Below are 72,089 nucleotides of genomic sequence, written 5' to 3' on the forward strand. Positions count from 1 at the left end.
TTCCAAGTTGTTTTAATAGATTATTCAATATACACAATAGTTTTGTTACTTGGATGCAAGAGAATAGGTTGGAGAAACTGGGTAAGATGATGCTCTTGCACTCTTGTTGAGCTTGAAGGCTTCTCAGGGGCATATGGTGAAAACAGGATGCTGGACTAGATGGCCTAGATTGACCTGTTCCCACACACTCATCTTCTGCTCTTAAGGGATAAAAAAGTGAGGAAGTAAGTTGAGAGATAAGCCCCATAAAGGTCCTTTTCTCCATGCAATCTTAGTCATGTGTTGAGAGACGGCAGAAGAGTTGTGTATGGTCACTCTGTCCTGCCTCAACTGTCCATGTGGAATTCCCTCCCCACAGAGGAGCTATACAGCTCTTGGTGAATGCAGAAGATAAACTTCTTTACCCTGGCATTTGACACATAAAACTTGTGTTTTCAAGGACCCACCTTATTCCTGTGACTGTAAACTATATATTTAAGGCACTGTGACCCCATTTTTAATCTGTGGCTTCCCCGAAAGAATTATGGGAGCTGAAGTTTGTTAAGGGTGCTGGAATAAGACCCTTATTCCCCTCCCAGAGCTACAATGTCTAAAGTGGTTTAAGTATTAAATTCTCTTGCAGAGAACAAATGTGCAAATAGTGGAAAGAGTGGACACAGCATGGGGGGCTACCAGAAGTGTACAGCATTGGGATGACTCTAAGATAGAGATGGGGACCTTTGACCCTCCAGCTGTGGCTGAACTCCAACTCCCACCAGCGCCAGCCACCATAGCCAACAGGGTTGATATGTTTTGTAGTCCAACAACATCTGGAGGGCTACAGATTCCCCATTCCTGCTCAGAGAGACAACAGCGGGCATGCCCACCAAATATTTCCTGCCTATCCCGTTTGCTCCTCAAGCTTTCCAATCATGGCATATATTAAGTTCCTGAATAATAATGGTTGTTGCTTCTCCTTTGATCCCCCAAACTAGATTTTCTGGAGTCACCCTTGCATAACTTTGTATTCCGCGGATACAAGGGGATTTCAAAGTAATCCACTCCCAGCCTTGGGGGAGGGGGAATAAATTGGAGGAAAGATTGCTGCGACCTAATTCACATGAGGAATATATTTATTTGCTGCTGAACAGGAGGTTTCTGTGTGCATTGTACAGCTACACAGCTTAGTGCATTTACATGTGATGTTGCTTTCAGGGAAGGAAACAGGTGCTGGCTGTGACACATTTCAGCACATTTGCACATGTTCCTTACTGTGACAGGCTCCACCTAAGCTCTCACGACTCAGGAAATCTGCCTCGGTGGGGGTGGGCTGCCGGCAGATGTCATAAATGGAGGATGCAGGCAAAAGCATGCTGTCAGCTTCCTTTCTGTTGCCTGTAAAGGCTTTGAAGCAGTGGAAAATGAACCACACACATATTTTCAAATTCTGAACCCAGACCACTGCAATAAGGTGCCAATGAGCTGCAACCTTTCAGTCCGTCAATTCTGTACACAGTAACCTATGAGTTGGCAATTGCCTGCTGGTTTGCTTTTATCTTTCTAATTACCTTTAACTCAGTGTAGGGAGTGTTGTTGTTTTCATGTAGGATAAAGCACAGCTTTTGTGTGGTTAGAAGTTACTTTGCTGCAGTATAAACACACACATGAATGGATATACAGTAATTGGCAAGAGCTCAAAAGCTGAGTGATATAATGCCTCTTCAGGTAAAATATTATTACCACATGAGTGAGACCGAGGAGGGTGAACATGTTATCTCTGCCCCATATCAACATACCAATCATCTTCCAAACTTGCAGAGAGTGATATTATAAAGTAAGGAGTCTCCTGTGGAAAATCAGGCTTCTTAAACACGTGAGGAATCACCCTAAGTCAGGAAGGAGACTCCCAGCTGGCCAGATCTTTATCTCTCCTCACCCCATGGACCAAGCTTGACAGGTGACTGATAGGTGAGTAGTCCCGCCCCTAACCTGCAAGGGTTGGGGCTTGCTTTGCCAGGACGTTCCCTGGCTGATGAAATAGAACCTAGCAGGACTGAACGCTCTGTTCACCTGCTCATGAGCGGAGACTTCACTCCTGCTTTCTACAGAGGTCTGCTTTGGCAACACATTCACTTTAGGGAGCACTTTGGAGAAATGGCACCCAGCAGGATTGAATTCCACACCCTACCCATCAGCTGATGTCATCTGGTTGACAGGTGAGCATTGGTTCGGGGGAAGTGGTCTTGCAGACCAAATTGGAAACCATGATGGGCCTGTGGTCTAGAGATTCCTCACCCCTGCCATAAGCCCAGGAGGTTTCCTACTTCACAAGTTCATTCTCCATGAAGGCAGCCATCCCTGGGGGGCCCTTTCACTTGTTAAGTCAACACACTATCTGAAGTTCTTAAGAGGGTTCACACAGATAGGATGTTGGGCTTAGCCTTGGGCAAGTCACATTTGCTCAAACTCAGCTACCTCAAAAGGTTGTGAGATTGTTGTTCTTTTAGAGAGCACTACCCTGAGCTCCTTGCACGAAGGGTGGGAATCCATATGGGCTAGATCCATAAATGTAAATAATAGCTGAATCTAGTTTCATATAAATCTGTTGCCTTGTATTCAGAGATCAACCTGTGGAAACAAGACCTCCAAATGCCCAGGGGCCGCCCCAAAATATTTCATCGTTCCCCTCAAGTCAAAGCACGTCATACCCAAGGCCAGTTAATTTATTTTGGCACTCAAGTCAGAACATCCCTCAAAGTGCCCCTCCCTTCTGTTTCAGTGTCCTCTCCCATGTGATCCACTGGAAGTAAGGGAGGGAGGAGAGCATCAGCAGTTTCTGATCATTGCTGGGTGTTTGGGCAAGAGTATTTGAATTTTCCACAGTGCCCCAAAATGACACTACATTGAAACTGAAATACCTCAGCTGAGATCCAGCTGATTGGAGCATAAGGAGGGAGGACTTAAAGAGGGATCGGGCCAGGTGTCAATAATGATCCCTATTGGTGTGTGAGAAGCTGGCAGGCACCTGAGAATTCTGCAGCTGATGCCAGGAGCACCATAGAGCAACGAAAACGCTCTTCAAAAGAGAGGGTTTCTACTTACCCCTCCCCTGCTGACCATTCTTTTTCCCTGCTCTAAATAAGTTCCCTCTCAATGGCTTTCCTTGTTTTCCCCTCACGAGTTTCCATATACATATTCATTTCATCGCACGTGCAGGCAGGCCTGCTGTTCTCTGGGATTAGCCTCCGCTCTCCTAATATAAAATGGAGATAGGAATACCCAGCGAGCCAGGCCCATAGGAAAGTGGTGTAATTAGACTGTATTTATATCACACTTGAAAATTAATCAGTCTTTGTACCGCATAAACACCTCTGTGGAAAATGCAGTGAAAGTGTGGAGCGTTATTTGCTGATGCCAAAATACATTCTAGGGCCTTGCTGCATTATTAGAGTTTGCTTGCCTCAGGTATTTTAAATTATCTACACTTGTTTTGTAATGGGTATGCTATTTCAAAGAGGGATTATACAGTGTGGAAGCCTTGTGTACTGACACAGTGAAGAAGCCATGCCCTCCCCTCTCGTCCTCTCATCTTAGTACTGACACATATAACTTCACCTCAATCTGGGAAGAAGAAAACGAGAAGAGTCTGGCATGCCTACTCTTCAAAACTCTGGATCATTCCTAAGACCACCCCTGAGCTCAGGGAACAAAGAGCTATAGGCAGCCAAACAAAGCCCTCTCCACTTTCCCATACCAAAATGGAATTGCAAGGGTAGGCAATGAGGAAATTATTTATGAAATACAGAACAGATGACCAACCAACACTCATTGTAATACCTTTATAAGAACACCAGAAGAGCCTTCTGAATCAGGCAAGAACGAGATGTTCGTGGGAAGCACACAAACAGGGTTTGAGTGCAACATCGCTCTCCCCTCCTGGGGTTTCCAGAAGCAGGTATTCAGAACAGGTGGACCAACAGGAGGTGTCTTCAACCTCCTCAATATATGTTTGAAGGGGGCCCACCCCTCTCCCATGTTGAGGGGGCCCAGTGCGGCCTAGCAGAAGGCTGCACTGGCCTGCACAGATATGTGTGATGTCACATGCGTGTGGCGCATGCCGGTCCCCCAAACTTAGGGGCAACCCCTCACTTCTTATTCAGTAGCATACTGCCTCTGAGTATGAAAGTGGCACAAACCCATCACAGCTAGTAGCTGTCAATAGCCTTGTCCAATCCTCTTTTAAAGCTATCTTGTGGGAGACAATCTCATCATTTAGCTCTGCACCGTGTGGAGAAGTACTTTCTTTTGTCTACGCTGAATCTTCCAACATTCAACATTCCAGATACCGCTACAGTGGTAGCTCAGGTTAAGAACTTAATTCGTTCCGGAGGTCTGTTCTTAACCTGAAACTGTTCTTAACCTGAAGCACCACTTTAGCTAATGGGGCCTCCTTCTGCCACTTCACCGCCAGAGCACAATTTCTGTTCTCATCCTGGAGCAAAGTTCTTAACCCGAGATAATATTTCTGGGTTAGTGGAGTCTGTAACCTGAAGCGTATGTAACCCGAGGTACCACTGTACTTTTAAATGTCAACACTTTGCACTCTTCTCCATTCCTAGGTTTTTGCTCTGGGTGAAAACTGGACAAAAATGTGTGGAGGCTCATGAGGCCTTTGGCAGCACTCATGGCTGTTAACAAATCTGCTTCTAAAAAAATGTTTATGGCACGTTTCTTAAAAGACACTGCCCCAAATCAACATGACTCTAGTTTCCTGAGAGCTTCCTTGGTTTACACATCCGCTGGACTCATTAAGCGTTATCTCCAATGGAAGAACCTGCCTTAGCATTTCCTTCCTCCCTGGCGTTGCGCCAAATGAGGGGCTAGCTACTGCTTTTGACATCAGCCCAAGCCCCAAGCTCAGGAGCAACGCCCATCCCCACCAGTGGGACACAGACAACTGATGAAAAAGGTCATCAGGGCTTCACTCAGCAGGAAACGAAATCCACACAGCTTGACATTTGGGAGGGATTTATGGGGCAGGTGAGAGGGCTGGGAATTCAAGCTGTAGGAGTTCAAGGTCATAATGCGTTTCCTTGAAAGAGGGGTGTATATATCATACTTGCATGCTGGCTTTGTGCCTTAACCTTTACATCTGGCAATGGAAACATTATAGCTAAGAAGGGTTATACATCCAGAATTTTGAAAATACAATCTAGGAACTATTAGGGGTGGAGGATCATTAGCTTCCTGCCTTTGCATAGCAGCTTGATGATATGGCATATATTATTGGAAACAGGCATTATTATTAGGCCCACATGAATACACATCTCTTTTTGCCCATCCACGATCAGATGGCATGGCTGCTGGGGTTAAAAGGAACAGTGGGTGAATGGGAATCCTGGCATGGTAAAAGCCAGATTGTTGTTACTGGTTAGCAAATGTTCATTGACTACCAATAAAAGTGGAGTTGGGGGGCATGTCCCTGACCTTGTTAAAGGGATATATTCTCACTGATTTTGAATTCTTGATTCACAATCTCCCACTGAAACACAAATGCAAGGCCCCAAACTGAATAATTTAGTGTTTTTATGTCCAGCGAAATATCATTAATTGCTAAGGTATATCATTTACGGTATACAACTCAGAAGTGTATATCCAATATGGTGATAAATGGGGTGCATGGCTGAATAATCTTTGGATGAAATCCAACAAAAATTAGTCTCAATTTAAGTAAGCCCACACTGAGAACAATGGGACAGAGTAAATAGTATGCATAAGACTGTACTGAAAGTCCAGTTGAAGTTAACAATTATAATAGCTTAGTTCAGAGGTAGCCAAGCAGTATACTTTAAATGCTGTTAGCTGCATCCGCCCCAGCCCAATGGGAAGGGATGATGAGAGTTATTGTCCACCACCTTGGGTACTCCTGGCTTAGTGGCATTGGGGCTTAGCAATTAAAAACTAACTGGATAAGACCATAGCTACCTTCATCACAAGTTGGGGCTGCCATATTCCTATATGGAGTTTCCAACAAACTGATGGAAAAATGGCTTTCTTATAAGAGAATGAAACTTCTTTTGCATATTTCTGACACTGAGCCCAAGCATCTGTCTGTGCGCATTTTATGAGTTGTTAGCATCGGAAGCACATAAATAAGAAGAGTTATTTTTAAGTTGAAAAGCACTTACGTACTTACAGAACCTTAAATAAGACACATCATGTAATAATCTTTTGCAAGGGTGATAGACAGGTGTGGTCTTCAGCTTTTAAACAACATGACTGGAATTAACAGCCACGTGCATGAAGAGTACATTGGGAAGGAAGAAGTGTAGAGCAGCTGGATACTGTTGTTGTTGTTTACTGAGTTTATATACCGCCCTATACCCAGAGGTCTCAGGGCGGTTCATAGCATTGAGCGGTAGAGCATAATCTATGTTCACATTAGGTTCTCAGGTTATGATGTGTGCCTTTACATACATGAAAGTTACTGCCCAGGTTCAATGCGCCAGAAGTCCCCCTCAGTATGTGAAACCCACTTAGGTATTTGTAAGCAGCTGCTCACCTCAATATTTGAGCTTCTTCCTCCTATTCTCCCTGTCCCAAGGGACTAGAAACCTATGTTAGAACTCAGGAAGGAGAAGGTGACAGTAGTCTGGTTTTGGGGGACTTCAACATCCATGCCAAGGCCATTCACTCTGGAGTGGCTGAAGATTCCATGGCTGCCATGACAACCATGGGGCTGTCCCAACATGTTATTGGCCCATCGCCTGGATCTTGTTTCCTCAACTCAATAGGGTGATCTGCAAGTGGAACCATTGGTTCTTCATGATCTGTGGACTCAAGGGGGTGGGATGTTTCAATCCTGCCTTTTAAATAGAGGGTTGTCTTTTAGATTTGTCTTTGGGGTTTTTTCAATGTATGTGTTTGTTTAAATATTGTAAGTCACTCTGTTACTTTGTTTTTTTTAAAAGAGTGAGCAATAAATTTAATAAATATAATAATGGTGCAGGCCACTCCAATCTCCACAGCAGTGCAAGATTATGCCTCCTTTGGAAATGTGGCACAGTGGAAACTGTAGTGTCTTTATGATATATGGTTTATTTACACATATATACAACCTGAGCATTACACTCCAAGAGGGTTCTATTTCTCTCATTTCTCCCATTTGGAGTCAAACTGCCCACATTGTATTCACCCTTTGCTTTCTCCAGCTTGCCGCTGCTTACAGACTGAAACCTCCTTTCCCTGGCTCAAATCAGGTGAAACTGTAATCCTATACCTCTTCCTACTACTGGACTGCTAACACAGAGCTCAGGGAGGAGGAGCCCCAGTCCCCCTGGGAGGCTCTAACACTGCCTTCCTTTGCACTATCCTGGGGGAGGTGGAGGCAAGCAGTTTGCCAGTACACAATGCATATTTTGCAAGGGCTTGCACTGAATCTCGAGCCTTTACATGCATTCACTTGGAATGCTTTCAGGGGCTCGGCCTCATAAGAAGTGCCCTGTGTAGCTGGATCAGGCCAAAGGTCTATCCATTTCAGCACTAGGTTCTCACAGTGGCTAGCCGTGTGCCTATGGGATGCATGAAAGCAGAACCTGAGCACAAAAGCACTCTCTCCTCTTTGGGGAGCAGAAGTGGGGTACTTGTGCATCATCTCTGTCTTGCAAGCATTGTGACTTTCTGGTAACATAAAGTGGGGAAACATAAAGTAAATTGATTGGGGTGAGTGGGAAGACCTTGCTGGAATTTGGAGTTCTACCACTGGGTTATCAGAGGGGGGTTCAATTGCTATTTTGTTCTTTTTCTAGAATAAGATCTCATTATTTAAAAGAAAACTGTTATGCCATTAATTAACCCCCCATGAGCCTAGGTGGGCTGAAGGCAGTTGGTTGAAGCAGTTTCTCACACCTTAACTATAGTAGCTGCATTGTTCCTGTGAGTTTATTTTCATGGCAGCGACATTCTAATGCCGCTGCTTAATTTCACTTAATTCCAGTCAGGTGACCCTAACTGGTATGGGGAGGAATCCTTTCTAAATGGATTTACAGGAAATTTCAAGGTCAGCATTTGTCATCTGCTAATAAACTAAAGTGATGCAACTTAATAATAGCCCAACGTGAAATGCAGTACAGTTACAGGGGTTGTCCTTTAAAGCACCTCTCTGCCTTAGCATCCATCCATACTAAGTAGTGTCTGCTCATAAATGGCAGTGTGGATTTAACCTTCCGTCAGCTAACAATTAGAGCACGAGCAGTGCTGTTATCCCTAAGTGATCAAGGGGACAAATCAGTTTGCTCAGCAGCACTGCGGAATATTAAAGACACTTCTCATCCTGTGAAATTGGGTGGATATGCATCCCTGGAAAAGAGGGCCTTTCAAAAAACCCTTCCGGCTATGTAATTACATGTAAATTCATATTGAATTCTATAAGCATAAATACACATTCTTGGCTATTAATCCCAAGGCCTATTCAAGTGTGTTATGGGGGAGAAGAACTCCTGCAGACCAAAATTCCACCCCATGCTGGCATCTATTAAGAGCTAACCATCTCCTGTATCTTGTCCATTCACCTTAAAGTTACTAGAAGGGTGTGTGCTGGGAAGTTTTTGCCTCTGCACATGAGTCTGAGAATTTTCTGAACAGTTCCCATTGAGTTCATGAAACAGTGTACCTTGACCTGTTCTTAATGCATTGCTGACTACATCTACGGAACATGATTGTTGTATTCTTTCATGTTATGATCAATCATTAGTAAATGTTTTAGTGTTCCTATATCAATCATTAGTTATAATTTAATTAGGAGGTTTCATGCCTGTCTAGTTCTGTGCTCCCTTTCCCAGCCTTTAATCTATTGGTGATTAATGCCTATATGTAACCTTTGCTTTGTACTTGTGTCAACCAATCAGCAACAAGTTGCTTTGTGTTTGTATCAACCAATCAGCAACGAGCGCACCTGTGGCAATGTTGTAATATTCAATAAAAGAGTCTTCTCGGGGCTTGCTCGAGAGATGCCTCTCACATGACACTTGCTATTCGTCTGTCGTGATTTCAACCCAACATCTGGTGACCCCCGACTTGCCAGATCCCTTACGCAGCCAGCCCCTATACTTCACTCGACTGGAAAAGTCTCAGCCCGCTACTTCGTGAGTATGGGGGGGGGGGAACTGACTAAATTCCAAAGGGAGCATGCCAAGGAGTTGCTCCATCTCGTTAGACAGCAGGTGGCGGGTGTTCATATTTCTTTAAAAGATATTGAACGATTGCTATGCGAGATTGCTTGCCAGGGCCCTTCCTATCCAGAAACTGGTTCTTTGGAAGTAGAAACTTGGCAAAAGATCAGAAAAACCCTCTTTACAGAACCGAGGGCTCCGATTCATTGTCTGCTCACTTGGCAGAAATGTGCAGATGCCGTTGCTAAATTAGGACCTCAGGCATCATCTCCTTCGGCCCCTGCCCTTTTAGCCGTTGCAGACAATCCCCCACCTTATCCAAAGCTTTTGCCTCCCTCGCAACCCTGCCAATCCCTCCCTACGCCTCAACCGTCTCAGCCCACATCCTCCCCCCCATCCCTCCTTCGCCTGCCACAGCCCCTGCTTGCTCTACAGGAGCTATGCGCGCTGCGCTTTCTCTGGCTAGGCAGAAAGGGCTCCTGTCCTTAGAGGAAGAGTCTGAATGGGCTGGTGAAATGCCATCTGCTTTCCCTATCACCTATACAAACCCAGGAACTGCTCAACAGCAGGTATTGTACGAGACGCTTCCTTATTCTGTAATGAGAGAATTAAGGAAAGCCATTACTGATTCCGGTCTAAAATCCTCTTATGTAATAGGAATGCTAGAGGGAATAGCAAATGGTTATACAATGCTACCTCAAGACTGGAAAGATCTGATGCGCATGCTTTTATCCCCGGCTCAGTATGTGGTGTTTGAGAGTGAATTTAAACATAGCGCATCAGCCCTGTCTGATCCACAGCATTCAGCCAATCAACTTTATGGCGCGGGTCAGTATGATAATATACCAGCCCAGGTGACACTGACACCTTTACATTTTAGTCGCACCGCGACCTGTGTACAACGCGCCTTCCGGAAAGTCCCTGTCTCAGGACAACCGCTGAGCTCCTTTGTCAATATTAAGCAACAGCATTCGGAGCCCTACCATCAGTTTATAGATAGATTGAAAGAATCAGTCACTAGGCAGATTGATAACACTACAGCTCAAAATGAATTGATAAAAAAATTGGCTTTTGAAAATGCAAACACCGATTGCAAGAAAGCGTTGCAGTCAATCATACATCGCCCTAAATATGACCTGGCCGATATGATTCAAGCTTGTGCGGATGTTGGTAGCCAGAGCCATGTGATGTCCTTGCTTGCCGGCGCAATCCAAGCTAACAATAAACCTACAGGCAATTGCTTCAATTGCAAGCGCCCAGGCCATTTTGCTAAACAATGCAGAGCCCCTGGCGGGGGGGGGGGGGGGACAGGGATGGTGCTGCCAACAAGGCTAGACCTTCCAAAAAATGCCCGAAATGTGGAAAAGGCTATCATTGGGCAAATCAGTGCAGGAGTCCGGGAAACTCCATAGCGGCCCCACTCTCGGGCCAGGACAAATAGAGAGCTTTCCGCCTTTAGTTTCCGCTGCTGAAAAATTTTCTAAAAATACACCCTCTGATTTTACCATTGAATTGATCAACCAAGAGACCAAAGACACTGTTTTACCTGGTGAAATTGTGCTTATGCCCACCCAATTGGCAGGCCCACTACCTCCTAAAGTCGCAGGTTTAATTTTACCCAAATTTTCTGCGGCAAAAGAAGGAATCCAGGTTATTCCAGGAGTTCTGGATCCTGACTATGTGGGCACAATAATGGTTCAACTTTGGAGCCATATGCCCATGCAGTGAAAAAAGGGTGAGTCCTGGGCGCATTTGGTGGTGCTCCCTTCTTATCCTACTGCTTCTATTATGGATAGTAATTTGCACGAGCTCTCTTCTTTCCCTCCACAGCTGTTAGCTGTAGTCCAGAGGATTGGTGAAAAGAAACTTCTTCGTAAGTATAAAATCAATGGCAGGGTTCTGGAAGGCTTGATTGACACCGGCGCAGACATTTCTGTAATTTCCAGTAGTTGCTGGGACCCCACGTGGCCCCTTGAGTCTGCCTCTGCAGTTTGGGGTGTAGGTGGACCTCAAACCTCTTCCAAAAGCGTACAGTGGCTGCCTGTTTCTTTGCCTGATAGCTCTGAAACCATTGCATATATCCAGCCCTGTGTGCTGAAAATCCACCTCAATCTGTGGGGCAGAGACTTACTACAACAATTACAAGCTACCATTCAATTTAATGAGTAAGCTTGCACTCCCCCTCAACTGGAAGTCCACCACCCCGGTATGGGTGGAACAATGGCCCATAACGGGGGAAAAGCTACTTGCTTTAAAACAATTGGTGAGTGAACAATGAAAAGCATCATTTGTCCCGCTCTCGATATCGCCGCTCTGTGGAATTGACTAATGATTGTGATGCTTTTGTCTCTCTTCCCAGTAGGTCTGAATATATCTCTTTAGCTGTTTCTCTCTTAGGAGTCCCTGGATTGGCTGTACGGAATCGTATGAACATTAATTCTTTAGCTTGTTCTGCAGCAAAAGCCCTGAATTTTACTTCACAAGCTCTTCACCTTTTGAATAAAGAACAGAGTGAGCTCCACCATGGACTTTTACGAAATCATGCTGCTATCACTATTTGCTCATGCTTCATCATTATGGCTGTGAACAAGTGAATGACATGTGTTGTTTCAATATTACTGATAAATCTAAAGCCATTCAAAGCCAAATCTCTCATTTGCAAAATCTTACACACCACATTAAACAGGACATTGGATTTTCTGGCCTCTGGGATTCCTTCACCCAGTGGCTCACCGGCTGGTTGCCAAACCTGAATTGGCTTCGTAATCTCTTTCAATATGCCATTGTCGTAATATGTATATTAATTTTGCTATGTTGCTTCATCCAATGTGTTCCTGGTCTCATAAGTCTTTTGTCTCGGCTTCTCTCTCCCCCTCAGCCACCCAATAAAATCATTGCTGCTTACTTTGCGAAATGGCAGCACTAACAGTAAACATTAGGGGAGATGTGGGCAGACTTATTTCGGGCACACGCTGGCATACCATGTATCCCGAAGTATTTTTGTCTTATTCACCCAGAAATCATATAGTAACCCCTTGCAAATAAGAAAAGAAAGGGGGAGATGCTGGGAAGTTTTTGCCTCTGCACATGAGTCTGAGAATGTTCTGAACAGTTCCCATTGAGTTCATGAAACAGTGTACCTTGACCTGTTCTTAATGCATTGCTGACCACATCTACGGAACATGATTGTTGTATTCTTTCATGTTATGATCAATCATTAGTAATTGTTTTAGTCTTGCTATATCAATCATTAGTTATAATTTAATTAGGAGGTTTCATGCCTGTCTAGTTCTGTGCTCCCTTTCCCAGCCTTTAATCTATTGGTGATTAATGCCTATATGTAACCTTTGCTTTGTACTTGTGTCAACCAATCAGCAACAAGTTGCTTTGTGTTTGTATCAACCAATCAGCAACGAGCACACCTGTGGCAATGTTGTAATATTCAATAAAAGAGTCTTCTCGGGGCTTGCTCGAGAGATGCCTCTCACATGACACTTGCTACTCGTCTGTCGTGATTTCAACCCAACAGGTGTGGAGGGATATTTTCTTTTTTTACTGCCGCTAAACCTCCCACCTCATCAGAGGTTGCTTGAGTTCTAGGGAGAGGGTTGAAATTTGATTGAGTTCAGATTTAAAGGTGAACCTACCTAACTGGCTCTCCTAAAATAGTATGTGAAACTGAAAAGCAGCCATTCTCATAAATTTGCACTTCTCTGAATTTTGCAGTGCAGTTCTCCAACCAGAAACATGCAAATGCCGGGGTAAACGGTGCTCATGAATGCATGCATTTGTGCAAACAGCAAATAAAAATGCATTTTCTCGGGGGAAATTGCTTTGGGAAAATGTGTAGGTGGGGCACACAAACAAAACGTATACAGTACGATCTCAACTCGCGAGCAATTAACTTGGGTGATTTCAACCTAGTGTGGTTAAAAGCCGGCTGGTTGAAATTCTGCACGTGAACTTCACACAAGGTGAAGTTGAAAGGTGATGTTGTGCTGGGCTTTCCTGGCACGGAAATAACTTTTAAGCTCTCTACCTTGCTTGTGGGCCAAGTCCCACTCAGCATGCGGGTTTGTGGGAGCTCAGGTGGTCTCATGAGACGACCCCAGAGCCCATGCTCTGAGCAGGACTTACCTGGTCCACCTTGCTTGGGTGGGGCGCAAGGCCCACTTGGCGTGCCAGCTCTAAAAGGTCATTTATGCTCATGTGGGTGTGGCTCCAGGTGGAGGTTTTGAGTGTATATATTTTTGCATAAACATGCTATCCGCAGAACATAATTCCCAACTCATACTATATTAGGAGAAATTCACACTAAAATGCTGATTAATTTTCATGAGGATTTTTGTGTGGAGAACTGAGTTTAAGATTGGAAAAATAAGAAAACGAGAGAAATTTCCCTATGCAGAAATGCAGATACAGTGGAGTGGTACATGTATGCAGTATGAGTGAAGAATTATGGGCATATGAGAATAAAAACCATCAGGTGCCTGCCCACTAATTTTTAAGCCCAATAATAGCTTAATTTTTAAGCCCAGTCAATATATGAAACCATATACAAAGTCTTGTTAAAAGAAGAAAAAAAGAGTCTTGCTACATGGTAAAATATAAATCAGGAATAAACTTTTTTTTAACCTCACAGTTTCAAACTCTCTTCCCTCGGTACTTCCAACACGTCTTAGAAATGTTAATCGGGGTTTGTTAGGTTGAACCAGAGAACTCCCACAGTAATTACTGCAGTGGGCAAAAGAGGTAGAGGCAGCTACTGGAAAATGTGTGGGATTTCTTAGCGGGTGACGGCAAATAGAGAAACTTCAAAAAGTGCTTAAGCCAGTGGGGGAAGTAAAAATGGAATCACTGCAGCCAGAGATCATTTCTTAGTTGCTATTGAATATGCAATTGGCTTCTCCAGCAGTGGGCGCCTCTCTGAACCCTAAAATAAGTGATGTATGTGTAGAAGTGCCAAGGCTGAGAACCGGCAAGTCGATGCAGATGAGTCAGAAACATTTAAGCACACTAATGAATGGCAGTCAGCTAAGCTTGACAAACCTAGACAGCATCTTAAAAAGCAGAGACATCACCTTGCCAACAAAGGCCCGTATAGTTAAAGCTATGGTTTTCCCAGTAAGTGATGTATGGAAGTGAGAGCTGGACCATAAAGAAGGTTGATCGCTGAAGAATTGATGCTTTTGAATTATGGTGCTGGAAGAGACTCTTGAGAGTCCCATGGACTGCAAGAAGATCAAACGCATCCATTCTGAAGGAAATCAGCCCTGAGTGCTCACTGGAAGGACAGATCCTGAAGCTGAGGCTCCAATACTTTGGCCACCTCGTGAGAAGAGAAGACTCCCTGGAAAAGACCCTGATGCTGGGAAAGATGGAGGGCACAAGGAGAAGGGGACAACAGAGGACGAGATGGTTGGACAGTGATCTCGAAGCTATCAGCATGAGTTTGACCAAACTGTGGGAGGCAGTGGAAGACAGGAGTGCCTGGTGTGCTCTGGTCCATGGGGTCACGAAGAGTCGGACACGACTAAATGACTAAATGACTAAACAACAACAACAACAACCCATTCCTTTTAATGGGTCTACCTCCCTATGGGAGTGCTGAAGCAACTGTTCTGCCATTTCAGCTTGCCAAAAGGTAGGATCTGCCCTCTCCACTCGCCACATGCTGTTCTGGGTGTTCTCCTGACCCCCACCAGAGCCCATTGAGCAGGGGGTAGGGGAAAGGAGAGGGAGGGAGGGAAAGCCCCGTTGCATTAGTAGGATCCCTTGTGCGGGATTATCAGAGAGCCGGAGACTGACAAAACAAACAGGAAGTTGAAATGTGGTTAGAAAATTATTATCTAATCAAAACAGAAGAAAGCAAAAGAAGCTGGAACTGAAACTGAGGAGATGTTGGCTCTAACAATTGCTTTTGCTGAGCCACTTACTTAGTCACTTCCCCTTTGGAATTTGTGAATCAAGGCATTGCTTATTCTGGCTTCAGAATGGTGATGTTGTGCTCTTCAGATGTAGTGTAATAGATTGCCAGATGTTAACACCACTCTTGGCCTTTGTCTGGCTGGAGTAGTTAGTAACTTCCCCCTGGAATCTATCGTTCTGCTACTGCATTTCTTTCACATTGTTTAGAATGGGGCAGGGGGGTGGTCCTGTGTGGTTTCTCATGTGCAATGAATCTGTTCTGGAAAGAACTGCGCTCACCCTAAAAGAGAAGGTCGGGGGTACTGCTGTCACTGGAGGCGCAAGAGGCCTCAGTGGCATGGAGTGCCTTCCATCAACTTCTGCTGGTGGCTCAGCTGCGATGCTGTCTGGACAGGATGACTTCATTTCAAATGTCTATGCTTTGGTAATCTCTCGGTTCCTGCAATGCACTATATGTGGGGCTGCCTTTGAAGAGTACGGCTAGAGCAGAATTCAGCAGTTTGTTTACTGATTGGATCAGAACATCTGGGCAGATTACTTTGTTTCTGACCTGAGTATACTGGCTACCGACTGGTTTCCAGGCTCAATCCAAAGCACTGGTTTTAATCTATAGACCTTTCCGCAGCTTGGAACACCAAAACCACAAGGACCACCTCTCCCCACATGAACTTGGACCTTTCACTCTTCATCACAGATTCTTTTCCATGTGCCTCACCTGAGGGAGATGTGAAGGGTGGCCACATAAGAATGGTCCTTTGTAGGGGTGACGATGTTGTATTGTGAGTCATCTTGGGTAACCCTGTGGAAAAGCAGCATATAAATAAACTAAACCCAAACCTTCATCTTCTGTAAGCATTGGCCATGCTGGATGCGGTCAACAGAAACTAGAGTCCAGCAATATCTAGAGACCCATAGGTTCCCTCAAGTAGCAAAACATCCTGGGATGGCTCTGGTGCTGGAAGAAATTACACAAACACATTTTTACTGTGTTTTCCACAACACATCTTCATATCTCTAAGCCTGTATATTGGTACACCCACCACCACATATTTATATACCTCCCATCTGACTTGGTTGCCCCAGCTGCTCTGGGCAGCTTCCTCCAATGCAGTAAAAACCAACCATTAAAAACTTCCCTTCAGATCTCTTTTAAAAGTCAGATAGTTGCTTATTTCCTTGACATACAATGAGAGGGTGTTCCACAGAGTGGGTGCCACTGCCGAGAAGAAGCCCCTCTTCCTGGTTCCCTGTAACTTCACGTCTCACAATGGGGGAACTTCCAGAAGGCCCTCAGAGCTGGACCTCAGTGTCTGGGCTGAACGATGAGGGTGGAGACACTCCTTCAAGTTCACAGGTATATTTTTTTATGGTGTGATAAAGCCAGGGATTTTACTTAAAGTAGTAAAAGAGGGATGCAGTGTGAGGAAAATGTCGTAAGCAGCAATGGAAGAGTTGGCACTGAAGAAAGTTGACTGAGATTCTCTTCTACCTGTTCAGAGTAAAGTACTGACTTCTGATGCTCAAATATCAGAATAAACATTTTTGCTCTCTGCCCATGACCCTGGCCTGTTTGCCCCCCCCCCCATTTCATCAACTCTTTTAGCTAACTTTGTCCCTGCCATCCTCTTTCCAGGCTCTGCCTTCTCTGCTCTGCTCTTTTGAACATTGTGTCCTTTAGTTTCAGTTGTTCAATGCTGCAAATCTTTGGGAGCCATTCCTGAGGCATATGCTGTTTCACTCTGTTTGGATGGGAGTGGGCAGGTGGGGAGGGGAGGCTATTTTTCTGTTACTAGTTTGTCACAGTCCCGACCAATGTATATGATTCACTTCTCAACTCTTGTGCCTCATCTTCCACACAGTGAATTTAGTAAATAATGAATGGAGAATGAATCAACAACTGAGGGGGAAACATGAGCTTTTACATACATTTGATGTCACAAAGCCCTCATGTCACGGAAGTAACCAGCCAGTGCCATGTGAATCCATTCAAAACCCGCTCATTAAGTAATCACTCATCATACATTTCTCACTGCATATGACAAATGCTCCTTGACTCTGAATTGTTTCTGGTGTCCCCTCATCTCCAATCATACAAAGCTGTGCTGCGTCCTTCAGCCCACACATCTTCCACATAGCTTTTCACCCTCATATCTACTTCCTGTGCACCATCATCCAAAACATGTGAAATGTATTCTCTTGAAATCTTTAGACGCAAATACCTATGCCTAGGATCCATTTTGCTACAATATTCATACATCTACAAATGCTTAAATGTAGGGACGACTTCCCCCACACTGCCACTGGAACCCACCACTGAATAGAGCAGTAGAGTACTCATGTTTCTATGGTAACATGTTAAGTGGTAGATGAAGGAATGAATCATGGAGTCAAAGAGCTGGGATGAACCTTGTATGCCATCTAGTCTAGTTTCCTACTCGTTGCAGGAAATCCAGATGTAGAGCAACCCCAAGAGATGCCTGCCCAGACCCTGCTTGAAGTAAGGGACAGCTGGCCACTTCTCTAGATAATTTGGTTCTATGGAATGCATGCACGCATTAAATGCAGCAGAGGTTGGCGATTCCTTTTCACCTCCCACAAAACTGTGATCTTCTACATCTAGGACTGGAGTAGAGGAGGACTACCAGGTTCAGAACTTTTTTTTTTTTTAATATATATATATATATATATATATATATATATATATATATATATATATATATGAAATTGCAATGTTTTGCTGAATGTTTTGCTTAAATGTAAATGTTTTGCTGAAACTAGAGTTATCATGGGTGTGATAATAATGTTTTCCCAATTATGCTGTATGAGCTACAAATGCTCTATAGCAGTGGTTCCCAAAGAGGGTGTGACCACCCACTCAGGGGAAGCGGGATTACTTAGGGGAATGCTTGAGATGTCAATGACGATCAGACTTTGAAAAGCTGGTTGAATCAATTAAATGAAGCTGTTTTAATTTGACTTTGAATAAATCTGCAATTGTTAGTGTTGCAACTTGAACTGTGTCATCATCTTCCTTTGTGGATTGTGCAAACCACTATTCTGAAAAATCCTTCTTATATGGTAGGGGATGAGTCTATGGAATCAAGGTGACAGTGGTCTGAAAAACTTTGGGAACCACTGCTCTATATTAAAAACTTGCCTTTTTTTTGGCTAGGACCAGAAAGAAAACTCTTGGTACTTATTGATCCCTTCCATATCAAAGTGCTTTATCTGTATGCAAAAGTCAATTCATACTCATGGTGTGGGCTTCTGTAGATGAGAACCTGCATGTTACACAGATAGGTAAACTTCCTGGTCTCTAGGTTGGATTGAGATAAACGGATTTCCTAGCCCCCTACCGAGCCCAAAATTGGATCACTTTTCCAATTTCCTAGACTTCTGTACATTAATTAGAATACTCAGCAGGACGCAGGGTTGCAGGAGACTCCATTTGATTAGCTGGGACCCAGATTTGCATAGGCTTTTGAACCTGTTAGAAAAACAAAGCTAGTGATTGGCTGTTAGCCAACTGATGTCAGGGGGCTGGTCCACAAACCCTCCAGTTTGAGGAAGCAGACACCACTCATATGGAATTTATAGATGGACTTACCCTGGGATGGGTAAACTACAGTTTCTAGCATTCTTGGCAGGGTGGGGGATGTTCTTTAGATACGTTTCAAATATATGGTGTGTACACTGCCTGCCTGCCTGCCTATTTATTTTTAAAGCATGGATGGATCAGTTAGAACACCTGGGGAAATTCTACTTGTACATACATAGGGTTGTGACTTGAAAACACGTATCTTCTGATACAGAACACCCCTTCCCTCCGCCATACATGAAGCAGAACCATCAGTTACTTCAGATGTCTTCTAAAGACATCTTTTTGCCCAGGCTTTCACCCACCCCTAAGTTCAGGTCCTGTTTTTATTTGCTTGAATTCCCCGAATTCCTGTTTTTATTTGTTTGTGTGTGTTTCTTTACTACTGTTTCCCTGGTTTTTTGATGCATATTTGTTTAAATTATATTGTTTCTTTCTTTATGTTGCATGCATTGCTTTGTTGTAGTTGTTTAGTTGTTTAGTCGTTTCTGACTCTTCGTGACCCCATGGACCAGAGCACACCAGGCACTCCTGCCTTCCACTGCCTCCCGCAGTTTGGTCAAACTCATGCTGATAGCTTCGAGATCACTGTCCAACCATCTCGTCCTCTGCCGTCCCCTTCTGCTTGTGCCCTCAATCTTTCCCAACACCAGGGTCTTTTCCAGGGAGTCTTCTCTTCTCATGAGGTGGCCAAAGTATTGGAGCCTCAGCTTCAGGATCTGTCCTTCCAGTGAGCACTCAGGGCTGATTTCCTTCAGAATGGATAGGTTTGATCTTCTTGCAGTCCATGGGACTCTCAAGAGTCTCCTCCAGCACCATAATTCAAAAGCATCAATTCTTTTGCAGTCAGCCCTCTTTATGGTCCAGCTCTCACTTCCATACATCACTACTGGGAACACCATAGCTTTAACTATATGGACCTTTGTTGGCAAGGTGATGCATTGCTTAGAGGTTTTAAAAATATTGTTGGACGCCATCTCAATCTCTGAGCGGTGCGAGATTCCAGGAGTTTCAGACACTTAACCAGGGTTCCATTTCTTTGGAATGAGGGACAGCAGAGACTGTGGCATCTTTATTTACAACCTGAGCCTACAATGGAGGGGCTCACAGAATTAACACCCGAGAAGGTCTTGCTTCTCCCATAGTCACAGCCTTGGAATCAAGCAAAAATCAAGCATGCCTCTCATTTTCTGGCTTCTGCGTGTTTCCAGCTCAGCTCTCACACACTCCACTCTGGTTATTGTCCTTCTCACTACCAGCCAGGTGAAGGAGCAACATCCTTTGTCAAGCTAAGGACTATGCTTAGGTCCATTATGAAGAAACTGGCCTGGCTACTTCAACAGTTGAATCCTCCATTAGATGTTAACCCTTGCTGGATCCAGGACTCAAAGGGATTAGAAGGCATCGTCAAATGTAATTCCTCCCCCACAAACTCACAACAATATTAGGCAGTTTAAAACAAACAAATAAAATGTTATGAATAGATATAAACAAAATTAATGGATTTCATTGTAATTCCATGGGAAAACATGGCTTAGCGGTACATGCCCAATACATCTGCTGAGGTCATAGGGGATTGAATAATGAAATGGACAGTGCATTTGGGTAGATAATGAAATTGAGCATTTAGAATAGATTGTTGTCACTGAGCCAACACTTTCCCATTTGCTTATTTGAGCAAATAATTTCCACAGCTATAGCAAAAGCTGCATGCTAATCCAAACAAGGCGAAGATGGTACTGTGCTGAAAAACTCTCCCATATTTTCTTTTGACTGGTATCCCTCAATCAATGAGAGAAAAAAACTGCACTCAAAAATTATCAAAGGGGAGAGACAATGTGGGTAAAATGTTAATGGGTGGCGTGAAAAGGTTTTGTCATTGCACTTTGTACTTTTAAGGTGGACAAGGGGTTTTTGTGGGTTTCCATTCTATTTTTTTAAAAATGATATTTATTGAAAATTTTAAAATTACAAAAGAAAACAAAGAAGAAAAAGAAAGAAACAAAAAACAGAGAAAAGACAAACCACAATCCAACAATACAGATTAATAAAAATCAAAATCAAAAAATAACACAACACAATTAAAAAACAAAAATATGTCACAAACATTTAAAAACAAATCCAATATTCTCAACTCTTTAACTGTCATTACCTTCTTTCTTTGACCTCCTCCTCCTCCCTTTTTTGTATCCTAGTTGTTAACTGTCGCAGCAAATCCTTTCCATATTTCATGATATTCTGTCATTACTTTACCTTAATCTATTTTAATCTTATCTTACTATGAAAACCTTAAAACTTAAAACTTAAATCTTATTTTTACCAATTTTTCATGACCATAATATTCTTACATAATTCTTTAAACATTTTTACTAGAGCCAAATAATTTCGTTTCAACATCTTTCTAAGATTCATCAATTTTATAAAACAATCACAATAAAAAAGAAAGAATAACAATCCAATCTTCATCCAGCGTCTCTTCCTCCTGGACCCAGGTTTTGGCAGTCCTTTCTATCCCATCAATCTGGCGCATTAACCTGGTAACCTTGTGTCCGAGGCCCTTAAGTCCCTTCCATGTCCCTTCCGCAGCTCTTCTTCATATTTATAACTGTATTTTCCTTTGTCTCCTAGTTCTTTCACTCTTGGGAACTCCAGCTTGAGAATGCTTTTGACCCTTCTCGACAAATCAGCCCCTGTGGGTTTCCATTCTACAAAAAATTGCACCAGTTGCCTGTTCCCAGCAGCCTACTTGGGTGCTTGTACCCGACAGAATCCTGTATTAGGTAGCTCCTCCCACATTCCTTTTTCAGACCAGGGAGCCAGTGGGGGCTGCAGGGTGCTAGAAAAATGTTACACTGCCCAGAGCACTTCACAATTGTGAGCTAAGCTCAAAACTGCATGCACAGAGGAATGCTAAAGAAACTCTGAATTCCCCTGAGAATGATACAGGAAAATGGAAAACAACATTTCACAGTGGAAGAAAACCTTTGGGATGGCAGATTTGGTTACAGGACTTGACAAAGATCCAGGATGGCATCCTTGACACCTGAGGACATTACAAAAAACAAGGAACAGGGTCCAAGATAACAGGAACCCCAGTATGATTTATAATGATCTCGAATGAACTTTTCCAGAGAGACAGAAATCAGCCAAGGAAGGGAAGAGAGATGAAGAATATATAAAATCAAAGGTCTATTGCCTAGATGCTAGAAGACATGCATGTGAGCGAATCCAAAAGCCACAGTTCATGGCCTGAGAAAAGGTTACCTCCCTCGATCTGTGTATATTGTCGCATGCCATCCCAATCTCTGAGATTCCAGGGATTCTAGGATCTTACCCAGGGTTTGTGTTTCCTTTGGGAATGAGGCATAACAGAGACTGTGGTGTCTGTATGAGATATGGTTTATTTACACATATATACAACCTGAGCCTACGATGGAAGGGTTCACGGCATTAACACCGCAAGAGAGTCTTCTTTCGCCCATAGCTGCAGTCTTGGATTCCAGCAGAAATCAGCCATGGCTCTCTCTCTCTCTGCCTTTCCGACCTGCATGCAGTTTCTAGCTCCTATCACTCAACCCTCCACTTTCTAACTAACAGTTGAGGTCCCTTAACAACCCATCTTTAGTGAGTCATCACCAGGCTGGCCTGGCTATTACAACATCGGAATCCTGCTGAATCCAGGAATTAGAAGGCATACAGCTCCCCCCCTGCAAACCCACGTCATAGTAATATCAACCACATAAACTGAGGTTTCTGGACTTGTGCGCAGGAACACTAGAGTCACATTTTAACATAGCATGAAGCCTTTTTTTTTTAATCCCATCAGATAAAAGGTTATTTCTATTTTCAGGCCTTTTATTTTCATAAGAATCCTCAAATCACCCTTCAGAAGCAATATTCTGAAAATACACCAAGAAGGGAAATGCTCTCCACGCACATATGTTTGAGCAGGCCCACTCACCACTCACATCTCTTAAGAATTCATACCTAAACAGATTTTGTTGATGCAACCCAAAAGTTAAGGCAGAGTCAGGGATGGAAGCCAGTGCAAAAGCAGTCTATTACTGATGGCTGAGGTAGCCAGTGTGATGCACTCCAAATTTGGTTGCACTGCAATTCCCGTCAGTCTCAGATAGCAAGTCCCAATGGGCAGGGGGGTGATGAGAACATTTTGAAGTCACTATATTAGCTGCCCCTGACATATGACATGGACCTAAAGAACAGTCTATTACCTATGGCCTAGAGCTGATGTTCCCAACCTGGTGCCCTCCAGATATTTTGGACAATAACTCCCATCGGTCTCAGTTAGTGTGGCTAAAGAAAACCCCAGTCTTGGTCATTGCCTTTTTGGCAACTAGTCCCCAAACAAAGCAAAACAAAGCACTAAATTAGTTTCCCTCTGCTGTTCAGTAGACAGTTTTAGTGAATTAATACCACCTCCCCTCCCTGACACACACATCATTTATTTTGTGTCAGGCTTTGTAGAAAGTGCACAGTTCAATAGTTATGGCATCATGAGAGAAAGATGAGGATTGGGAAAGGCAAAAGGAAGCACAAAATATGGTTAAGCAACTGGCTCAATAAATGCATAAAGAAGAAAAGAAATGGGTTTTGAGGAGAAAATGGGCATTTATACGTAGCAACTTTGATGTTCATGGTGCTTTACAGGGATGCAATAGGACAACTCTCTGCCCTGAGGATTCTACAATCTAAACTTCAACAGAGAGGAAACAACAGAGGACGCTGGGTAAACATGGAAGTGATAGGTTGTTTTTTCAGTTGTATGTGCTTAAGTGGACATCTACTGTACAAAGATTTGTTGCTCTGCCCACTTTTGCCTCAGACCTTGCTCACCATGGAAGGTTTCCAAGAATGGAGTGTGGCCCTTGGACCAGCAAGGGTTCTGTGCCCCTGCAGTAGGGCATGGGAACTAGCTGGTTGAGCCAAAGGCTCCACAGAAAATGAATGGAATCCTGGGAGGTAGTTCAAGCCTAAAGGTAAAGGGACCCCTGACCATTAGGTCCAGTCACGGATGACTCTGGGGTTGCGGTGCTCATCTCACTTTACAGCTTCCAGGTCATGTGGCCAGCATGACTAAGCCGCTTCTGGCGAACCAGAGCAGCGCACGGAAATGCCGTTTATCTTCCTGCCAGAGCAGTACCTATTTATCTACTTGCACTTTGACTTGCTTTCGAATTGCTAGGTGGGCAGGAGCAGGGACCAAGCAACGGGAGTTCACCCTGTCGCAGGGATTCGAACCACCAACCTTCTGATTGGCAAGCCCTAGGCTCTGTGGTTTAGACCACAGCACCACCCGTGTATGAGACATACATACGAGACAGCAAAGGAGCAGGAGACATTTGGATGGTTGGTGGAACTGGAGGACTGAAGATCACAAACAGTGGTTCCTATAGAATATCAGAAGCCCTTGCAGGCAGAAGGAGTAAGAAGGAGGGTGAACAGGGGTGAAATAAATTATGGAAGTTAATAGCAATGAGCTCATTCAAAGCAGATGGAGAAATGGAATGAGGGTGAGGAGATGTTAACTTGGTCTAGAACAGAAATGGGAAGCTTCAGGCCTGAACACTGACTGTAGCCTCCAGACCTCTCTGTCTCATCCTCAGGACTCTTCCCTGGCCATGTCCCTCACTGGCCCTACTTTGTGCTTTTCTCTAGTTATCCTGGCTGGCTGGAAGGTGTCCCTGAACTGTGATGGCACCTCTTCTTGCTTGCCTGGAAAGAGGCTAGAGAATGGGGTATTTGCGTGTGACCACACTCACCACTGGTATGTGCCCCTGGGAGTTTGCACATGAGGGGATGTGGTCCTGAGCCTGAGACAGGTTCCCTGCCCTAGGGCTAGAAAGCTAATGCAGAAAGTCTCAATACCTATGAATATCCCTCATACCCATTTAAAACCCACACATGAATCCGTAGCACATCATATTACAAGAATAATGCAGAAGGCATAGGAAATAACTGACTCACAGGAAGAGACTATAAATATAGCAATTTAGAATGGTGAGCTGGGTGTATATGCTGCAAATGTATCATTCCTGGCCCATTTGGCAGCCTAGAGACGAGGAACGCTAATAAAGTTTGTACTTTGCAGCTTAAGGTTGCAGTTTCTCAGAAACCCACAACTTGAGGCAAACAGAAAAGTGCACTGATTTGATTAGACTTGCAGGAGGGCAATGCGGTAAAGAAAACCTGCTTTCTTCCTCTCATCCTCTTCAAAGCGGTGGCGTAAAGGGAACAGTGTTGCACTAGGCTTGAATTCTTAAGCAGTAGTACTGTGGCAAGGTTGGGGACAAGCAGATGCACCAGCAAGAGTGCTGGGCTGCTGCTTGTGGTCTTACTGGTGTCTCAATATTCCCATCAGCCTCATCACTGTCCTGCCCTACCCGAGCCCTGTCCAGTGCTGCCAGTGTCAAGATTTATAACTTTACAACAGACCCTCCAAGTGTCCCTATTTTCCAGGGATGTCCCTGATTTATAGAAGCCATCCCAGTTTGTGATTTGATCCCAGAATACCCCACATTTTCTTGTGCTGTTGTTTAGTCGTTTAGTTGCGTCCGACTCTTCATGACCCCATGGACCAAAGCACGCCAGGCACTTCTGTCTTCCACTGCCTCCCGCAGTTTGGTCAAACTCATGCTGGTAGCTTCGAGAACACTGTCCAACCATCTCGTCCTCTGTCGTCCCCTTCTCCTTGTGCCCTCCATCTTTCCCAACTTCAGGGTCTTTTCCAGGGAGTCTTCTCTTCTCATGAGGTGGACAAAGTATTGGAGCCTCAGCTTCAGGATCTGTCCTTCCAGTGAGCACTCAGGGCTGATTTCCTTAAGAATGGATAGGTTTGATCTTCTTGCAGTCTATGGGACTCTCAAGAGTCTCCTCCAGCACCGTAATTCAAAAGCATCAATTCTTCGGCGATCAGCCTTCTTTATGGTCCAGCTCTCACTTCCATACATCACTACTGGGAAAACCATAGCTTTTACATTTTCTTAGGATGTCCCTATTTTCATTGGAGATATGTTGGAGGGTATAGAGTTATCTGACCCCCGAGCTGTCTGAAGGCAATCCTGTATAGGGAAGGCTTTTAAAAAAATGTTTAATGTTCATTTTTGTTTTTATATATGTTGGAAGCTGCCTAGAGTGGCTGGGGAAACCCAGTAATATGGGTGGGCTATAAATAGTAAAATTAACCCGTTATGGACTGGGACGTCCCTATTTTCATTGGAGAAATGTTGGAAGGTATGCTTACAACAATAATCTCTCTGTAAAATGTACCGTATTTACTTGAATCTAATGCTCACTGTTTTTAGCCAAATTACGTTGTGAAAATTAAGCTGCCCATTAGTTTCAATGGCACATTAACATTTGCCAGCGAATACTTTTTTTGGTTTCAAGTTTCTCAAAATTGAGGTGCGCATTAGATTCGATGGTGCATTAGACTTGAGTCAATACAGTATCATTTGGTCCATATTATCAATAAGACCTTGCCGTTCTTAAGAGGTATTATTATCTGGCCCTGGCTCCGCTCACTACTTGAGAATTCATGTCAAGTTGCATAATAATGCTAGGGAGAATTTAGACCAATTGCCAAGACTGATTTGCAACTCGAACACTTGCCAAGGTCAGCCTAGATCACCTTGTAGCTATTGTAGTCACAGAGATAGTCCTTCAATGCTGAGAAAGACTTAAAACCTGCCCCTCCCGCTCGCCGTAATGAAATAACCTTCACGTAACTCCATAAAGAACAATGGTGTGAAACGTGCTGACCTCCCGAGCCATGAAAACTCTCAGGCTATTTATGAATGCAAGGAGTAGAAAGCTAATGGCTAAGTTCAGGATGAGGAAGCCTCAGAGAGCCTATTTTAGCCGTGAATTATTTGTGTGTACATAGACGGGAGGAAGCTGGGGAAGAAAACAAAGCTTTGGTGTTGCAACAGCCTATTCTACAAGATGCAGAATGGCTTTTGTATGAGGTCCAGGAGTGAATCAATGCCTCCCCCACCCTGCGGGGACCATTTGCACTGTGGCATTTTTATTTCATTCCATCTGCTGTTGAGAATATTGTTTTTACTATGTAGGCTGGATAATAAAAGCTTTGCATATGCTGCGCGAGCTGCTGAATTTGCAGAGCTAAAAGATGCATATTTCTCTCTGTGTGTGAGTGTGATTAAAGAACCCTTACGTCTCAAATGGATGTTTCTCTTAAATTGTTTGAAATTGCTGGGTAAAGAGGTGTTCAATTCATGGGTGAACCAAATACCCTCTAGGACTGGTCTACTTCTCACCACTGCTATGCTTTCCTTTCCCAAATACATTTTCTTTTTGGGTCGTTGTGGGGGGAAACATATTTTAACTGGGCTTTGCAAGCAGCTTTATTTTATTTTAAAGCCACGCAAACATTAAAAAAAAAGAAAAATCACTAAGAAGCCTGTCCCCATTGCATTAAAAAAACCCCTCCTCTGAATAGGAATCCCTGAAATCCCTCTGACACCCCCCCCCATCTCGGTGGGTGGCAAACTTGGGGCAGCCATTCTCATACCTGCTAATCATCCCACTTTGAGCAGGACATCCTGGATTGACAGAAGTTGCCCTGGCTTCTGATATCAATCCTGGATGTTCTGTTTCCTCCTTTGCTGCCTCTGCCATGGGGCCCCTTTCACCACGAGGCCTCCATTGAGGCCCACCATGGCCCTCCACAGCCACTGACGTACTCCAGGAAGCCGGGCTGCACTTCTGTGCATTTCCAGAAGCATAGCACCAGCTTCTAGAAGTACGTCAGTGGCCTTGGGAGGCCTTGTGGTGGAGGAGCCCTCACTGTGGCAGCAGACGTCTCAGCCTTGTCAAGGCAGCAGTGGAAGTGGTGGAGGCCTAATGGTGGTGGAGGCCTTGCCACGGCAGCAGAGGACCTGCCGCGTCAGTAGATGCCTCAATGCAGCTGTGGAGGAGAGAAGAGCTGGCGAAGGTAAATTGGCAGGTGGTGGCAGGGCAAGGAGGCCTGGGTGTGCGTGGAAGTGGTGGCATGTTCCGGATTTGGGATAGGAAAAGTTGGAAGGTATGCAATCTATGTCTCCCATTATTCTCATGGTGTCCTTGTAGACTATTTCCATCTTTACGGAACTGAGTTCTGATTAATACATTCTGTGTAGCATAACCAGGTAACAAGTGCAGGGTGATATGCTTGTTGTTCAGTTGTATGTTTGCATTGATGTATGGCTGAAGCCTACCTTCCACCCTCTCCCTTTTACAGTGGTCCTGCAAACCAACAGTGGAAAACCTGCCCTTCAGCTCTGACACACAAACAGGGCCAGCCCTGCTATTAGGCGGAATGAGATGACAGCCTCAGGCGGCTGATTTGGAATGCCATGAAAGGTCTGCAAACAGTTATTTGATTAATTGTTCTTGTATTTTCCTGCCGGAGAAGGGGAGAGGCTCTTACAAGATATTATACCTCAAGTGACAAAATAACTTGCTTGGCCCTAGGGTGCTATACACCTTGATTTTGGGGAGAGCGGGGCATGACCCATTTGCTGCTCCACCTCAGGTAGCAATATGTCTGTAGCCAGCCCTTTGTGCAGAGGTCCGTCATTCATTCACCTCAGGAGTACAATGTGTCTCTGTGTTCTGTTGAATTGTAGCCTCAAAGGGGTCTTTGCAATAAACAGACATTTAGGAGTCTCCCCACAGCAGCCCATCCATCACAGGCCTAATCTTCACAAGCAGCAGAATGGATGAGGTGGTAGAGTGGACTGCACTACATTAGTCTACAGGTAAGATAACCCCCCCTTTTTTGCATATTTATTCCCTTTAAAGAACTCACTAAAAGTAAAAACACCTCCAACAGATAAAGGTGGCTATGTACTTGCCGACTGAGATAATACCTTCCAACATGACACGGCCCAAATCCAGGAAGCGATATTCCAGGTCCACACTCCCGCATGAGTCATGTGACTCGCATGAGATCGCATCCCCCCCCCCAAAAAAAATGCTTTCTGGGCACAGTGTCCAAAATAATGTGAGATTGTGGTGGCCATTTTGGCCACTGTCCACCTGCAAGGAAAAATGGGATGTCCCTTTTTTTTCTTGGCAGTTCATGGGTATGTGATATTGGTATTGTTGCTTTTAAAAAGAGAAACATTCACAAATATGAGCCGGAGCCTGTAATGTTCTCTGCCAAATGATGAGCAGGTCAGAGGATTTACCGTATTTTTTGCTCTATAAGACTCACTTTTTCCCTCCGAAAAAGTAAGGGGAAATGTGAGTGCGTCTTATGGAGCGAATACAGGCTGCGCAGCTATCCCAGAAGCCAGAACAGCAAGAGGGATTGCTGCTTTCACCGCGCAGCGATCCCTCTTGCTGTTCTGGCTTTTGAGATTCAGAATATTTTTTTTCTTGTTTTCCTCCTCCAAAAACTAGGTGCGTCTTGTGGTCTGGTGCGTCTTATGGAGTGAAAAATACAGTAAATAAGAAATAGAGCTATATATACAACAGGTCTTTTAGTTGCTTTTTCACTCTGCTTCTAGCCTTGCCTTCTGCTTGAGCCTAACATCCCAAACAAGATATGCATGGTGACCTTAAAGGTATAGTGACATTTATCCTTACAAGGCCTGCAGTCTGAAGTGAAAGATCCCATCATTTGCCACCTCAGAAGCACCTTATTGTGCTGCATGTGTAGACCAAGCCACATTGCTAGGCATATTGGTTGTAATAAATAGTGAAGAAGAGGCAGATTCTTAGGCTGCTACATGGGACGAGGGGGAAGGAAGTGCTTCCTCTTTGCACTGCCTCTTCTCAAGCTTCACTTCACTCCACTCAAGATATGTGGCAACTCACATATCTCTCCCACAAGGTGAGATATGGGAGCTCGAGACAAAGGCTAAATTTCCATTTTGTCCCTTACACATAAGCATCAAAAACAGAAGAGAAGCAGCATATAGCTTACTTTTCCTGCCACGTTGGAAGAACAGCACTTGAGCACTTGGCATATGCACTGCAAGAAGGTCGCAGAATCAGTCCCTGGCATCTCCAGTGAAAAACTCTAGATCATTTATGAACAAACCAAAAAGCCCAAAAGTGGGGGACTCTACTTTCTGAATCTCTCCATTGGGAAAATTGTTCATTCATTCATTATTATGATGATGTTGTTGTTGTTGTTTCCTCTTGCCAAAGGCAACTCAAAGCAACATACTAAACAACAACAAAGCAAAAGCCACATATTATAGATATATTAAAACAAAAACTCTTTGCTACCTGTTACAATGAGTGACCATAGCCCCTATACCCCAATACAGAGGGGCAAATATGTCAACTTTGCTTTTTCATTTTTTACTATCTGAAATCCATTTCTCTACATTTCCATTTTTTTTAAAAAAAAATAAGCCTTCATAAAAGTTCATCCTCATTGTGCTATTTTTTAAATAGTATGTTAATTTTGCCTAACATACACATTTTTGCCAAGCAGTGCTCCCTAATACAACACACATGTGTAATTCTTTTATCCTAGTATATGCATAAAAATATCCTATTTTTATCCTGGTATATGCATTTTTGTACACATTTCTTGGTTGGAAAACTGCAGTGCAAAATACAGGGATTTTTGCAAAGTTTGGGGAATTCGGGAATTTTCAAAGGATGGCTATGTTTCAGTTTGTATATTTCCACCAGAAAATATGATTTAGGTTTCTCCCCCAACCCAAGAAACCCACCCCCATCCTTCTGAGAGAAGGCAGGCAGGCTTACAGATCTGATCAGAAGCAGGTCCTTTTTTTTAAGAGGCAAGAGGAAAGCAGTTACTAATTATGAATTTATTAGGATCAGACAAATTTTAGAAGCTGAAGGGTGTTCCACATAAGGCAGTTATACATCAGGGGAAACAAAACCCATTCTGGCTTCAGATTGTTGGATTCTGTCCCTTTAAAGTTATATCTCATGTTTTCCAGACTATTTTTGGCTCCTGTATTTCCCTCCGACACCAGCCTTGTCACGTACAGCGGCTGGTGTGTTGATAATATGCTGACTTCATCTCAACGGCTCAGGAGACTGATTTCTCCCCCCCACCTCCTTTAGATGTGACCTTACCGAAGGATGAAGGACACGCTTAGCGCAAACGGTACCTCAACATGTGTCAGAAATGTATATTGTGCACTCAACAGCCATTATATCTGGACGCTACCGAATGACATCTTAAGGATATATTGCTCTAATATAGTGGCTGGCATGTCATGTGATTTACTCAAACAAATACCAAAGGCAGGCAGGTTACCAGCTGGACCATTTACACCATTTGCTGAAGCAACAAAATCCTGCTTGTAAGAAGAATTCCTTCAAGGTCTTTGTGTCACACTCTGACTAACACAGTGGATATAGATAAGGAACAAAGGCTTAGATCCTTAATCACCACAAGCAGAATTTCATGGAGAACCTGTGGTCTTCCATGGAACCTTGTAGTCCAAGTTGTTGGACTACAAACTCCCATCATCTCCAACTGCATGCTGGCTGTAGTCAACAACATCTGGTAGGCTACAGGTTAGCCACCCATCCCTGGATTGTGGGATAATCCCACTGCTGAAAGGGTGCTCTAATTTTACCTCTCGAACCTGGAGCTCACCCTTAACATAACATCAAAGATATGCCATGCAATAATAATAAGTGTGTTGGCAGCTGCATGATTAACATTTGGCAGGGATTGGAAAGCCCTAAGAAGCCCCTCAAAAAAAAATAAAAAAATGGCTTTTGAAGCTACAGGATTTGGTACATCCTGTTAAGCTGACAGCCTACTTATAAATATCTTCTAAAAGCTCATTATGAAGAGAATTTGGAGCGCAGATTATGCAATACTTTCAGGGTGAAACAGTTGCTCAGTTTGGGTGAACCTGGTTTGAAAATAGAGCAATCCTAAAGCCAGGCAAAGGGGGCACAAGGGTTGCTCCACTGGCAGAGAGGAAGATCTGCATTTATACAACTAGAGACCTCCAGGGTGGCCAAGGATCCCCAGAATCCGCACCCCTCCTCATACTTCCAACAGCCCCCCCCAATAGGCCCTATATACCACCAGCTCTTGAGTTGGTGTAGGCAGATACTTGCTTTGATCCACCTGAGCTCTTCTGATGTTTTCGTTGGGTAATTAATAATAATAATAATAATAATAATAATAATAAATTTTATTTATACCCAGCCCTCCCTGGCAGGAACTGGGCTCAGGGCAGCTAACATCATAAAACTAACACAGTATACAAAGACCATAAGAAACATAAAACAGGCAATCAATTAATTAAAATACACCTTAAAATTAGTTCAGAGCAAATTAAAATCTGGACAGATGGCAGTCCATGGGTAAAATTGAGAGTGGTTAATATTCTCCAGGGCCAACTGTTACCACTGGTCTTATGAAGGACCTGTGAGTGGGCTAGGAGGCCTCTTTAATGCTTGTTCTTATACGGAAAGAAAAGAATCAGACTGACCCCCACCAAAGGCCTGGGGGACCAGCTCCATCTTGCAGGCCCTGTGGAAAGATGTCAAATCCCGCAGGGCCCTGGTCTCTTGTGAGAGAGCGTTCCACCAGGCTGGGGCCACGGCTGAAAAGGCCCTGGCTCTGGTCAAGGCCAGTCTAATCTCCCTGGGGCCTGGGATCTTCAGGGTGTTATTTGCAGACCTTAAGGTCCTCCGTGGGGCATACTAGGAGAGGCCCTAGGCCGTATAGGGCTTTAAAGGTTAAAACCAGCACCTTAAACCTGATTCTGTACTCCACCAGGAGCCAGTGCAGCTGGTATAGCACTGGGTGAATGTGCTCCTGCAGCGAGGACCCTGTGAGGAGTCTCGCCGCGGCATTCTGCACCCGCTGGAGTTTCTGGGTCAGTTTCAAGGGCAGCCGCACGTAGAGTGAGTTACAATAATCAAGCCTGGCTTGCAAATTAGCCAAATATGTTACAGCAACTTTTCCCAAAATGGGAAATATTTTGGGTGTTTTGGACTGCAGCTCACACCGTTCCTATCCCAAACATCAGGAGAGCACCAGGTTGGGTAAGGTTGGGCCGTAGAAGAAGAATCTTCTGCAGCACTTGTCTGAAATTGCCCTAGCTAGTGTCATACCTGGCTCCTATTCTAGCTCTCACATGTGCATACATGCAAATCTGCCTGCACAATACCCTTTCTGAGCTAATCCAAAACAAACAAACAAAAAAGAATTATGTAAATTGAACTAACTCAAAGTAGCACAATGAGCCCTTCAAAACAAACCAGAAGAATGGATAGGAGGAAATGACTTCAGTTGCAGATAGGCTCGGCCAATAACATTATGCAATCTCTGCAAGGAAATATGTATTGTGCACCCAGTATTGCCTGTTCCAATGCAGGGATAATTCAAAGCAATCTTGATGCAGAATTGAGAGGGAATAAGAGGTACACTCAACTCCCATTTGACTCAAAAGGGACTAACTGCCTAGTTTAGCATTCCTATAAATGTACTTACTCTTTTATGCTTCTGGTTTTATATTCTAATCCACTTGAAGCCTTCAGGGTAGGGTGGAATAATAAGCAATTGAAGGTCGCTTATTTCCTCGGACCGTGTGAGCCTGATGGTCTTACCTAGATTGCACTCAACAACTTTCACATTACAGGAGAATTCAGAAGGAAAGTGCTAATGTTCATATCCTGCTTGGTCTTGTTTCATTGTACTCCTGAATGAGACTAAGGCTGCTTACATGTCTTACATTTAAAACACACAGCCCAGCAAGAATCCTGGCAACTGTGGTTTGTTAGAGGTACTGGAAATTGTAGCTCTGTGGGGGGTAAACTCCAGTTACCAGGTTCAGGGGAGGTGTTTTAAATGTATGGTGTGTATGTGGCCTAAGAGTCTTTCAACACAGGAATGTGAGGATGAATTTGAGGAGCATAAAAACATTAAAGGTAAAGGTAAAGGGACCCCTGACCATCAGGTCCAGTAGTGGCCGACTCTGGGGTTGCGGTGCTCATCTCGCTTTATTGGCCGAGGGAGCCGGCGTACAGCTTCCGGGTCATGTGGTCAGCATGACTAAGCTGCTTCTGGCGAACCAGAGCAGCACATGGAAACGCTGTTTACCTTCCCGCCGGAGCGGTACCTATTTATCTACTTGCACTTTGACGTGCTTTTGAACTGCCAGGTTGGCAGGAGCAGGGACCAAGCTCACCCTGTTGTGGGGATTCGAACCGCCGACCTTCTGATCGGCAAGTCCTAGGCTCTGTGGTTTAACCCACAGTGCCACCCACGTCCCTTATAAAAACATTAAAACCAACAATAAAATATTATTTAGATATATCTGAAGCAGGAAATGGGGAAGGAAGGCTCTTGGACCTTTGGACAGTATGGATGTCAGGGGTGTGCTAAAAGAAGGAAAGGAGATTGTGGAAAAGCAGAATGTATTCTTTGCAAAACCCTGTATCCAAACTAACTTTCTCAGGGAGTCTGAGGAACTGTGGCAAATAGTGGTGACAAGTGACAACATTCCAGCCCACATTGACAAATTAGAAATGAACAAATCACTGGGCCCATATTGGCAATTTGCACAACGCTGGGCCCAATTGGTGTTCACCTGAGATACCTGAAAGTGCTCACATGTGAAGCTGCTGATCTTTTCAATACAATATTCAGTTTGTCTCTAAGTTAGAACCTGAAAGCTGCCATTACCACACACACACCCTTTTTAAAGGATCCTAGGAAAATTAATGGAATTACAGACATGCTAGGTTAACATCTCTTCCAAGAAAGCCCTAGGCTTTCAAAGAACAGTTATAATAGCTGTACATCTTAACCTATCAATACAATCAGGTGGCACTTAGTGCGAACGATCCCACAGCAAACATAAGGCTAATCAGAAAGCTATTCAGCTTTGTATGTGAACCGTTTTGACGAAGATGTGTATTGTGTTAGGAACCTTAACACTGACATACCACAGGAATGCCACCATTTCATGCTATAAGCCCCCTGTTGTCACATATCTAAAAGTAGCATCTTTGAATCAAATGGGTCTACTCTGAAGTAAATCAGACCAAGATAATATCTACCTTTTTTAAACACTGGTTGAACTCTCAGTCATGAAAAGAGATGCATATTTAATTGTCCTCAAGCTTGTATTAGGAAGTGGCATGTGTACACAAAAGATTAATGGCTGTCATATGGAATTCCAGCAGTCACAAATGGGATCCTTGATCTCTCTCTCTCTCAGAGTTGGTTAAAAATGAGTGCCCAGTGAGCTGCATATAAACAGGCAACGCCAGAAGAGTAAATAAGTTGTGGTTTGATGGAATGTCATCATTCACCAGTGCTTGTTTCCTGCCAAAGTCCCATCCATTCACGGAAATGCTTTCTGTATAGGAAGAGCAACTCCAGCTATTCAAACATCAGTCCTCCCATGATCACCTTGACTCTCACTCGCTGGAGTCAAATGCAATTGGCAACTTAGAAAGTAAATATGGATGGGCTGATCCCACAGACTGAAATAGAAAAGCACGTGCGAAGTTCACGTGGAGGAACACTTAAGACCTGCAAAACCCCCCACAACATTCCTGTATAGCCTGCTCTGATCTCCCACTTACCTGTATGGCAGAAGTGGAGAATCCCAGATACTGAATGGGTGTGCTTTAATTGATTCCTAAAATTCAAACCCAAATCAGAATCAATATTAGTAATAACAATTTATTAATATCATTCTCTATACAATTGCCTTAAGGTGATGCACAATAAGAAAAACAACAAAACCAGAAGATGCATTTAAAACAAAACTAAAGCCAGACACTCAAGGCACAGACCCATTGGCCCAGCATTTATGGATCTTCAAATTGTTTCTGGAAAGTGCAAAAGGCAGGCAACTGTCATCTCTCAACAGAACAGAGGCTAAAAGCTTCTGAGATCTTTGGAACTTGCAGGAGAACTCTCCCACAGATCTCAGATATAAGGTGGTCTCTCAGTTAACCTGGTCCTGAGTTGTATACAACCTTCTATGACAACATCAACATCTTGAACTTGGCTTGGTAGCAGACTGTCAGGCAGTGCAAATCTCACAAGCAGGGTGGTGTATATTGATGGTAGCTTGCTCACACAAGTAATCTAGCCACTTCATTTTCCACCAGCTGCAGCTTCCAGACCAACTGCAAGTATGGCCCCACATGGAGTGCACAGCAGTAATCCAGCGGTGAGGTTATCAATGTAGTCAAGCTATCACAGTCCAAGAATAGCTGTAGCTGTCTTACCAGTTTAGGACTCACCCATTCTTTTGTGATTGTATTTTTAGTTGTTAAGTCTGTTCTAAATTGTATTTTACATTGTTGCAATCCACCCTGGGACCTTAGGCTTGCATCTTTCGCCTACCTACATATAAAAACATTATGCCAACCAAATCCAGATAAAACAGACACATTGGTGGCAGAATCTGCTTTCCTTGTCCCCGTGGCCCTGTGATGTCTCCCATGTGGCTTTATGTTATTTATACTCTTAATTAAATAAATTTCTCCAAGGAGGTTCTGATTACGGTGATAAAGCAATGGTTGTCTTGCATGAAATAAGCCCAGGGTGATTAATTGGGAGGGGGCAGTTCTCTGACTCATTGTACACATTGGTAGATTTGCTTTTAGCAAATAATTTGGTGGCAAACTTAACAAGGCTTTAAAAAAAATCAGCCTATACAAACTGATTATATCTGCACTTTAGCTTCCAGATCTGTCGTATCGGAGGTCTCCATTGAATAGGCTTGCTCCTTTCCTGAGTGTTGATGGTACAATTTTCCCCCACAGGAAGGGTAGTATAAAAGATAAAAGCTTTATCTCTTTAATTTTACACAAGTTCCATTAGAGGTGCTGTGATTGCTGGCAATGTGAACCGAGAGGTCAATACCACAGATAAATATAAGGTGGCCAGGGGAATATAAATACTGCTTCATGCCTGAGGGTCAAATGCAGCAGAGCCATGAGCAAGAACCTTTGATGGGTTCAATCCCATTGGACATGGTGGGGCTTTCTTCCAAGTAAACATGCAGATGTTCATGAGATATATGTCCTTCAAACAAGGTGTCATAATTTATGATGTTGGTTTTTTTGGCAGACACGAGATATTTTCTGAACTCTTCCTAAACCCTTTAAGGTGAAAGGCAAGATGGAAGCAGACTATCTTCTAAATACATGTGGTTTTTCAGAGGCCAAAAGAGGAACAGAATATGCAGCACCGTAGTGTCAGAAAATAAAAGAAAGGGAGTTTGTGAAAATGCAAACAACTGCAGCAGGAGTTCCTGTTCTTTGCAGAACCTTACGAAAAGAAGAGAACAAAGTTGGCAATAAAATATGTGCAGAGGGAAAATAGTGGAAGATACTGCAGTTACTGTTATCGCTGAAGCTGGAAAATGCACTACGTCAGGAGTTTGGGTATCAAATGGCAGGTCAGAATTCAAACAAATATATGCCCTCTCAAGCCCACATTCCCAGCATGTTCGCACTCCTGTCTTAGTGATGTCTACGCTTGGTCATGTCCACAGAATGGAAGATGGCAGAATCCCCTAGGATATGCTCTATGGGGAACTGGTTTCCAGAACAAGACCAACTCTGCATTACAAAGATGTCTGCAGCAAAACATTTCTCTTCTGCATCAGTCTCTACAGCCACAGCTGGTGCTGCAACCTTCCAACAGCTTGACCTCATGCCCAAAGGTGCACTCCTCCATTGTTTCCCGAGACAGAAGGATGCCAGCATGGAACAAACGTCACAAGTGACATAATCAGGATCGCCAGCTCCTAATCCTGGACACTTAAATAGCTCCATTATGTAGAAATGGTTTCTCATCCTATAGCTGTGTAGCTGAAACAGAGTAATGGGAGATGCCATTCCTGCATAAATGGTTCCGTATCCCGGAAAAAGGCACAATCTCCATACCTACTTGCCTCCTCTAAATCCCAGAATTTCACAGATCATACTGGCGTACTGGTTGAAAAGAGCTGCTCTCAGACAATGTGAGAACCATATGATGTCAGAAGCAGTTTCAGATCAGTGTGCCAAGGCACTTTCTGTGCCTCAGCAGGTTCTAGGTAGCCAGGCACACCACAAAAATGCAGCTAATTAGTGGGCGCTGCCTGAAGTCTGGTCCTTGGAGATTATTCACCTGGCTGCCAAGTCAAGAAGGAATGCACTCCAATTATTTATATACTGAGTTACAAGTGGCAGTTATGAAGGACAATTTCACCAGGTAAGGAGTTACGAGAAATACAGTACATCTCTAACATTGCGAAAGAAATGCAAGCAACGACTGATTTCCAGGGAACAGTCATGCCCAAAATATTGTATGCCAATGGGGTGATTGGTCGCCTTGGTCCCTCTACATACATAATAGCTAAAAAAAATAATATTTTCACTTGTTAAAACATTGTGTTTGGATCTGTCAATATAGCCAGCCTGGCAAGGATTGAATATTGAACCCAGCAATTTATAGCCATTTTGTTCCTTGTTTACTTATGTATATTTCACCACATTGACCCTCAGAAACATTGTGTCAACACTGCTACTATTGTGGTATTATGCCAGCTGGCCTTTTTATTTATAACTCATCATTTCCAGGGTTTAATGCAAGGGTGGCTAAAGTTATTTTGGCCCAATAGCCACCTTCATCCCTTGGTCATCCATGCCAGCAGTGGGTGTGGCTACCCCATACTCTCTCATGCACTCTCTCTCTCATGCTCTCTCTCTCTCTCTCTCTCTCTCTCTCTCTCTCTCTCTCTCACACACACACACACACACAGGCCTCCCAAGCAGATCAGCTGAGAAGCGGAGTTTATTATTTGCTCTCCGCTTGTCAAATGCTTAATCAGATGACCAGAGAGGGCATCCCAGTAAGGGCACTATTTATGTTTTCTTCTCTCTTTTGCCATCACAACAAAACTGAGTGAAGTCTTGGGTAAGGAGAAGCATTTTCTGGGAGGGAGGCAGCTCAGCCCTCCAAACTGGCCCCCACAATCTACTATGAACAATAACCTGTCCTGATCTTGATAAGAGATATGTCATAAGGTGACACCATGGAAAGTTCTCAGTGAGCAGCCTCTTCCAACAATGCCTAGACTTGACTGAAACCTTTGACACATCCAGGGCCAGACTATCCCTCCCATGCCCTGCCTCTTCCTTGATGAGAGGGAAACCTTACAGCGATAGGCCTCTAGCTTGGAATCCAGCGTACTTACTCTCCTCTGATTATTCCCTCCAGGTTTGTTACCTGTGTTGATAGGCCATCATGGGGATGGGGTTCCCTGGCATGGAGCCACGTGGTTCCACAGGGGTTGCAGGCTCTCGTAGTACAGTCACTGAAGGTTTAGATTCAGGGGTCCCTGACTAAAGGCCTCCCAATCTGATGGACTTGGACCTGGTCATGATGCTGGGGTTGGTTTGGTTTCCAGGACCTATCTCTCTGTGGTGCTAGATCAGCAGGTCTGGCCAGCCCTTCCTCATTCGAGACAGAGGTAGAATCTGTTGTTATTGTTTAGTCGTTTAGTCATGTCCGACTCTTCGTGACCCCATGGACCAGAGCACGCCAGGCACTTCTGTCTTCCACTGCCTCCTGCAGTTTGGTTAAACTCATGCTGGTAGCTTCGAGAACACTATCCTTTTTTTTTTTTTTAAATGATGTTTATTGAGAATTTTAAAATTACGAAGAAAACAAAGAGAAAAAGAAGGAAAAAACAAGAAAGAAACAAATAGCAATTAAACAATACAAATCGATAAAAGTCAAAATCAAAAAGCAAAAACAAAACACATAGCACATCAAAATCAGAAAGCAAAAATAAACCACAAAGATTTAAAAACAGATCCAATATTCCCAAATCCTTAACTGTCATTACCTTATTTCATCGACCTCCTCACACCTCCCTTTTTTGTATTCTAGTTGTTGATTGTCACAGCAAATCCTTTCCATTTTTCATAATATTCTGTCATTAAATTACCTTAATCTATTTTAACCTTATCTTACCATAAAAAACCCTAAAACTTAAAACTTAAATCTTATTTATACCAATTTCTCATAACCATAACATATTCTTACATAGTTCTTTTTAACATTTCTGCTAAAGCCAAATAATTTCGTTCCAACATTTTTCTAATACTCATTAATTTTAGAAAACATTCCTAAGTAGAATTTTTAAAACTTTCTTCCAATCTTCATCCAACCTCTCTTCCTCCTGGTCTCGGGTTTTGTCAGTCCTTTCTATCCCATCCATCTAGTTCATTAACCTGGTAACCTTATGTCCAAGGCCCTTAAGTCTCTTCCATGTCCCTTCCGCAGATCTTCTTCATATTTATACCTGTACTTTACTTTGTCTTCTGCTCCTTTCACTCGTGGAGACTCCAGCTTGACAATATTTTTGACCCTTCTCGACAGATCAGCCCTTTCCATAGTCCACACTGAACTCCATGTGGTATTTAAAAGCATGTTTCAAGGTCCCTCCAAAGTTGAGGACCCCCACAACTCCAAACTCCTCCCTGCCCAATGCCAGACTTGAAAAGTCAAAACATCCCTGCATAGGGGGGTCTATCCAGCCCCCCATCTCCAAGCCAAACAAGACTCTATCTCTCCAAATCTGGCTTTTTCCGGGTTCATTCGTCAGATCCAACAACTCATGTTCCTGCTGGGCCACAGTTCCCTCCATCTCTGCCTCCCGGGGTCCAGCCACAACCTCCTCCCTCATCTGATCTGTCAGAGCACACTCCTGAATTGATTCCTGAGTGGGTTCTATATAGATACCCACTACCTGTCCAAAATTTCTGATCGCAACAGTCATCAAATCCGTCTTCTCATGTAACTGTTCCAATAAAGCACTTGTCTTGCAGAAAGCACGCACCAGAGCCTCCGAGTACATTGTTGTGCAAGGTCAAAGTCTGATCCTACGATCTTAATCTATTGCAGCTGCAAAGCTCCCCAATTCAGATTTAATAACAGTTTCACAAGCTCCCTCTAGGGAAAGAACTTCTATTTGTATCCATCTTTCTCTCTTTTTTTTTAAAGCAGATCTAACAACAAAGTTTCCTTTTTCAGATATTTTGTCAATATTTTGTTCCTTTTAACTGCGAAGGAGAACAATGGAATCACTATGTTTCTCTTCTTTTAACTGTCTGTCAAAAACGTTTGTCTATAGTCAATGAACTCCGAAAACGTCTGTCCTGACACCCCGCTCCCAGGTTCAAGACGGTGGAAAATTGCTTTTCTTTACACACTCTTCTGCAGGTTTAAACAGTCCAGAAAAAATCCCCCCTCTTCTCCTGCTTCCAAAGGGGGTTCAGTAATTTTAGATGATGAAAGTTGATCCTTTACAAATGGTTTTCTAAACTCTAGCTTGCCCTGTCTTTGCTTTAATCTTTCTACAAAAAGCGGAAGGCTGACTTCCTGTTTAGACCTTCCCGCTTCAGTGCCAAATTAAAAGGAATTTCTTAGTCCAATTTTCCGTTCTACTCACGGGTCGTTGTTTAGAGTCCAATTGTCCAAATTTAACCTACTCACGGGTAGTTGTTTTTGTAGCCAGATTGTCACAGGAAAAAGGTAGCGCTCTCCGGTAACGGCTGTGCGGCTTCGCTCCACGGAAGAAGCAGTTGACTCTCAGCACCGCGCCGCTTGCTCCGCTTCGCTCCGGAGCCCGTAATTGGGTTCCTTTACAAATTGGGGGGGCGCGAAAGGTGCCCGCCGAGTCCCACGGTCACAGGCTTCACCCGCCTGTGATTTTTTAAAGGGTCCCTGCTTCGCCGTAGCGGAACAGACCCGATTTCCGTAGAGCCAGTCCCTCCGGATCAGAGGGAGTCCGCCATTACCGATGGCGCCACCCCGGAAGTCTCCGCTTCGAGACCACTATCCAACCATCTCGTCCTCTGTCGTCCCCTTCTCCTTGTGCCCTCCATCTTTCCCAACATCAGGGTCTTTTCCAGGGAGTCTTCTCTTCTCATCAGGTGGCCAAAGTATTGGAGTCTCAGCTTCACGATTTGTCCTTCCAGTAAGCACTCAGGGCTGATTTCCTTAAGAATGGATAGGTTTGATCTTTCAGTCCATGGGACTCTCAAGAGTCTCATCCAGCACCATAATTCAAAGGAGACTCTTGACACATATAAAAATGTTGTGAAAATGTTTTGTAAAAATGTATTGAATTTTCCACAGCTCACTAGTTCACCTTCTGGTGAGTGATATTCATTTTTATAGGTAGCCATCACCACCCAGCTTAGCTTCTAGCATTGTCCTTATATGATTAAAAAGCAATGACCCATTATCACTGATCACATGAAATCTTAGGACAGACATTTCACTCTGGTGGTACCTGCAGTACCCTGTGGCATGCCGTAGTTACCTGTGCGTGAATAGCTTGCTGTTTCTTCCAAAGATGGCTGACATCTACCTTGTGCTCAAGCAAATGTCAAACTGAGAATCAGCTAACTTGGCCAGTAACCACGCAGAGAGTTATCTTTTGGAGCCTCATTTATTTTTATTACTCAGCGTGCAATTAAATATTGTTGGAATTGAAACAAATTCACTGTCCTCAGTTTTCTTGGTTATGTCCTGGATATTCTCAGAAAGCATTTGCAGACAGGTTTGGCCCCAGGCTTCTATTAAATACTGCATCATTAAAGAGCATGTATAATGGAGAATCAGGAAATTGCAGAAGAGGGAATGATGTAGGGTGTTCTGGCTGAGGAGCTAATGTAAGAAAACATTAATGCTTTTGAAAAGAATGGCCACTTTAGGGCATCTTATGAAAGGTCAGATGATATAAAGGGAATTCTAATTTTTGAAAGGCTCATCAAGATTTTAAACATTTCGCAAAGCATCAAAAGCCATAACAATCAATTACTTCAAGGGACAAACTCTTCAGTTCAAGGGTGGCCAATATGGCGCCCTACAGGTTTTATGGGCTACAACTCCCATCTGCCCCAGCCAACATAGCCAAAGGTCAGGAATGACTGGACAGGCTATTCCTGCATTAGTTAATATTTGTGAATTTACGAAGATTGTCCTTGGAGGAAGTTTTGTACTGTGACTCAAGATTTAGGAGCTTCTTTTCTACATAATGTGTGAACTTCTGAGAACAGTTCCTTTGTGCCAGCACTAGAAAGTTGCAGGATTTTTAAATTGTACCTGTTCAAACATATATCTGCCTATGAGCTTCTAAATGAATTGCTAAGGTTTTGCATGGAATTCAGCTCTGGGTGAAGACTTCTTGTCTAACTTCACTTTTTTAGGTTATAGGATGATCTTCAGTGCATTTAAAATTAATCCATTTTATTGCACACTCTATTCAATTTTTTACACATGACTTGGCTGGGGCACTGCATTCAAAATCTGGAGAAGGGTGGATTTCAGAGGATGGCTGGGTTTGGTCCTAAGACAGCTTGCAAACAGTTCTAAAATTGTTTATCTTTCCTAGCATGTGGAACTAAAGCAATTAACACAATTATAAATATACAGGCTGCAAAATAGCAGCATCCAAAAAGAAACAAACCACTGAAAGAAAGATGAACATCATATTTTTAAAAATCTAGCAGCAGCATAATATTGGTCTGAACTTGTCCCAGGAGTCCTTATGCACAGTCATGTTTCCATACAGGCAAACGTAGTGATTCAACCAGTCCAATGATTCACCAAGGCCAACCTTCCCTCGAAAGGTATTGCAATGTCATGGCGCCATGACCGAAAGAACACCTCTAAGAAGCAGTGTGCATCACCTCAAGTCGTTCAAATGCAGAAATAGGACAAGTTCCAGGTATCAGCTTAAGATTTATTAGGAAATTGGAGCAAAGTGTAATACTTGGCTCAGGGAGTAAAAGTGGGGAAAACATTTCTAGATCAAACGGGTACTTTCCTCCTATCTTACTAGGGAAAACTTTCATATTTCCGATTGTCTATTACCAATTCAAGACAGTCAAACCAGGGGGTACAAGTCTCTTCCCCCTTCTATTTAAACTAAATTTCCCAATTAAGAGTGTTCAGTGTCTATTTCAGCATTGTTCCCATGTGGCATTCTGTCCCAGGATTTTAGATAAAAAGGGGGGGAAAGGGAGAGAACCCTTGATGGTAAAACTGTAAATTCTAAAAAATTGTCCACTTCTCAGAAGTTGAGCTGTGAAAGGAGGGAGGGAATATTCAACCCAGCTTTAGTCTCGGGGATATGATATTTCCAAGCATTGGCAGTATGCAGGTGTTTTTTGTGTGAAGAGAGCTGGTGAGGTAAAAAAAAAGAAAAAAAGAAAAAGCAAGTGAAGTCATATTCTTAGCCCAACCTCCAAAACCACATGGCTTTGCCTCTTCTCGTGAGTAACGCATGCACAGGGCTCTTGTTTTCCCACATTTAACTATTTACTTTTTCCTGCTTGGTAACAAACAATTGCAACCATGACAATTAGTGCTATGGGGCACCAACTGTGTGGAAGTAATTATGCTTATTGTGTAATGAGGGTTTTGGGGTTTTGGGTGGGGGGAAGGAATTCAAATGGCAGTAGGGCTGAAAATATAATATATAATGGGCCACATCATTTGATAGTTTTCACTGACAGTTATTCTGCCAAGACCATTTTGTCTTAACATGAAACCTCAGGCATGTCTTTGGTCAACTGTCCCAGGTGATAACCACAACCAAGTTTAAACAGACAACCACAAAAATTGTTCAGGACAAAATCCCATCCTTGTTAGAAAGGAAAAAAAGATACTTTCTGTGGATAACATTCTTGAGCTGCCCAGACAAAATCCGCATTGCTGAGAGCTCAGCTGTGGTCTTCCTGTTCTATTGTGGCCACGTAAAGGTGTACCTGGCTTCTTTAAGTCAACAAGCTCTTCTCATGTATCCAAGCCACAAATATTTCCGATATAATTCTGCTAAAGACGTTGCCTAGGGTGTGGCGAGTTACAGAGGAGGAGTACAAAAGAAAACATTTGTCAAGGAAGAACTCCAGGTATGCTTCTAGTTAAAAATAAACAGAGAGCGAGATTAAAACATGAGGAGTATTGATGCCAGATAATATGCTGGGATGCCTCTTAGTTTGAACCCAGACACCTTTTACTTCTGCAGTCCTTTTGATGTCATTTGGGTGATTTTGAAGATGGGGGCGGGGCTGCTGTTGTTTTGCTTTTTGACACCATTTTTACCAGCAGCCTTGCTGGAAGTTTTCATTCATTCAATATATTTATTTAAATCCTGTTTCTCTTTTCCAGATGACACAGAGGATCATTCGGCTACACTTCTACTACATCGTTCATGCCAATAGAAAATCTGATGCTGGCAGCCAGGTCTGTTAAGAGCAAAAACTAAATGTAAAAAAAAGGGGGGAAAGTAAAAAGACCCATGAGTGACAGTTTATGCTTTGCTCACAAAAGCATGGTAATGAACTATAATCTTTGAAATTACTTCCTGGAGGAAATATCCCAGAGTCGTCTTTGTTTGAAACTAAATATACTGCAATGTCAGATACAATAACTGGAAAGTGAAATCTGATGCATTATTGACTGGTGTGTTTGGTATTTGTATTATCTCATTTGCCACAGTGTTCAGATTAGCATCTTCATAAATTTACAGCCCAATGATGTTCTCATTTCCCTGGGACTAAGCCCCACTGAACACAGAAAGAATTATTGCCAAGAAAATATGCATAGGATTTGACTGTTTCTTTCATTAAAATGGTGCCAATAACATATTTATATTATTTAGTGCAGCCTGTTTCTTTCCTTTCCAAAATAAGCAGTAATCAGCAACACAGCAGATTTTAGGAAATAGTGAAGTGTGCAAGTATTTGCTAAATTTTATCTGTTTTATTTTGCTTTTGTCCTCCTCCCAGTGATACCTTTCCATCTAAACAGAGGCACAGAGATTTCCCCAACCATAAAATGAGTAGAGGAATTACTGAGGATAGTTTATTTCACCGTATTTCAAAGTCACATTGTCCCTGGGCAATGTAATTGTTAATTTTATCCAGGGACTGATACTACACAGTGGTGATACAGAAAGAGTTAATAATAATAGTTGTAAGTTGGAATCCTTTGCACACTTAGCTGCAGTGAACCTAATTTACCACAGCAAGGATCCTAATATGGCTCACGAGGGAATTTTATTTATTATTTATTAAATTTATATACCACCTTTCATCTGAACATCACAGGGTGCTTTACAATATAAAAAAAACAAAAACACAAGCATGAAATACATAACCTAACAACAACAACTATGGAAGTGAGAGCTGGACCATAAAGAAGGCTGATCGCTGAAGAATTGATGCTTTTGAATTATGGTGCTGGAGGAGACTCTTGAGAGTCCCATGGACTGCAATAAGATCAAACCTCTCCATTCTTAAGGAAATCAGCCCTGAGTGCTCACTGGAAGGACAGATCCTGAAGCTGAGACTCCAATACTTTGGCCACCTCATGAGAAGAGAAGACTCCCTGGAAAAGACCCTGATGCTGGGAAAGATTGAGGGCACAAGGAGAAGGGGACGACAGAGGACAAGATGGTTGGACAGTGTTCTTGAAGCTACCAGCATGAGTTTGACCAAACTGCGGGAGGCAATGGAAGACAGGAGTGCCTGGCATGCTCTGGTCCAAGGGGTCATGAAGAGTCGGACACGACTAAACGACTAAACAACAACAACAACTACAACAATATCCCCAACACATCTGAAAAGTTATAGATTGTTTAATCAGCCAAATGCCTGGCTGAAGAGAAATGTTTTCACCTGGTACCTAAACACACATAACGAAGGTGTGAGGTGAGCTGCCCTGGGGCGAGCATTCTGCAAATAGGGAACCACCACAGAAAAAAGACCCATTCTTGTGTTGCTATCCCCCCAGACCTCTCATGGAGGAGGCACACAAAGAAGGCCCTGAAATGATGACTGCAGGGTCTAAGTCAGTTCATATGGGGAGCAGTATTGTGTATTGTGGTCCTGAGCTGTTTGAGGCTTTATAGGTCAATGCCAGCACTTTGAATTGGGCCCAGAAACCGTCTTGCGCTGATGAGCAACATGGCCACTGAATTCTGCACCGATCTGTCTTCAGAGGCAGCCCCATGTATAATGGCATTGCAGTAATCTAACCTAGAGTTTTTCCCCAATGCATGCCCACGTGTCCCATGCTTGACGTCATATGTGACATAGATGTAGAGAAATCCCAATTGCCCCTTCACAAGTGGGGCTTGTATTCAGCACATTTCCCATTTGACACCAAATGCAAGCACTGCAGGGGCTGAGTCCTTTGGGATGTTTCCTGCCAAAGTGGGGACCTAGCCTCCAGCCACAGTGATCACCATGATGGCCTAATAAGGATGAATGCGTATAGGCTTTGCTTTTATTTACCTGAAAGTGGGTTGCCATGGATCACACAGGGATGTTAGTTTTCCTGCTGGTATCATTATGCTGTGCTGTGCCAAATGCCAGTGTATGAGCAAACCTACTCTTTCGAAGGTACTCTACTTCAGAAGCAATAAGTATGGGGTTGTAGTCAATATTAGTCATACGCAGAGTAAAAACCCATTTACTCAGAGTAGAACTGTTGAAATTAATGGAGATGACTCACTTAGGTCTATTAACTGCAGCAGGTCTACTTTGTTGGTGACTAACCCATGAATGCCAGTTAGTTTTAAAAAACACCACCCTGCTTAATTCAGATTTTCTGAACCAATATGCTATCATCTGAAATTTGTACTTCTCCAAATTTTGCAATGTAGTTCTCCCACCCAAAAAATGTATGCAAAAGTGTGCATATTAGGGGAAAGGACACACACAAATGCATAGATTAATTAAAACAATGTCAAAAAATGCATTATAGTAGAAGTTGTTTGTAAAAAAAAAAGGTGTGCATCGCACAAAAATTACATACAAACTACACCTAAAAATGGATATGAATTTTGGTTTTTAACCTTTAAAAAAATGGCCAACAGATGTAGAAATAGAGCTAACTGAACTTCTGATTGGAAAAATGAGAAAGTGGGAGAAACTGAAATCGACATATTTTATCCATCTGTAAATTATGGCAAATTTAAAACATTGCAGCATCTGGGGTGGGGGATGAAAGGTTTGTTTTTTTTATAAAATAAATAAAAAATAAATGGAGAAAACAATTCAGTGGAAAAACTAACCTTAGTTTCATATTATTATTCCTTCACAAACAGGTCAAGGGAAGATCTGAACCAAGTGCTTTGACACCCTAAATGCACATCCTTGCATCTTTTTTCAGATGCTTTAAATCAGGGTGCTCAGGTGATATCTTGGCTGCTGCACCTTTAACAGTTGCATTGCCACCATGCAAGCCACACCAGCAGAAGTTCCCTCAGCCACACAACTATAAAAGGCATAGGAGCCATTTCCTCCCATCTACCTCTTCCCCCAAACCATGGCATGTGGTCTGATTTTGAGCCCCTTTCAAAATCTGAAAGGCACGCAATAAAATATTGCATATACGTGTGCCGGTGTTTTCCTTTTGGAGCCGAAGGAAGCACAACCGTAGCTTCGGGCTACAATACTGAGCACTTACCTGGGAGTAAACTCCACTGAACATAGTGGGAACAACATCTGAGTAAACACACACATACGACAGTGCTTCACATCCCCATTATTCTTTCATTATTTTGGGCTGTATTGTTACTATTAAACTCCATTCCACAAACCAAAGGATCCAGCGGAACGGGGGAGAAGACTATAAATATGGTGTCCCTGTGTAATCACAGTGGAGAGACAGTCACGTTGCCATAGAGATACTAGCAGGTGGATGAGAGACTTGCACTGCATGCCAATTAGGAGCCCCCAACTTGTCAACCTCACTTGAAGTTGCTGTGGCAACATTTTTTTTTTAAAATCATACAGATGGCTCCATTTTTATCAAAACTAATTAAAAATGGTATTGAAGGAATCTCGTTGCTTTAGTAGTTTCAGCCCCTCCCCCAAGTTCCCATTTCTTTGACAGTATTCAAGCCTGCAGGAGGTTTGCATGCTCACAGAAACCCTGTTCAGGCCTTCGTGTTCCCCATGTGATTATATTAATTTTATTAATTAATTCATTAAATTTGTATACTGCCCTTCGTCTGTAGATCTCAGGACAGTTCACAACATAAAAATACAAAGTAAAAAGCACAAAATACATAGCAAGTGTAGGGGAAACTCGGAAGACCTTTGTAATTTCGAGGAGTTAGATGACATGTCTCTTTCCCTTTTACATCCCCAGTTTAAGGTTTGCCAATTCATGATGGCATAACTGGTTTTTCACACATCTGTGTCAGGAGTTTCCTGGGTCTCCTATGTTCTAAGTACTGATTGGCTAGTGGGGAGGATACCCAGGTGTAGTGAATTGGGTTGGAGACTCTCAGCTGCTCCGCATTCCTGTTGAGTCACACCCCTTGTCCCGGGCAGATCATGAGTGATGCTTGCTAACCAGGTGCAGTCAATCAAAGTTGGCTATAAGAGCTGTAGGTTGAAGGGGCTCAGGGAGCTTCTTCACAGGCTGAGGTACCAGGTGCTATGAGACTGTTGGCTGGGGGTCTTTCTCACTGCTGTACCTGGAGCTCTGGGCAGCTGAAGGGGAGATTGTGTGTGACTTCTGTCTGGTACGCTATAATTTGTGTTTTGTATGCCTGCTGCTATCTGTTAACCTTATGCAAATAAAGCATTACTTATTCTTCATTCACTGGTGTGCTTATTGGCTCCAGATCCGGAAAGAACCCTGCCCTTGGCAGAACAGCAAGAACAAAAACCAAACTAATAACCCCTCCATCCCCTCCCACAACATATTGAGTATTTTTTTTTGCTCTGTCCACTCCCCATTCACACCAGCATCACTGCCTTCCACATGCTGGAGGGCTAATATCTCCCAAGTTAGTGGCTTCTTCGCTCATGAAGATTCCCCATATGATTTGAGACTGTGATTATAAGGGAGAAATGTTAAGGCCATTTCCATGCCAACTTGTGTAATTTGTACTTCTTGGGGGGGAAATACATTAACCAGCAGCATTTCAGAGGCAGCTGGCTACCTTGGAGGTCCTGACCTTCAGGATCCTACCTAGCAACCTAAATCTGGTTTCCGGTATCTTGTAACTACATTTCCTCTTGTCATTGGTGCCAACATGCACCATGACTGCTTACTCCTCCTCAGCACTATCTACCAGGCTGCCTGGGCAATGGGCAACATTTGCAACCTTTGTGACAGGTGAGCACTTCACCCTGTGGTCTGTATGCCCACAGTGCACCTAACTATCTATGTTGCTAATGATCAAATTCCCCTCTAACCACCAGAGAAGTATCCTCAGCCCTCTGGGAAGTGTCAGGAGTCATTCTGTAAGCAGCACCTCCTACAGCGCTCTGAGAACTGTGACTGCTGTCCTTGTTCCTTGGTCCAAGGGATGGGCCTGGAATTGACTGTGAGGCTCCAAAGAAGCAGCATGGTCCCCGAGAGTCCCGTATCTGTGTGTCACGTTCCTCCAGGTGTTTGTCTCCTGCATTTGGTGACAGTTGCAGACTTTGGGCTTTAAAATTTCAGTGGCGCCCTGTTCAGTGCCAACATTTGGAACACCCACCCACCTCTTGCCTTCTGTGGTTCGTCATTGTTGCAGCACTCCTTGCAACAATGGCTCAGCACCCAGTGCAGGTGACCCAACTGCACTCCCCTAAATCTGTCTCTGTTGGTGATCTTCCTCCTCAAGGAGGGGGCACTTCATTTCACATCAGCTTTGGCACAGCAAGTAATCTTGCAACGGCAGACTTTGGACTTTCATAGTTCAGCGGTGCCCCATGTGACCAGCACCCTCTGCTTCTTGTGCTCTCTTCTACAGCATTATTGCGGCGTCCCCTGCAGCATGCTGCCCAGTGCGGCCAAACCGGTTGTGCTACCTTAAAATCACCTCTGTCATTTGGTTGCCTCTCCCAAGCTGCCTGTATTGATTCCTTTCTCTTGAAGGCCAAAACAGGCAGAGTGAGGCTTAATTCTCTTATTACTGATTACTTATTATGAGAGTAGTATATGGACCACCCCTTTCTTTTATTAATTATTTGTATGTAAGTGTGATTAGGGAAGAGCCCAGAACTCAGTGGTAGAACAATTCACAGCACATCCAGGTAGGGCTGGGAGAGACTCCCTACCTGAAATCCTAGAGAGTCACTGCCTGTCAGTGTTGACAATACTGAGCTAGATGGACTAAGGGTCTGAGGCAGCTTCCTATTTCACTATGTTTCCTAGTGCATTTCACAGCACAATATAACCTTTCCACCTGTGCAGTGTGGTCTTCATTCTTATGCCAGCCAAATAACCACTGCAGGGATTTATCCGTGAATAACACCCCGTCTATTTAATTTCTGGATGCAAGCAAATGCAGAGAATGGAAATGTCTTCAATGTCATCCTACAAATCAAACTCTGGAAATTGTCGCTGGAGCTCTGGAGTGAGCTGAATAGCTCTGTGAGACGGCCACTTCAGTGTAATGGTGTTTGTAGAAAATGTGGGAAAGGAGGGAAAGGTTACTTTGAGTTAATGGCAATACAGAAGCTAGCACATTCCAGGAGAGGGATATGCAGCGAGGAAGGCTAAGTGAACAAACCAGTGAACAAAACAAGCCAAAGGTGATTTGGGAGAGTCATCCGGTCAAGGTAACTGCTAGTCCTGATCCTTTGTTAATATATCTTTTCTGATCTGTTACATTAAATCACTCAGGAGACATGCCTCTTGCTATAGGCTCACCGTTGGTAATACATAGTGCTCCCCACTGACACCAACTCCAGTGGGCCTTGGGGGCCTGCACACCCACAAAATTTTCACTGTGGGTACCCAGCCGCCACCTGCTGCCTTACCTCCAGCTTTCCGGTGCCATGGCAGCGACTGGGCCAGGGCTTCTGCCTCTGTCGTGGGGTCTCTGTCAGGCAGTGTCAGAGAGCAGCAGCACCACCATGCACTGTGCTGTGGTGTCATCACATTATCACATCATGCTGCGCTGCACATGACATCATCATGTTGCGTCGCCCCACGGTATAATGTCATCACATCAAGTTGTAGTACACCCACGGTCTGGGGCCCAAGTTGATGCCTCTGGTGCTTCCCCCCACCTGTTTCTTTTGAGTGCTGCAGAATCATCACAGCACCACCCATTGACTATGTTACCCCGGATGCATAAAATTATAAGCAGCAAGAGATCAACACCTGGTAATGCATATTGCAGGCATAGGCAAACTCGCATCATCCCAAGCTAACAGGACCAGTGGTCAGGGATGATGGGAATTGTAGTCTCAAAACATCTGGAGGGCTGAGTTTGCCTATGCCTGGCATATTGTTTCAGACCGTAAAGAGCAAAAGCTCTTTAAGACCTTGACTATAGCCACACTGGCAAAGAACGGAAGCATCATACAGCTTAACCCCACCCCCAACTCACAACAATGCACAATTTAGAAGATATATTTCAAAATGTCCTCTGCAGTAGCAATTTTAAAATTATTTTAAACATACACTTTGTTGGCTCAGATAGGAGGTTGCTTCAGCTTGGTAGCTCAGATTCACATCATGCTCATTATAGTGCGATGTGATACCACCAGAATTCGGGCTCCTTCCAAAAGGCCACATAATGATTCTACAAAACCATTTCTCAGAACACTCCCCAAGAGGCCATTGATTGGATTTGGTTTAAGGTTTCAACAATTTAGAAAGCTATTTATTTCCATGTTCTAGAGGTAAATATGCCTCTAAAAAGCTCAGCTTGCTTCTGCCAAAACATATCTCAGTCTCGCAGGTAGTCCTAGCCTAAGTACCTTCCCATTTATTTTTTCATGCATCAACTCTTCTTGGGAGGAGAGAATTATTCCATAGCTACTTCTGATGAAGTAGCCTGCCTCATTAAGTCAATCCCCCACATATCCGCCCCTCTTGAGCAACGGCCTTCAGAAATGCTTTCAGTTAACATTTTGTCTCCTAGAGCTATGCATTTTTTCTCTCTCTTGAGGAAAATGAAAAACAGCAATGCCTTTACCTTTTTGATTTGAAAATAAAGGTTGAAGGCAAGCTTTAACACATTAATAATTGATTATATTAATTAATTAGATTAACTCATTAAAACATTTTCTAATAGGCTAAGAAGGCAGCCCCCAATATATTAGGCAACACATTTTAAAAATGTGAATCATATTTAATACAAGTACCTTTGTACCTTCGTAACCTTTTTTTCTTTGGAACTATTTGTTTAATCTCATGCAGATGTATTCAGATTTAATGGATTATTCAATCAATTGATTGAGTTACACTCATTTGATGAACTGATTTAACATTCCCTTTAACATTTTGGAGCAGGGAACCTTTTTCAGTCCAGGGGTTGTACTACTATTGTGCTATAAGTAATACTCATAAAAATACTGGGGATGGGGTGGGCTTCATTGTCAGAGTTTCCAGCAGTTATAACTATGAGACCTTTGTGCCAAATATTCTTCAGCTGAGAACAGCATCTAATAGTCTACTCAGGTGTAAACAGGTACATTTAGAAGAAGAGGGCACTGAACTACCAAAGCCCCAGCAGATTAAGCAAATATTTGCTTTGTCAAAACCTGCATCTCTAGCCTGCATCACCTATTGATCTTGGGAGTTCCATTCTCAGGAGTTTTGAAAGCCATTTAATGAACCAGATATATTGTTAATATTTATCTCCACATATCCAGGCAGTTTTCCCATTCTTTAAGGTGTCACAATATTTGGAAACCACTCTTACTGTTCAAGTGTTTACTGTATGAGGTTATATTCTTTCCAACATTCGGGGTGTATGGCAAGGGAGGGATAATTGGGAAATCTGTTGCTCAAGTGGGAAAGAAATTGCTTAATGTTCAAAGAACAAATGGGAAAAATATAAAGAACTGAACTGTGAAGCAAGCAAGAGTGAGCCTGCCTTTCCCACCCACCCAGTGAGCTGAGCTCCCTTCAATATCCTTGGACATCTACCCAAGACCACAGCATTTGAAAACATTTGAGCATAAGTAGGCCAATGGGACGCGGGTGGCACTGTGGGTTAAACCACAGAGCCTAGGCTTTGCCGATCAGAAGGTCAGCAGTTTGAATGCCCGCAACGGGGTGAGCTCCCGTTGCTCGGTCCCTGTTCCTGCCAACCTAGGAGTTCGAAAGCACATCAAAGTGCAATAGATAAATAGGTACTGCTCCGGCGGGAAGATAAACGGTGTTTCCGTACACTGCTCTGGTTCGCCAGAAGTGGCTTAGTCATGCTGGCCACATGACCTGGAAGCTGTATGCCGGCTCCCTCAGCCAATAAAGCGAGATGAGCACCGCAACCCCAGAGTCGGTCACGACTGGACCTAATGGTCAGGGGTCCCTTTAACTTTTTCTAGGCCAATTTCATACGATAAACTGTTTCTTCTTCTACCTCTACAGATAGTCTCCGGAACTTACCAAAGCGACAGAAGAGAGAGCTGCTCATAGACAGCAATGGAGAAATGAACAATTTTAATGTACGGTAGTTTGGGTTGACACAAATGTGTCTACCTGTCAGAAGTCAGAGTAAGGAGTAGGTCAGCAAAAACAGTAACACCAGTGTCAGCAAAGTTAGTTCTTCATTTGAAAAAACAAAACAAAACAGCGCAGGTCTAGTGATCACAGCAACTCTTCCCAGTAGGTCTTGCCTCAGTGAGGCAGTTGTGAGGACTGAAGCCCCCCCCACCTTCCCACTACTCTCTAAGGCTCCCCCTCCCCAGTTCCTTCCCCAGCAGCCTAAGGCTCCATTGTCTTGTCTCCCTTTGCTCTGCCCTCTTCATTTCTCTGTGTGTTCTGGGAGACCAGAGGGGAGATGAGCTGGTCACAGCAGGAGGGGGAGACTCCCTGGATTCTTCACCAGCCTGCTTCATTGCTGCCTCTTGGCCCACCTCTGCTTCTGCCTCGGAGTCTGGACTGTTGAAATATACTCAGAGTCCTGCAGTGATTTCATGCTCTTTATTGCAGCTTATAAAACAGTGGTTGAATTTTCTCCCAAACCTCAGGCTTTCATATACATTATTTACACAATGAGTCCCATCTGATTGGCTGATTCTGCCTCCCTCCTGGAGCCTGATTGGTCTTCTCCAGCACGCCAATCAGTTGTATTCTATGATCCTACCAGCTAATAATAATAATAATAATAATAATAATAATAATAATAATATATTATTTATACCCTACCCATCTGCCTGGGTTTCCCCAGCCACTCTGGGCGGCTTCCAACAAACTATTAAAATACAATGGTCTGTTAAACATTAAAAGCTTCCCTAAATAGGGCTGCCTTCAGATGTCTTCTAAAAGTCTGGTAGTTGATTTTCTCTTTGATATCTGGTGGGAGGGCATTCACAGGGCAGGTGCTACTACTGAGAAGGCCCTCTGCCTGGTTCCCTGTAACTTGGCAGTGAGGGAACCACCAGAAGGCCCTCGGCACTGGACCTCATTGTCGGGGAAGAACAATGAGGGTGGAGACGCTCCTTCAGGTATCATGGACCGTGGCCGTTTAGGCCTTTAAAGGTCAGCACCAACACTTTGAATTGTGCTTGGAAACGTACTGGGAGCCAGTGTAGGTCTTTCAAGACCGGTGTTATGTGGTCCCGGTGGCCACTCCCAGTCACCAGTCTAGCTGCCACATTCTGGATTAGTTGTAGTTTCCGGGTCACCTTCAAAGGTAGCCCCACATAGAGCGCATTACAGTAATCCAAGCAGGAGATAACTAGAGCATGCACCACTCTGGCGAGACAGTCCGCGGGCAGATAGGATTTCAGCCTGCGTACCAGATGGAGCTGGTAAGCAGCTGCCCTGGACACAGAATTGACCTGCGCCTCCATGGACAGCTGTGAGTCCAAAATGACTCCCAGGTTGTGCACCTGGTCCTTCAGGAGCACAGTTACCCCATTCAGGACCAGGGAGTCGTCCTCACCTGCCCGCCTCCTGTCCTGATTAACTTCCTCCTGGAGCCTGATTGGTCTTCTCCTGCAAGCCCATCAGTTGTTGCATTCTAGGATCCTACCTGCCTATTGTTCTAGGATCCAAGCTTAGTACATAACTCCTGTGCTCTGCGGCAGCCTCTTCCTGTTCACTAAACACTGTCACTTCTTCTGCTCCTGACACCTCCTCCTCCCAGCCCGCTCCTTCTCCCTCTGACCACTCATCGCCATCCCACTACCAGTCCCCTGGCTCTGAGCCTTCTTTCCCTGAGTGTTGCCTATAGAGTTCCCCGACTGGTGCCTCCCACCACTCCCATGTATCCAGTCAATCCATAACATCACCCCACCAAAAGAAAAGAAAAGAAAAGAAAAGAAAAGAAAAGAGGTAAGAGTGGTATTTTATTCAATGTAGACCTATTGAAACAACAACAATAATAAATTATCTGGCTGTGATCCAACACAATCCAAGTTGGAGTCAAGCATATTGGGCCTAAGCATCCTTAACTCTGCGCAGGATTGTGGCCCCCGACTACATTTTTTAGTGCAAAAGTTTGTCAGGTACAAATAGCATAAACACATGGCTCATATATAGCATACAGTGACCAAAATTGATTAGGATGCTAATTCATAATTTAAAAATGTATAGTTTGCATTTCCTGTAAGTAGAACTGTTTAATCATCAGCTTTTCATCCAGTTGTGACATATTTACATCTCTGCTGACACAATGTTTTGCTTCTATCAGCTAAGATGAGGGAGATTAATTGAAAAGTAAAGCTTCTTGAGTGGCCTTAAATCTCTCAGCTGTGGTAATAAAGTTCATTACTGAGGGCCCTGAGAGCTGTCTGCTGGTTGTTCCTTATTTTTTTCACCACCAGTCGGGGAGTGGACTTGTGGATTTCAGGGTAGTGTGCAACAAATTAACATAATGATACTGTACAAAATAAAAAAAATACTAAGTATTAAAACAGAACTACAGTTCCCAGAGTTCAGGTTGTTAAACCACTCTGAAACTAGTATCTCTGGGAGAGAAATCAAGGTCGCCTAAGAGATCTCAGCACGCTTAAGGAACTACACTTCCCAGTATTCTTTGGGTGAAGCCATGATTAGGCTTATCACATTGAGGGTCACTGTGGAATCCCCTGTCATAGACTCAAAGAATTGGAGAGCTGTAGAGTTGGAAGGGTCCCCAAGGCCATCTAGTCCAACTCCCTGCAATGCAGGAATCTCAGCTAAAGCATTGATGACAGATGGCCATCCAACATCTGCTTAAAAACTCTCAGTGAAGAAGAGTCCATCACCTTCTGAGGAAGTCAATTCCACTGTTGAACGGCTCTTCCCATCAGAAAGTTCTTCATGATGTTTAATCAAAATCTCATTTCTTGTAACTTGAAGTCAGTGGTTTGAGTCCTACCCCTTGAAGCAGGAGAAAACAAGCTTGATCCATCTTCCATGTGACAGCACTTTAGATACTTGAAGATGGCTATCTCCTCTCCACCTCCTTTTTTCCCATGCTAAACATACCCAGCTCCTTTAACCATTAAAGCTTGGTTTCCAGACCCTTGACCATCTTGGTTGTCCTCTTCTGCACACATTTCAGCTTGTCAATATCCTTAAATGGTGGCACCAAAAACTGGACACAATACTCTAGATGTGGTATGGCCAAGACAGAATAGGGTGGTACTATTACTTCCCTTGATCTGGACATTAGACTTCTGTTGCTGCAGCCTAGCATAGCATTAGCTTTCTTTGCTTCAGCATCATACCGTTGACTCGTGTTAAGCTTGTGGTGTACTTAGACCCTAGATCCTTTTCACAAGCAAGCCAGGTATCCTCTATCCTATATTTGTGCTGCTGGTTTTTTCCCCTGCCTAAGTGCAGAACCTTACATTTGTCCCTATTGAAATTCATTTTGTTCATTTGGGCCCAGTTCCCCAATCTGCTACGATGCTACAGGGTTCAGGCCACTTAACCTTTAGTCCACTGTCAACTGCTGGGCACAGCCAGAGTCTCACAGCAACCAGAGTCTGTGTGTGGGCAAGCTGGCATGGCTGAATAGAATAACCTGAAAGGATGATTACCTCTGGCCCTGGCGACCCTTCTCCTGCATCAGTGCAACACAAAAGGGGGAAAGAGCACATTGGCAAGAGGGACTCATTACACAGAGCGCCAGGCACAGCGGCTGTTTGTTATGGGCAGAGAAGGTCGGGAACTTTTGGCTGGGAACCCTCCCCTGCAACGGGTGCAGAACTGGAAAGCAAAATTAACATTTGTTTGCCAAAAACTAAATGAAAACATTCTGAAGGACCCATATAAAGTGTGCGGCATTCCCCACCCCACACGGCGGATTTTGTAGAAGTACAATCTGTGCTGAGTGCTCACTTTTCATATGCAAAATACTTTAATTATATGAATGGCTATGACATTCAGAAACCTTTCCAGCGAAACTACGCTTCTTCTTTTTTTGCTTTCAGTCCTGACGCGGTTTCTAGAGTTGAATGGGGGTCTAGAGAAAGGATTCATCCAGGCATAGGACATTCCACAATTAGGGCTGCGAAAACAGGGAACTCTTACCACACAGTGGGAGATAATTATTCCACGCAAAGCACGTTGCCACAAGGGCTATTAGCTCATGAAGAAAACTATGTGTTACTCAACGAGTCCTTAGGGGTTCCCGGCCTTCTTTAGTTGAGTGTTTGGGTAAGGGGCAATTGTCAGTGTTGAGTTGTTTGCCACATGGATTGCTCAACTCTCCAGCCTGATATGCTGTTAAATTGCATGCTGAACTGGCTCCATAGTAAGGATTTTAAAAGATGTTAAAAGGGGCACCTCCAGGGATTGTGCAGAGTGTCTTTCTGGGGTATCAAGCAGGGAACATTCCCAACCTTAAATAGAGATACAGGGACCTTATGCTCTACCATTTGGGAGAGGAAGAGAAAAGGCAGGTGAACTGAAGGAACCGAAGGCTACATCAAACCTCTTCACCTTTACCAATTCAAAGTGCTGTTTTTGACCTATAAAGCCTTAAATGGCTTAGGACCACAATACATCACGGACTGCCTCTCCCCATATGAATTGACCCAAACCCTGCAATCATCATCTGAGGCCCTTCTTCATGTGCCTCCTCTACAAGAGCTCTGGAGGGTGACAACATGAGAATGGGCCTTTTTTGCGGTGGCCCCCCATTTGTGGAATGCACTCCCCAGAGATGCTTGCCTGGCACCTTCATTACATCTTTCTAGGCACCATATGGTTACTGTGGTATGTATTTTTGTGTTTTTATATTGTAAACTGCCCTGAGATTCTTAGATGAAGAGTGGTATATAAAATATAATAATAATAATAATAATAATAATAATAATAATAATAATAATAATAATTCAATGACCTTTGATATCTGAGATGCGTGTTTTCAGGGCCCACCCTATTCCTGTGACTATAATCTGTTTTAAAAGTCTTTAATTCTGAATTTTAAATTGTTGTAACCCACCCTGGGACCTGCTGATGAACAGCAGGTAATAAATTTAATAATAACAAACAAGCAACAACTATTGTGCATGCTGATTACTTGCTACAATAGTCAGATTTATTTATTTTTTAAAGCAGGAGATGTAATGTATGAGTCCCACTTTAGGAACAAGACCAGGTGATTTGGATAATTTGGGAAGCAACTGCAGAAGGTCATCTACGCCCAGCCATACTGTTAGGCAGAGGCAATTGCCTCAGGTGGCAGTACTGGGAGGCGGCAGAAATGTGTTGGAGGACGGGGTTCGGTGTGCCATGCAGTCATCTGCTAGTCTGCTGCCCTCATGTGCAGTGAATGGTGATGTCTTGATACCAGCACTGATTTAAGATTCAGCTGCCAGTATATTTTATTATTGTATCTTTTCCTTTGGGTCTTAAGCCAACACCTGTGGTCCTGTATCTTATGTTCCTCCAGACATTATCTATAATACTGAGCCAAGGCAAACAGAGAATGTGCGGTGGGTTAGGTGATTTGTTTCATTAAAGGAGCCATTTCTGTGAATCCTGATTTGTATATGGATTTTCCCTTGGCTTTCTAGGCGATTCATAGCTGCTTCGCAAAGATAGGTGGCACTGTTCCTTTTGAAGATCTCTTCCACCCATTTGGAAGTATTAGCAGGCTTAACAGCGTATGGCTGTGAGTACCGACTGCATTAAAAATAAACAAGCCTGTTCAGGTTTATGCTGTCATGGGGAGGAAAAAAGAGTGGGAGGCTGAACTCATAAACACACACTTCCAAAATGTGGATAATCTGAAGGTAAATAGATGTAGGCTACATTTCTTATGCACATTCCAACAGTGTCCTGGGTTCGTACATTTCCAGGGCTGCTCTGCTACATACTACAAACTTCTTCTTTAAAGTCCACCCAACAGACCAGTTATGCAGCACTCAGGTTCTGACTTTACAGTATACAACTATTTTGGACAAGGGAACACTCCCACGAGATGACAGATCCCCATCACAAGGGATGCACAATTTCTTATGAATACGAAACGATGTCCCCAGCCATGATTGAAAACTTACATTCCTGGGCACATAATTAACTCATTTATTTCACCATGTGGAATGGCACATTCATTTAGAAAACTCATCAGTGAGGGCTGAGGAGGAAATTATTTTGTATTATTTATTTATGCAGCCTATCAGCGTTGCATTGCTGTAGCACAAGGCAGAGAAACACGGGTCTCTGTACCAAAGGACTTGCAAAACAAGGGAGGGCAACAGGGAGGATAGAGAGATGGGGCTGCGGAGGCAAAGGAAACAAAAGATGAATGTGGGGGGAAATGCAGTTTGCACATACTTTGATTATTGCTGCAGTTAAGTTGACTATGAATGCCAGCCTGTGCTCTTTCCCTCCCCTGCCCAGGTAAATCATAAAATAGTAGAGTTGGAAGGGACCCCAAGGGTAATCTAATCCAACCCACTGCAAGGCAGGAATCTCAGCTAAAGCATCCATGACAGAGGGCCGTCCAACTTCTGCTTACAAACCCTAAATGAAGAAGAGTCCATCACCTTCCAAGGGAGTCCATTCCACTGCCGAACAGCTTTTCCTGTCAGAAAGTTCTTCCTGATGTTTAGTCAGAATCTTATTTCCTATAACTTGAAGTCGGTGGTTTGGGTCCTACCCTCCAGAGCAGGAAAAAGCAAGCTTGTTCCCTTTTCTGTATGACAGCCCTTTAGGTAATTGATGGTGGCTATCATATGTCCATTCAGTCTTCTGTGTGGTGTGGTGTAGTGTAGTGGTTAAGAGTGGTAGACTTGTAATCTGGTGAACCAGGTTCGCATCTCCGCTCCTCCACATGCAGCTGCTGGGTGACCTTGGGCTAGTCACACTTCTCTGAAGTCTCTCAGCTTCACTCACCTCACAGAGTGTTTGTTGTGGGGGAGGAAGGGAAAGGAGAATGTTAGCCACTTTGAGACTCCTTAGGGTAGTGATAAAGTGGGATATCAGATCCAAACTCTTCTTCTTCTTCTCCTTCTTCTTCTCTTCTGCAGGCTAAACATACCCAACTCCCTCAACTGTTCCTCATAAGACTTGGTTTCTAGACCCTTGATCATCTTAGCTGCCTTCCTCTGCACATGTTCCAGCTTATCAATATCCATCTTTAATTGTGGTGCCCAGAATTGGACACAGTATGTGTGGTCTGATCAAGGCAGAATAGAGCAATACTATTACTTCCCTTGATCTTGGCACTAGACTTCTGTTGATGCAGCATTAGCTTTTATTGCTGCTGCATCACACTGTTGACTCATGTTACATGTTTGGCTTACTAAGACCCCTAGATCTTTTTCACATGTACTACTGGCAATCCAGGTGTCTCCCATCTTATATCTGTGCAACTGGTTTAGAACCTTACATTTGTCCCTATTGAAATTCATTTTGTTAGTTTGGGCCCAGTTCTCCAATCTCTTAAGGTCATTTTGACTCACAGAAAACAGGTTGAAATAGATTTATGACTGAACAGATGTAAAATGTAAAATGAAAGAAAATATACACATCCCTATATAAGAATATAACCATAATAGCTGAATCCTTACAAACATAATTCATGTCTATATCACATTGGAGGAGGCTCATTCTTCTAAGTGTGTAACTAAATCTGCAGGTGACAAACAAATGGATATATTCAAATTCTCCCCAAACTTTCTAAATATCACCATTGATCATATCTAATATTCAATACTCTCTAAAATTGATGGTCAACCCATTGTTTAAGCTGATTTTTAAAATATCCAATAAAACATGAAGCCCTCATGTTCCAAACGAGCATCAAGCATGGCACCCAATTGAGTACAAATTCCTGATCAAGTTGCAAGATTGTCAGCCCTTCAAATGATACTGGAGCTTGATCATTCCTTCCACCTACACCCTTCAGGTCTGATTTGATTTTTTTAACAGCTGCTGTCAGAAGAGCTGCTAGAAATAGAATCACAAGAGGCACACTGCATGCAAAATTGCTTCCAAACCCACACCTTTGAAGATGCTAACCTCTGACTCTGGCAGCTGGCATCCTATGAACTGCAAAAAGATGTCATCTTAGCGGAAATGAGGGCGAAAGTGACTTTGTAAGTAAATGAAATGTGAGCTCCAGCTCTGATGGCTTATTCTTTAGCAAGCCTGGTTTTTTTAAAAAAAAAAAACAACCCAAGGTCTGTGGGGAAATATGTTGTTGTTGTTGTTTAGTCATTTAGTCGTGTCCGACTCTTCGTGACTCCATGGACCAGAGCACGCCAGGCACTCCTGTCTTCCACTGCCTCCCGCAGTTTGGTCAAACTCATGTTCGTAGCTTCGAGAACACTGTCCAACCATCTCGTCCTCTGTTGTCCCCTTCTCCTTGTGCCCTCAATCTTTCCCAGCATCAGGGTCTTTTCCAGGGAGTCTTCTCTTCTCATGAGGTGGCCAAAGTATTGGAGCCTCAGCTTCAGGATCTGTCCTTCCAGTGAGCACTCAGGGCTGATTTCCTGAAGAATGGATAGGTTTGATCTTCTTGCAGTCCATGGGACTCTCAAGAGTCTCCTTCAGCACCATAATGTGGGGAAATATAGAAATGCTTAAATTGCCTTTTTTGTTGTTGCAAGCATTCTGCAAATTAATGTTGAACAGTAGGACAGTGACATTCTAGGGCAGTAGGGCACTAGGACATTCTAGTGGTCCAGCACTCGCCAACATGGTGTCCATGGGCACAATGATGCCGTTGAAGTCCTCCCCTAACATCACCCTAAAAAGTGTCCACCTCCCACATTCACCGCTCATTTTGTCATGAGGTGGTGAGGGTGGCTACTTTACCCTCCTTTAAAAAGTCCGTAGAGCTGAAGGAGGAAGTTGCAAGCGCAACTGTCTAGACCACTTCCTCTTTCAGCTCTATGTGCTGTTCAGGCTCAGATTAATCCTTGTGGGTCTGACTTTTACTCAGATCCATAAGAGTCTAGGAACATAAGAAGAGCCTGCTGGATCAGGCCAATGACCCATGTTGTCCAGAATCCTGGCCAACCAGATGCCTGTGGGAAACCAGCAAGCAGGATTCCAGGACAAGAGCGCTCTCCCTTCCTGTGGTTTCCAACACCTGGGATTCAGAAGCATTGCTGCCACCTGAGTTCTCTGCCGCAGCCACCCCTGTTGGCAAGGAGATACTGCAACCCCTTGGGGGTTGGAGTGGAACTTTGCGTGGGCAAGACCAATTTGTTCTGCTGTAGGCATCTAGGGTCTGATCTTGCAAGATCAAAAGGGCATTTAACCAACAATAGTGTAGAACTTGAATAATGGAGTTTCTGCAGTGCCGGATTTATGTATAGGCTAAGTAGGGTGAAGGACGCAGGTGGCACTGTGGGTTAAACTACAGAACCTAGGATTTGCCAATCAGAAGGTCGGCGGTTCGAATCCCTGTGACAGGGTGAGCTCCCATTGTTCGGTCCCAGCTCCTGCCAACCTAGCAGTTCAAAAGCACATCAAGTGCAAGTAGATAAATAGGTACCACTCCGGCGGGAAGGTAAACGACATTTCCGTGCGCTGCTCTGGTTTGCCAGAAGCGGCTTAGTCATGCTGGCCACATGACCCGGAAGCTGTACGCCGGCTCCCTTGGCCAATAAAGCGAGATGAGCGCTGCAACCCCAGAGTAGGTCACGACTGGACCTAATGGCCAGGGGTCATTTACCTTTACCTAAGTAGGGTGAAGCCTAGGGCCTCTAAATCTAGGGGGCCTCGCCAGCCCTCCCACTCCCCAGCAGGCAGTCTGCCCTCTCCCAAAATTGCAAACCCAAGACTTCATGCAAGAGCCGGGCAACTCGGGTCTCTAAGTCTAGCAATATCAAGTTATAGGAAAACTGGTGCTATTAACAGTAATCCTTCTAGTTGGTTAATTGGTTTGGCAACTTCCATGCACATGACATGAGAGCTATGAGATTCAGGTGAGGGGTCAGGTGCCTTGTCAATCCCAGCAGGTATGTAAGAGGATGACCCGGCCTGCCCACCATTCTCCTAAAGAGGAGAAGCCTAGCATGGAAGACTTGTGTACAGTACACAGATCTGAAAGGGCCACAAAGGGTAAACCACCCAAAAGATATGCTGAAGAGTTTGCTAAAACTGTCATAGCAGATACAGCTGCTGTTAGTAACTCAGAGAAGGTTTGGGAACCTTCAAGTTTCCAAGAGGTCCAAAGCTTAACCTCAGAGGATGCTGAGCCGTGGTTAAATGCCATGAAGGCTGAACCTGATTCCTTAGAGAGGAACAAGACATGGGAACTAGTTCCAGGCCTGACCAGGCCACAAAAGGTTTACAAAATTCAGTTATTGCGAAAGTTTTTCAGTGTTAATTTTATGCATTTTTTAAAATCACCATGGTATTTAACAATAATATCTTATGTCCTTCAGAGGAGAAATTGTGAATTGTAGAATTTTAAATACCTGTCATCATCCTTGGCTTCACTCAATTTAGTTTATAACACTCTTCCATTTTCTTCTAGTTGTGAGGGTGGGGGATGGGGAGGGGCCTCACAAGTGGAGTAGCCAAGGGCATCTCTTCATCTAAAGAGTTTCTGTCACATCCTATTGCCCCTCAGTTGGAGTAGAAGATTGCATCCAACGCCACATTTAGTTTGGCTCTAGCATTGTTCTATTTTTCTGCTTGTTAATGTGTTGCAGCAACTCAATAAATATATTCAAGAGTGTCATAGATGAAAAACAAACTAACAGCCAGGTATTTGCATCTCCACCCTGAAACTCTTCTTTCATCTCCCACTTTTGTTGTACTACCTGTGTTTCATGAGAAAAAAAGGCATGTTTCTTCTGTTGAAATCTTATATTAGTTGTACATGGGTGAATTCTAGTGATTTACGCCTTTCTGGACAAGCCATTAGCCACTGATATAAACCAACTGTGCCCCACTTGTTTCTGTTCTGCTGATGAAGAGTTCTGTTGGTGCAGGAGCCTGCAAGTGTTTGAATCACACCAAAAGTTGCCTGTTTTGTATTTCTTTCTCTCTGGGAACAAGATCTGCTACATTTGTTTTTATGGAATTAATTATATCTCCTTGCACCGCCAAAGGTCACAATGTGCCGTATAAACATCAATTAATTAAGTATCACAAAACACTTAGGCACTAGATGGATGATGCAATTAACTGATATTGCACTGGGATAAACAGAGGCAGAGAGAACGAATGGGGTTAAATGTGTCACCAAGCAGGCATTAAAAGCCAGAAGCACTGGACTCTCATCTTCTGATCTACATGCTATCCCAGATCTCGGGAAGCCTACAGAATGCCTTTGACATTAACCCTGGCAAATACACTAGCTAAGAAGATTTTAAACTATAATAAATGGGACACAACTAAGTGTTTTGCATCCAAGTTAAACTTCTCGTTTTTTAAAAAACGCAAGTTCTGACAAGGGAACATTCTGTTCCCCAGTGCAATTAATTTCTTCTTAATTCCCAAGTTAATTGAATGATTTAATTATTCTCTGCTGTGCACAGAGGGACTTCCCATCCCAATGGTTATCTCATTCACTGCAGTGGAGTGATTTGATCCACAAATGCACTAATTTACCTATGCAGATCAAGTACCTGCGCTGGGATGCACAAGAGATTTGTGTGCATACCTGAGCAGCAGGGAAGCTGATGTGAAGCAACAGGATGAGAGAAAGGTCCAGTCTCCTGCTGACAACTTCGTTTAGAAAAGGGTTGTCACTTCTGAGGAGAAAATCATGTGTGCCCCCACATGTGCAACATCATGTGTAATGAACACATCCATGCGTATATACTGTGAGATCGTGGAGCCCAAAAATGCATGTTTATTTTATTTATTTATTAGATTTCTATAGCACCCTTCATCACAGCATCTCAAGGTGGATGCCTGGGCTCCGTGATCTTGCGCAAGGTTGTGATCTCCTGCATTTTGCAGAGAGTACAGTGCCAAAAAATGGGGTGTTCCAATTTAATTGGGACAGTTAAGGCGTATGCTGCACTAATCTAGCAACAGGGTGAACCAGCATGCCTGATACTGGGGGTTAGGCCATGCCCAGAGCCCCAGTCTCCAGTACCAGCATGGCTGGGTTCCATAGTTCTAAGAACTTGTTATCTCTTTGCTTGTATCCATGCTGAAAAGTCTCTCCTGCCCAGCTCCCTGCTGTGATGCCCCCCTTTCTTCTGGTAAGCTGCCTTTCACTTGGCCTGCAGCAGTCCTATTATGGATTTGTTGTAGGCAATGCTCGTCCTACTCAGAGTAGACCCATTGAAATTAATGGACATGACTAACTTGGGCCCATTTATTTCCATGGGTCTGCTCTGGGTACCTGGAAAATGTTGCTTGAAATTGAGATGAGCTTCAAAACTAGTTTTTATATAGCATTGTCTAAACAAATCTCAAGGGGTTTTCATTGGACATGTCTTCCATTGGGATGGAAGACCCTTGAGCTAAGGTGCTGGTTAGAGGGTTTTGTTGGAGAGGTTCTTGCTGTCGGTTTTATGTATCTTTTTTTTAGACCTTGTGATTTATATGGAAATTGTTCAATTTGGTTGCATTTTGTAATACTTTATTTATTGTTTATTACTGCTTTTGTTATGTGGTAGTTATGCATTTTTTCATGTTGTAATTGTGCATTTTTCATGTTGTGAGCTGCCTTGAGCATGCTTTGAACTGTGGAAAGGTGGCATACAAATAAAATTATGTATGTATGAGTAGGACTAGAATTGGATACAATCCAAGAAAACTAATGCCGTGGGGTTGTGTCGGGGTCTGCCATAACTCAGCAAAAGGAAATCTGCCTTGTTCTTTTGGATGCTTTTATCTGTAACTACAAGTCCTAGAAATGTGCCCTCTCCATATTCTCATTCTCTCTCTCTCTCATCTCTTAGGTTTTTATTTATACCAAAACTCTCATTTTTTGCATGCCAAGTTCTACACCCTTGGACATCTGCAATTGCATTCTTATGAAACCAAACCACTCAGTGCTAATGACTACAACAACAAAGCCATTGTCATAGGCCAGTGGTAAAGAACACACAACCCACACACAAATATTTGGGGAGTGGTGTGATTGCACCCAACATGTGCCTGCTACTGTCGGCAAAAGGGCAGCTTGATCCTGGGAATCCCCACCAGACATAAATAGAGTTAGTCATCAGCACAGCAACTCCTATGGATAGCACTAGCGCAGAAAGCCAATTATGTAAAGCAGGAGAGAGATGGGAGAACATGCCACTACATATCAAGAGTTGTTACTGTAACAATGCAGACAGTAACATTAAAAAAAAAAGTCTGTTCCACTCTTCAGGCAACAGAGCACCTATAATAGATAATAACCATAGCATAAGGCATAAAAATACAAAAGAAAATAGAAGCTGCAGAGAAATGATAAAAGCTGGACTGAAGACAACGCGTAGCATCTAAAACATTCCAGATGTTGTTGCACTTCAACTCCCAGCAATTCAAGCCAATATTCAAGCATGATGGGAGATGTGGTTCAGCAATTTATGGAGTGCCGCAGTTTCCCCATTTAAAGGCCTTGGCAAATAAAAAGGGTTTCACTTAGCACCAAAAAAGCAGGAGGCAGATGACCATCACTATAAAACTCCCCAGAGAGACGTCCTTCTGACCTTTCTGAAGGATAATAACAATTTTTCCCTGGTGAGAAGTTTGCTCTCTTCCTCTTTCATTTTCACTCCCCCTTTCTGACTCTCTTTCTCTGAAACTCATTTTATGGAAATGCTCTGATCTTAAAATGCAAACCTTTTATCCTGTCCGGTATGCCAAGCTGCAGGCCTTCCTATGACTTTTATCCCAATCACTGCTAGTGTAGCTTTTGAATGCTACAGCTGACATTACCCAGAGTAGAACCCTTGAGATTAATTGACATAGTTGGCCACGTTCATTAATTTCATTGGGTCCGTTCTGAGCAAAACTTAGTTGAATGCCACCTTACATATTTATTTTACCTTACTTATCTTTGTAAAACAAAACAAAACCCACCTGTGGGTTCTAGTACCTTATAGTCTGATTTCTTGATGTTGCTGGCGTTCGACTGTCTTGGGAGACAATGGAGGAGTGCTCCTTTGGGAGTGAAGTCAAACTGTCAGAAGATTACAGCACCTGCTCTGGTTGTAGAGACCAACACAGGAGAAAGTGGGTTAAGTGAAACACTTGAAGTGAGTAATGCAAGTCCCTCAGTAGATGAATCTAGGTGATGCACAGAACCCTAACTGAAGAACATTGAACCTAGAACCTAGGTAAAGGTAAAGGGACCCCTGACCATTAGGTCCAGTCGTGGCTGACTTGGGTTGCGGCACTCATCTCACTTTATTGGCTGAGGGAGCCAGTGTACAGCTTCCGGGTCATGTGGCCAGCATGACTAAGCCGCTTCTGGCGAACCAGAGCAGCGCACGGAAACGCTGTTTACCTTCCCGCCGGAGCGGTACCTATTTATCTACTTGCACTTGGACGTGCTTTCAAACTGCTAGGTTGGCAGGAGCAGGGACCGAGCAACGGGAGCTCACCCCATCGTGGGGATTCAAACCACCAACCTTCTGATCAGCAAGTCCTAGGCTCTGTGGTTTAACCCACAGCGCCACCCGCGTCCCGATCCTAGAACCTACTTTTCCCATAATCATTCCTATCAGTCATATGGCTGGGTGAGGAAGCAGTGAAGACCTCAAAACACATGGACTGCTGGAATCAGATGCTCTACGACAGAACTAAGCATCTAGCACATATGCTTTTGTGAAAATTTTCACATTTCCCATAAGAGATAATATGCAAAGGTGCGTAAGACCCATGGAAGAAGCTCTGTTTTTCAATTTTACTTTCCCTCATGACCTGAGATCTTCTGCAGAAATCCATCTGCTCATTATACTTTATTCCATTCCATTAAGTTCTTATTAAAAGGGGATTAGACAAATTCATGAAGAATAAGGCTATCAATGGCCATGAGGCCTATGACCTGCCTCCAGTGTCAGAGGCAGTGAATACCAATTGCTGGAAACCACTGGTAGAGAGATCGCTGTTACTTTGAGGTGTTTCTTGCAAGCTACCCATGCACATCTGGTTGGCTATTGTGAGGACAAAGTGCTGGCCTAGGCAGGCTTTTGCAACAGGGCACTTATGCTTTGATATATAGTGCCATTCTTCACTATTTTATTTCCTCTAAATGATTCAGGAGTTGTTTTGGGTGGATGTTTCCACTTAGAGTCACACTTCATCACGGGTGTCTTAAGACTGTTGCTTGATGCAAGTAACAATTCTAGATGTGCCTGTGTGTCATTCGTCGTTCCACTACATCACAGATTGTGCAGGTAAACACCCTCAATGTTTTCATGACCATTTGGTTTATTCACAGCCGCACTGCATCTTTGGTTTTGTAATCTTACCACTGAATGAACACATATCTGGTGAACTAGGGCTAAAATATTGTTCACACGCCTGTTGCTGTGGTATGAAAAGATCCTACAACTCTGAATGTGTAACAGATTTTGTAGAAAACTGTATATTTTTGTTTGCCAACTGCTTTCAGAAAACTGAAAATTTCATCTGTAAAGAGATGACACCCTTCCTTAGCATGTCTATTTACAGGTTTCAGATAGCTATATTATACTGAATCAGATCATTGGTTCATCTCGCTCAGTGTTGTCTACACTGACTGGTAGCAATTCTCTAGTGTTTAAGACAGGACTCTTCCCTAGTCTTACCTAGACATGATGGGGATTGAACACAAGAACTGTTTCTTGAAAACAATGTGTTCCACCATTGATCTTGTTTGCTGGATCTGAAAGACAGGTTCAGTGTGTGTCTTTGCATGCAAAATGGAGTGGTGGGGAAATAAATCAGAGGCCATGGATGTGGATGACTTGAGAGCAAGATACTTGAAAGATCAGTTTCTCCCTCATATGCCCTCCCTGGATATGCCTTCTCAGATCTTCAGGCACTCTCCATGTACCCTTGCAAAATGAAATGTGGTGCAGTGGCTAATAGGTGAGGACCTTTTCAGTGGTGGCATCCTAGAGAAGCTCACCTTTTGATACCAGGTAAAAAGCAGTTTAAGTGGTAGAAGCTGGTGACACTGGCAGGGTGTTGTTGTTTACCTGGCTTCCCAATGCTATGTGCCACTGCCAGTTACCAGGAGGGAGACATGGCAGTGAGGAGCTTGGTGTCTTATGGGCACAGCGGTGAAGCCAATCGAACATTCTCTCCACTATCTCCACGTGGTTTTGTTCGGCAAGATGAGCAGCGATCCTCTGCCCATGCAGCCCTGCCGGATGCTACTGTTTTTAATCCCCCAGATCTTTTAACTAACATGCACTTAAAAAGAAAGAGGAAAAATGTATGGATTCTCAATTCATAATTTCTGTTGCAATTTAATTATTGGGGTTTTTTAATTAAAAAATTGTACTTTATACTTTGTGATGTCAACAGCTAGGCGCTCAGAGATCATATAGTGATGGGCAGACATATAAATTCATTAATATGCCTAACAATGACAGATTGGAAAGACGGTGGATGAATGGGATGCATATTTTTGTGTGTGAAAATGGATAGATGCATGGGGGGGCTCTGGCCCTGCCCACCTTGGGCTCTGGCCATACCCAATATTTGGTTCCAACTTCACCAACCGCTGGTATGTAGTCCTCAACATAGATTCCCTCTCCAAGGGGATTTGGTCATTGGGGTGAAACCCCCCCCCCACTCCTTTCCCCTCAGGAATGTAGCATTTGTTTAATGAGAATGGTGAAACACCAGCCCAGCAAGGATTATTTTAATGACCTCACTTGTTTAGTCACCGAACAGAACCAACCTAAGTGAAGGAATGTTAATGTCTGTGACCTAACTATTTTCATTGTTGCAAAACAAACAAGCTGCCGTTGAAGCAATTCAAGCAATATTTTCAGAGTTGGGTGGTGCTGTTACAAAATTGCTCTGGCTGGGCTCCTACCTTCCTTCAGATCCCTGGGAAAGCCAGAGTGCAGACCTCTGAATCTCCACCCAATGTCCAGTTCCAGACGAGTGACACTTGTGTGCACAATAATAATAATTAAAATATAAAAATAGGCCTTCGCCACTGGTGCACAAAGCATTACAGGGCTATGCAAAATTTGTTTATTTTTCAATAGTTGTGGGCTTTGACAATATTTTACAGGAACCTGAGACAAGGCAGCCAGCTTCTCCCACTAGAGGTGACAACTGCCAGCCTGCTCTGTTTATTAAGACAATGGCAAGATGATGGAGTATAGCGAATATAAAAGGCTGAAATGAAATCATTTTGAGGAAAGACAGTCCAGATAAAAAGTGCTCTTAGAAGCAAATTGATGTTTGACTGGCATGCAGTGAGGCTGAGACACTGGGGAGGCAGGGTGTCCAATGTTAGGCTAGGGGTGGCCAATGTGGTACCCTCCAGATGTCGATGGACTCCAATTCCCATCAGCCCCAGCCAACATGGCCAATAGTCAGGGATGATGGGAATTGTAGTTCAGCAACATCAGAGGGGTTACCCTTCTACCACAGCCTGAAGGCTGGAAGTCCTCATTTGAGAATTATTGAACCTCATGTTGTGGCCCTGCAGTTAGCCATAAAATGACCTCCTGAAACATCATCCAAGAAGTGAATGGCCATCCCATAGGAACTGTGAGCATAGTGGGTTGTACTTAATTTTATTTCTCTCCATCATTCTTAAACCAAAAAATAAGATTCAGGAGAGAGATGATTATGCATCCTGCTCAGTTGGGGCGGGTGGTGGTGGTGGAATCTATCAGAATGTAAATTGGAGTCATCTGTTGACAAATCAGTACAGTTTGTGTTTATGTTTGCCAGGATTCATGGGTAATATGCCTAATTAGTACCAGCAAGAAAATCTGTTTCCTGGCTTTGGTTGTGACATGATTATTACAAAGAGGAAGGAATGTTCTTTGCACATACATGCAGACCGACTCCAGCGTTTGTGATGTGTGGGGACTCAGGAACGATACCTTCCATGTGGAATGAGACCAAGTTGCTTTTCCAGAATCTGATAACCATAAGTAGGTTT

General features: G+C 43.6%; 1 long non-coding RNA gene across 1 annotated transcript; it reads left to right on the top strand.

The window, feature by feature from the left end:
- The first annotated feature begins 28,401 nt into the window (after positions 1 to 28,401).
- On the top strand, positions 28,402 to 44,938 carry LOC308458552. Its single transcript, XR_013977549.1, has 3 exons — positions 28,402 to 28,454; positions 30,624 to 30,793; positions 44,864 to 44,938. It is a non-coding gene; the product is annotated as an uncharacterized lncRNA (long non-coding RNA).
- Positions 44,939 to 72,089: the final 27,151 nt, after the last annotated feature.

Source organism: Podarcis pityusensis, assembly GCF_964106645.2.
Source record: "Podarcis pityusensis genome assembly, chromosome: 11".
In the NCBI taxonomy this organism is placed as follows: Eukaryota; Metazoa; Chordata; class Lepidosauria; order Squamata; family Lacertidae; genus Podarcis; species Podarcis pityusensis.